Source organism: Fundulus heteroclitus, chromosome 12, assembly GCF_011125445.2.
Source record: "Fundulus heteroclitus isolate FHET01 chromosome 12, MU-UCD_Fhet_4.1, whole genome shotgun sequence".
Classification (NCBI taxonomy): Eukaryota; Metazoa; Chordata; class Actinopteri; order Cyprinodontiformes; family Fundulidae; genus Fundulus; species Fundulus heteroclitus.
Genome location: NC_046372.1, coordinates 35,376,425 through 35,433,783, shown reverse-complemented (window position 1 = coordinate 35,433,783; position 57,359 = coordinate 35,376,425). Strand labels below are relative to the sequence as shown.

Genomic DNA, 57,359 nt, shown 5'->3' with positions numbered 1-57,359 from the left:
GAATCTATCCACTGGATTCTGTATGAACAACTGCCTAATAAATAATAAAGCAGCTTTTTGAGATTTGATTGAAGACGGCAGAAGTCCGCTTTGGTCTTGGCCCAACCGGCCACTAGCTTTAGTTACTAAGACTCACTAATCTGTGTTTATACTGAATCTGTAGGTAAGACATGAACAGGTTATAAGCTTTTATAAGAACCTTGTTTCAAAAACTCCAAACCATCCCTTTAAAACTCTTGCTTTATAAGAACTTGTGCATCGCTCCCTCCTCATGCTGCTCCTTTTCATACATTCCTTAAAAGAGTATGCCCTCTGGGAGCGGCTGGAATGAGAACTGTAATGACATTTACAACACTAAATGCACCCATGGGAATTTCTGGGTGTTATTCTACGATAAATTTACAAGCTAAACAAGTAATATGCGAAGCCATTTGTGGGCCCAAAATGGAGGCTAAATTATATAATGGAAACTACATGGATGCCAAGTGGCATTTTCTAAAAGCAGGCAGGCCCTTTTAAGTGAAAAGGTCTCTGCCTCCGCTGCTCCAAATATAAAACATCACCAAACCCCCATTTACCAGTAGTCTCTGTTTACGTTGCTCTAATATGGCTCACAGGGTCCGCAGGATGGAAAAACATTTACAGAGCTGTCATGTTTCCATCCAGAATACTACTGCAAGGCCAGAGTCCAGACCAAAGTCAATCAATTTCCAGAAAACTCTCGACTTTTGGAAATAAAAGGCAGGTGTTGAGGAATCCCTGTAAAGGTCTGTGAGTATAAAAGAACTCATTTATAATCTTAAAAGAGGAAGATAAAAGACGATCCACGCAGGGAAAAAAACACACACACATGGGTGATTCAATTATTCACCCATGACTTAGCACAGGGACCCCCCTCTTAATGTGGTTTGCACAAAGACTGATGTTTTCCCCCGGTGCAATAAATAACGTTTTTATTCTCTGTGCTTGCAGAGAGTTCACCTGCACAGACGATCCCAGTGTCTGGCCCCTATATTTGTTACCGCGGCCTTCTAATCTGACCTGAGCCAACCTGTCATGCTCCGTCAAACGTGGGAATCGGATACTTCAGGAACACATGCGTGTTGCTCACTTCGGCGTTCCCCAGACACACCACCGCCTCCCCTGTGCCCTAGCACACCGGGCCAGGGAGCAGAGAGAGAAAGTCAACCCGCAGCGCATGAATCAAGCACTGTGACAAGGGGTCCGTTGGGTCCGGGATCACACGACGGATTACAAGTCCCTCTTTTTCCTGCTCCGTCTACCATCTCCATTAGCTGGGGATGAGAGCGGCTGAGCGGCCTTCCGAAGGCGTATATTTCCGTTGATGAAGAGATAAATCAGATCATTTCTGGAGTGAGCAAGGGAGCACAGAGAAAGCCTTCTTGGTCACCCCCCTTTGAGATGTAAATGGCACGGTGGCACTAAAAGAGGGCCAGGTGTCCGATGCAAAGAGGGAAAGCGTGACAGTGCATGCATTCCTCTGAGACCTCGAGCATTAACTGTTGCTGTGCCTCATGTGTGGTAAGAGCAGCAGACGACACAAGATCCCCTAATGGCTCAGGTGAAATCAGACATCGGGTATCATATCATGGTACCTGCTATTGCTCTCTGTGATACAGTCCACCCCTAAAGACTGGATGTTCTGTTTTATGCTTCTTTGCAAAATAGCTCAGTCAGGTTTGGATAGAGAGAATTGTTAAGCTGCATTTTTTTTTATTATTGCAGGTTCTCAGGTGGCTTTAGAGCTGGACTTTGACTAGGCCATGATAACGTTTTGAGCCTTTGGGTGTACGCACATCTTTGTCCCCCAGAAAGGTGAGCCTCCACCCCAGTTAGGGCTGGGCAATAATAGCGAGATTTTAAAAATACCAAGATTTTTTTTAATAGAGATATAAGATGAGATCATATCGTTTATTTTGAGATGGTCTATGTTGCTTTATAATTATACTTTTATGTATTCCAGTAGGTTATTTTTGTTTCTCATACTTATCCGCAGTTGTTTGTTTTACTTGCTTTACTTAATTGAATTACTTTATGAAAAGAAAAACATATTGTATGTTGGTATTCAGCCTAAAAATATCGAGACATTATTTTTGGTCCATATCGCCCAGCCCTAGCCACAGTCTTAGGCTTTATTTCAGTTTTTGCCTAAATTTAGCTTAATTTATCTTCCCCTCAACTATGACTAGTTTCCTATCCCTCCTGCACAAATCATTGTCCCACAGTGGGAAAATGTGGGCAGGACAGTTGCAAAGACACAGACAGAGTCATATTTTTTATTGCCTTTAGTAATAAAAATAACAAGCTAATCTAATCTAAAGCTAGAGAATGTGCTTACCAGAAAGCTCAAAATCTTAGTAAAAATAAATACCAGAGTAAGTGTTACACAATTATTGATAATACAGCACATTACGGTATAAAGATAAAATGTCTAAGTTAATCAGAGGAAGAACAGAAGAAAACCAGCCTATTTACACGAAGATGTAAGAAAATACTCATTATGCAAGATAGTACAGCAGCATCTCGGAGTAGCTAAGGCATGTTCCAGAGTACCTTAGCATCAGAGAAACGTAACGGCTAGCTGCTCAAACCTCAGAAAGTGCTGATTCAGCTTATTCACCCTGCTCACCTACAGCCTGAGCATTCTGTTTGTGAAGCTGTGTAGCTGTTTTATCCTTCTCAGATTTTTTTCCTCAGTTCATCTTTCTTTCCTGAATTGAAAGCCCTCTTCTTTTGTTTAAACAAAGATTTCATCTGAGGGTTTATGCAGGGCCTGTTGTTGGACGGTAGAGTCCTCACAGAAATTGATGTAAATGGTAAACGTGCTGAACTTATATAACGCCTTTCCAGTCATACTGATCACTCAAAGCGCTGTGGTCCGTGATGCATGTTGTTATTTCATCGATGTCCTCCCCATGAGGATTGCATAGCTCATCCCACACAGTGGAGCTGAATCAGTCTCTTAGGGCGTCTTCGGCCTCTGACCCTTTCCTCACTGTGCATGTCACAACTGATTCTCTGTGTACAAGGGGTTTATATACAGGCTGGAGATGAACCAGGGTATGATCTGAGCCACCCAGGGGAGGGATGTATGTCTTTTTGCAATTTACACCCAGTATTTTATTGTTTCTAGTTTTGCATGTAATATTCTGGCCTCTCCAGGTTTCATGATTGGGATGGTGCGTTCAGGGTGATATGCAGTGTTAGTTTTACTCTTGCACTGTTTTTGTAATGAAGAACACAGAGTTCATCTTTTGTGTCATGTGACCAGAGCACAGTATTTTACATGTTTGCTGTGTCCCTTATATGACTTGTGGCAGCTGCAGACAGCACATTTTATTTTTATTCATGTTTACATTGAAACGTGAGAAAATTTTAAATTTGTCCTCTGCTTATAACCCTTCCCTCAGGGAGCAGTGGGCTGCCACTATTCAACACCCGGGGAGCGTTCTGGGGTCTCGCTCAGGGACTCATGGTGGCAGTCTATGGGATTTAAACCAGGGAACTTGAACTCTTTCCAGGATGCAAGCCCCTGCTCTAACCAGTTGGTCGCCACTCTCCAGATGCCATTTGTCTGACACACTCTTCCATAAAGATGAGATTTTGGGAGGTCTTCACCTAATACTTTTTCTGCCAACAAATTCCCCAACCTGGACTGTGGCTCTCTGAAAGTCATCCAGTGACTGTAGCCCTCTTGGTCGCTGACCTGATTAACGACTACCTTGTTCGGCCTTGTGGTTGAGGTGGAGAGCAATGTCTTGCTAGTTATACTCCCAAGAGAAGCTCAAAATTTGGTTTGCCATTTCATTAACTAACCCAGGTTTAAATTATACCTTTCCACAGTTTTCTCCTTAGACTTTGTGATGTTGATTGTTCACTGATGTTCTCTACCAAATCTTCACAGAGCAGCTGGCTGTATGAGATTACACTGAGCACACCTGGAGACTACTTGCTGATTAGGTGACCTCCGAAAATTAGGGTTAAACCAGAGTTTATTCACGGGTATCAGATTAAAGGGGGATGAATAAAAATGCATAACCACAGATGTTTAGATTTCTATTTTTAAAAATGTTCCCATCCCTCCTATTTCCAGTTCTGCACTACTTTGTGTTAGTCTACCACACAAACACATTCAGTCAATACATTATATGTAGATATAATGGGACCAGATGTGAAGAAGTTCAAGGGGTATGGATGTTTTTGCATACCTGTGGTGATACTGTGAAGATCAAATGTTTCAGAAACTTGGTTGGACAGTGGCGACTTCCAAATTTCCTGCAAGTTGCTGCCTGTGTTGTTCCCCATACTCACCTCATGCCGACTACAGGTCAACAGCTGCAGCTCACACCTTGCTGGACGATTAGGAACAAGTTAACAGGCTTACTGAGGTCATCAAGGCTGCAATTTGCACTGAACTCTTTGAAGCCTAAGGCAGAAAGTCTTAAATATCTCACACCCGAAGAGGAAAAAAGGAGCATTTGGGAGCCCAAAGCGTGAATTAGGGAAAATAATAGCAACCTGTCATTCGTCTAAACCAGGAGTCGGCAATCTTTTCCAAGCAAAGACATTTACGCCGTTACTCCAAGTGATTGAAAATTGTAGTAAACCTTTTAAAGAATAGAACCAGATTTATACTTCTCCACTTTAAAATAAATTAAACTTTTTACAAGAAGCAGATCTACCGGATTTCTACACAGCTTTCACGACCAAGCTATTGAAATGCCTGCTAAGAAGATAGGTTTAATATTATTAAACTTTCTTCTATAATCAATTCAGTTTTTATTTGCTTTATTCCTAGAAAAAATATATTTTTTTGTTGCATTAGATTAAAAATAAAATCACAATTGACATGAAGTAAAAACAAAAAGCAATAGAACCAGTTTATAGAAAACTAAGAACAGATAAGAAAATTGACAAAACAAAAATCTGTATGTTTAATTTAGTATTCTGTTGAAGAGTTTCTATGTAGATTTAAACCCAACCACACAAAGGACATGCATAAAGTCTGTTTTTGTTGCCGCTGTTTATGTTTTGACAAAAACTATTTAGAGCTGCTGTAAAGGACCCAGAGCATGTTGCAGAACGATGGTCTAAACCAGGACAAGGACCAGCGACCGCTGTGGACGGGGGAAAGGAGCCGTTTTAAATGTGCTGAAAATACACTCCAACTCTGCTTGTTTGCAGGGCTCCCAGATAAGCAGACACCAGAACATGGACCCCTAAAAGAGATTCTGGTCCACATATTCCTGTGCTGGGTGATAGCTTTGGCGTGATACAGACTGGTATAAGATTATTACAAGAAAACCCAACTATGGAGACTAACTTCTGCTGACACTGGTAGCAAAATGTTATTTATCTTTAATTGTAGTTTTGGACACAATTGACTCCTGACGAAATATCCTCAGCTTCATGGCAAACAATTGAAAAATATATATGTGGAGACAGAAAATGATGATCAAGATTTTCTTTTTAATTCAGAAACAAAGAGGTTAAGAGCTTTGAGTTCTGTCCCGGGTACATATCAGCCCTGAACTAAACGGTAAACAAAACCGCATTCATGTTTTACACAGGCTTATAGACTTTATTCAAAATGAGAGCTGTAACGTCAACCTCGGCTGTATCATGCTAACAAACGTAATGGAAATATGCAGTTAACTTGATCCATTAGTCTAGACATAAATGGTGCAACGGTATCTATAATGTCCACTTAACTAACCCACAGTGGAGTAAAGCAGTGACTCCTGCCTGCCATCTGCTGGTGAACAGGGCACACTGCACCACAAGCAGATGTGCAAAACAAATGTTTCCAAGCGAAAACAACCAAATACACCCCCCCCCCCCAAAAAAAAACTGAAGCCCTGTGCCTCATCCAGCATCTCCCGTATAAACCTAGTGTAAGTTAAAAAAAAAAATCCAACCTGTTTTTAAAGTAAAAAAGTGGCAATTTTTTTGCAAACTCCACATTTAAACCATTTGCTCTTTTTTTCTAGTGTTACAAATTGGCCTGCTCTGATTTAGAGACTTGTGCACCGCAGTTTCTTGAACCGCTCAGTAAAAACTTAGCATTAATTTGGAATTTTTTTTTTTTTTTTTTTTTACAATTCATATGTACACAAAAAGCATTTAAACAAAAAGAGCATGTGATAAATGTGAGAAAAAGATATTGCATACAAACCCTCCTAACCCTCACTGCTTTCTTGGTTGTGTTTTGTTTTAAGCATATTTATATGTACATATATTATTCGATGTTTTTATACTCTCTCATACACAAGTGTGCGCCTACATTTAGTGAAAGTAACTACAGCTGGACTGACATGGACTGTTGGGTTTTGAAAGTCTCCATATAAGCAACCAGAAAAGAAAATGCTACACATCTTCCACGTGGAAATTCCCATAGCCCAGATTGACCGCGCAGACGGCAAAAGGCTGTAACGATAGCGCGGACGGTCTTAGAACAGTCTCGTTTGTCTTTGGAAGATCTAGCAGTAAAAAAAAAAAAAAAGAAAGAAAGAAAGAAAAAGTTGACCCAACATCTTACGGTTTCTCAAGTAACTCAGAGAGGAAAGGTCGGCACCAACAGGTGATCTGCAGCCATTCGCTGCTCGTGTTCTGGCGGGAAGCGCCTGCACACGTTGCACACATCTGCATATCTGCAAGAGACAGCTTCTAAAAGTGAGCAGCATTTAAGAAGGCAGGAATGTGTCCAACGGAGAGGAATGTCCAGTGGTCTCCTGTCCAACAACGGGGAAAACCTGCTGGTGCGAAGCAGCTGCAGGAAGAAGATTAGATGAAGGAATACCTGCAGAAGAGTTCGACCCAGATAGAAAAAAGTGTCTGTGGTAGGCAAATATAAGAAGAGAGTACATTTAGTGACTCGTTATTGTGGTTGATGTTAGACATTTTAGCAATGTGGACCAGTCCAAGGCTGTGTGAGGCTGCCCTCTGGTGGACCAAACCAGAAATGTTTGGCAAAAATAAAACCAGTGGGGGTTTTTGCTCCACCATAGGGATGACCTGTTGAATTACTAGTGTTAGGCTTCAGTGAAAACTGTTGGCACCATCTTGTTTTTTGTTTTTTTAACCTCCACATTAATCCACGTATAATCTAAAAGACAACACTTTGTAACTTGACAACTTTGAACAGAAACGTAAGACTTGCAGTGAGGAACAGAGCGCTAAGCCTGTGACGTGGCAGCTGCGGCTCGGAGTGGCCGACTAATAGGAAGGGGTTGCATAGCTGTAGACGCTGCATTAAGGTTTTTCCAGAGTATGTGGATAAGATTATGGGCAAACCTGTGTTTAAAATGTATACGAACAAAAAGGTCCAGCGCAAGGATAACAAAGGCGCTGGACGATTGGAGACATCAGCGAGGCTGGCTTTTGACTGTAGGGTGCTGGTGCTTTTCACACACACATACATACATACACACACACACATACAAAAAACACACACACTGGTATACAGCTACAGGTATGTATCCTGCTCTGAGCTGCTAAGGCTTTGTGTGGACTGCTGGAGAGCAGATTCTTTGGCAGCGGGAAGGTCTGTAGGAGGCGCACTCTGCTGGTGGTTTGAGTCCGTTTCTGTATCCGGTAAGGTCTCCGGCGTCACGCTGCAGTCCGGGGGTGGAGAAGGTGGAGCAGGTGCTGCTGGCGCGGCTGGCGGATCTGAGGCGGGAGGAGACGGTTCTGGCGGGAGAGGGTACGGGTTGGGGACCTCCTTGATGGTGGAGGGTTTCTTTATGCTCTTTTTCTTCTTGCTCTTCCTCTCCTCTTTGCCCTTGTTGAGCTGCTCGGGAGGCTCGGGCACCTCGAGCACGATGGTGGGGTTCTGCTTCAGGTCCTGGCGCCGGGGCGGCTCGGCCAACATGATGATGCGAGCGCCGTGCAGCCTCGGGGCCGGCTTGAAGTTCAGCTCGCCGCGGTTTTTCTTCCAGCGTTTGATCTGGCTGTGGTGCTCTCGCTCGATGTCCCGCGCCGTCACCGGCACCTCCAGAATCTGAGAGAAAGAAAGAAAGAAAGAAAAGGGACGTCATTAGGAAACTGTGAGGCAACGGGACCCAGAAGAGCCCACGCTGGAAAATGAGTCCCTTCCATGTTAGACCGTTGGTGCTGGCACAGTGAACTTCTCCTTTGTCAGTAAATGCCAAAGGAGACGGAGCTGCTGTGGATACTCGGTCACCCACAGTCGAGACAGGCCTACATGAGAGGCTTTATTGTTAGAGGAGACAGAGGCCCCTACACAGCTTAGATCATGAGCAGACACGGCCCATGTGGCACTCTGCTCAACGCGGCTGCTTCTTGTCAACTTAATTGACTCGCAGACAGTTCTTCTCTACCCTAAATCTGTAACATCCCCTCACTGTGTCCAACGTTTTACCCACAATGAGACGGCACTCTTTTTGCTGATGGAAGAAACTGATTGATCCGGCTCTTACAGATTAAAAGAATAAAAAGCACTTAACCAATAACAGAAAATGCCAAAACTAAAGAAAAATATAAAGCATTTAAACTGAATCAATAGCTACGAGCTGAGCCTGTCAAAAGACAAAGAGGGAGTATTCAGTCATGAGTGAGTTATGCTCACATTTTGTCTTGTTATAATTACTGTACTTTTTGGACTATAAGTCACTCTGGAATATAAGTCGCATAAGTCAAAAAATGTGTCATACAGAGGGGAAAAAACATCTACAAGTCACACCGGACTATTCGTATTTATTTAGCCATATATTTCACACAATCCAAGACTAAAAACTAACATTTAATCTGATAGGGCAACTTATTTAATTACACAGCTGCATCCACAACTGGCTGAATAACATGGAACATACTGAGAGGCAGAAAGAGGTAAATTAGCATAAGAAGCCAGCAACTCCAACCAGGAAAGTTTCAGCGAAACGAGTCGTTACGCTGAAAGTTGTCAAAATTACGCTGAAATTAGATAATGATAGTAACGGTGCTACATGCTAAGCTAACAGTACGACACAGATGTTTCAGAGCAACATAAAGCTCACGTGCATCAGTGAAGTTGTAACCCGCCCAGACAACAGACCCGTAAGCTAGCGCTAGCTGTCATTAGCTTCATGGACAGCCTAATACTCGGGTTCTGTCGTGGTCTGGGTTCTTTCTTTGAGCTGCACCACGTAACGCTCTGCTGCGTGAATACGGACTGAAACAGCGAAACAACATGCAAATGTGTTCAGCCTTTGTTGTCTACAAGTTAAAAGTTTTAATTCAACTCAGGTCAGTATGAATTACCATTTAAAATCAATATACAAGTCGTACCTGAATATAAGTCGCAGAATCAGCCAAACTATGAAAAGAAGTGCGACTTATAGTCCAAAGAAATGGTACATTTAATGCATTTTATCAAGACTCTAGATTCAACAAAAAACTTGTTAGGTTTGCATTTCGCCACAAGCCATTTATTGGACACAGCAACCAGAACTTTTCGTGGATTTCTTTCAGTTAATGATTTCTTCTACCCAAAATATAACAAAGACCAGATATTTAAGTGCAAAACTAAAAGTTGTCCTGTTGAAAGATTCTTCCACCTGAGCTGCAGCTCCCTGCAACCCCTCCAGAGTTACCACAGCCCTCTTATGCGCTTCCATTTTTTACGCCTTCCTGCCAACCTGGACAGGTTGTGATGCTCAACTTTGACTTTTTTTTGTTGAAATCGGATTCTATTGGGTTGGCCGCTCATTTTATTATTAAATGCCACCACCAACAAACTTCTGTCTGGATGGTTCAAGACCACAAAGCATCCCGCAAGAGCGGAAAACAGGAGACGTCACACAGCAGCGCACCGTTTACAGAAGTAAGGGTGAATGTAATGGTTTCTAGAAGTGTTCAATAAAGTTTAGCTACAAAAATAAAATAAAAAACACAGATAGCGGCCGGCGTCTCTCCTTATTAGAAAGCCGACAATATTGAGACCACATCATAGCAAGTTGAAGTAAGGTAAGATAAAAAGCAGCACAGCTATTAACAACAGTCTGCTATGGAGCTGCTATTGTGTGGATGTAAAGTTGGAGTCATGAGAGTGAAGTAAAAGCCAGATGAGTGACATGACCGTTCAAAATAAGCCACATGTATCAGAACTAGTACCACATCTGGAAGCGGCACAAAGCAGATTTTCATTTTTTCATTTTTTGGGGGGTGAAAAGATCGGAACTGGGCCGTTCACACTGCCGTGAAAAAGACGCGGATTTGGGTGTGAACGCAGCCTTGGCTGAGGTGGAGAGGAATGTCTTGCTAAATTTGCAGTTGTGCTCGAAGGGATTTTCTAAATTTGGTTTATTGTTGCATTAACTCCGTGGCTCCCCGCAGCTTTTCTACGTGACCCGCCTGCTCTGGTCCTTGGACTGACGCCGTTTGTTCACTGATGCTGTCAAACGCTCACGGAGCAGCTGGTTTTATACTGACATTAAATGATTAGCAGCCATCAGCAGGTAGACGAGAAGAGGAAGTCCAACGTTACGCCGTGCTCTTACCTCTCTGACAAGGAATCCCTCCTGCATGTAGCGAGGTTCGATGGCCCGGAGGAGCTCCATGGTTTCATACAGACCCTGGCAGGTCTTCAGCTTCTCACGAGTTCCCAGCGTGCACTTAAGCAGCACCAAACCCACACGGAAAATTATTTTCACTCCTAGGAGCAGAGTGGGCGGTAGTGTAAACGTTGCTGCGTTTACAAGTGAAGTTACGGTGCGAGTGGCGGCGGCCCTCCGAGGCGCTTCTTACCGTCGCAGAGAAACATGTCCCAGACGCGCAGCACTGACGCCCAGGGCAGGGTTCTGGAGAAGGCACACATAAACCACTCGGTCATGTAGAGGATGGGGTCGATCTTGTGTTTCTCCAGGTGCCTGTAGGCTATCGGGGAGACGCGCCGCAGCAGAGCAAACAGGATCTCGCCGTCTAACTGGATTGCTTCCTGAACGAGACAAAAAGGTGAGGAAAACATGAGGAGAACTCTGCATTTTCAGCACTGAAATCTGATTCCCGTAGTTTAATCAGAGCTTCACAACAATCCTGCAGCATGATGTACGTATTGTCAGAACTTGTCCGTATATACGGAGATTATTTCCATTGTTTTGTTTCCCCCCCCCACAACCCCGTGGTGATGTCATCACTGTGCATGCCGTCTTACCAAGCCGGGGCTGTAGTAACCAGGAAGATACTTCTCACAGATTTGGACCAGGCCCCAGAAAGCATCCTGCAGAAACAAACACAGAAGATCCTCCAGGAAGCAAATCTTAAAAAAATAATCTAAAAGACAGCAGCTTTGAACGTCATAATGCCCATTACCACACACAGAACACCAATAAGACATGAAAGAGTAATATTCGAATCATTTCAAACTCTTAACAGCTGGATCAGTTCACAGGAGCAGTGTATGTATATAGGAAGGAATATATATATATGATATTCTTGAGTGAAAACATTACAGCTTCACACAATCTTTGTTATATTAAAATGGATCATGAAAATGTGTAAAAGGGATCTAACATATTGATCATTACAGGTATATAATAATGTTACCTACAACTTTATTAAAGTATAGTGTTTGGACTATGAATCACAAACCTAAGCAAAAGAATTCGCTTCCGCTCATTTTTAGTTGTGGTCTTCAAACGGTTACTGCGGAAAACATTGTAGCTTTTTATAACGTATATATGAGCGAAGTCATTAGTTGGGCTGCCTGCATATGCATGCAGCTGACCAGCAGTGTGCAGCAGCAGGTGGAGGACCCAGAGAAAAGCCAGGAGGCTCCAGCCCTCCTCTGATGTCTCTTTAAGGTGCGCTCACACTGAACGGGAACAGGGCGAATGGAGCAAGGGATTTACACGTTACCACTAAGGCGCGTTCAGGAGCCAATCAACGGGCCGCGATGCTAACACGTCGTGTTAGGGACGCTCCCCCGTCCATTTATCCTAACAACAATGTTTTTGTGCGTTACATATTTAGACCATTGGGTTATATTTCTATTGAGCAATGATGGATTTTGGGCCGTAAGAACAGTAGCATGGGCAATTCTGAGTGGTTTTAAAACCTTACAATTTTTAAACCTTGACATTTCCCCAGTTACAGATTTCTTCTGTTTTGGCTTTTTTGTTTGTTTCAGATCATTCAACAAACTTTAATATAAAAGATGACCTGAGTTGACATAAAATCCATTTTTAGAATAATTTCCTTTATCATTGAGAAAGAAACAAGTAGCTGACCCTTTTTAAAAAAGCATTGGCTCTAAAGCGAACTGTTTGAGCCACCCCTTGGTAACAAAAACTGTTATCAGTCTCTTTAATCGCTGCTGAGGAAATGTGACTCGCTGCTCTGTGCAGATTTGATCAATTCACACTGGGGAAATGTTTTTTTTTTTTTTTGCATGAATTTCCTACTTAAGCTCATCGCAGAGTATCTCAATCAGACATAACTCTGAAAGCCTCATTTCATTAATTATCCATTCTCAGGTGGACTTGCTGGAGTGCTGGTTAAATTTTCTGGTGCATAAGTCAAGTTGGTCTGAAGCTAAAGTCACACATTGATGGTCGTACATTTCACAACAGAATCTCTGGTAAATAGCAGACAACAAGTCATTTAAGGCCCAGAACAAGCAAACCAGCCCAGACCACATCCCCTACCAAAAAGGTGTGTGTCGTTAGCCTACAGAATGTCTTGTGTAAAGTCTTGGGGATTATCAAGGAGGGTTTTTGGCAAATGTAAGACGAGCCTTTGCGTTCTTTCTGGTCAGCAGTGGTTTTGGCCTCAGAAGGCTCTCACGGACGCCATTTTTGCCCAGGTATCTGCCTGTAGTCGGGTCATGAACCGTGATCTGATCTCAGGCATTCACAGGCTGCAGCACTACCTCATGAATGAGTGGCAGATGATAGTAGGCCGGCTATAAATGGGAACTTTCCCCGCTTTTCCAGGTTGTCTTCATTTGGGAATAACTCCATTCCTATTGGAGGCATTTATTGATTATACGGTGCACAAACAAACACTAAACAATCATCATGGAGAATAGATACTCATACTTAAGGCACTCTGAGAAGACTGGTGATTAACAATCAGCCTATCCTTTCTGCATTTATAAAGCTATAGCTCTGAAGGAGGAACTGAGAAAAGAAAAGCGTGTGTGCATATGTCAGATAAGGCTGTGCAGGAAGGTCTGGAAACCAACCACGAATCGTCAGAAAAAGGAATCAACGAGCCATCACGCCACTGATGGAGCTGATCGGAGGCTCTGTGGCACTAAAATAACACAGAAGGTCACTGGAGGAGCTCCCAGTTCAATCCGCGCAGCGTTATATCACAGGGTTCCTACAGCATAAGGCAAGTTAAATTCAAGACTTTTTAAGACTTTTTAATGCCACTTGAAATAAAAAGTTAAGCCCAACTTCACGATAAACAAGATAAACCTGGTTGCGACAACTTCACCCAAATGTTTATTTTAACATGAACCATTACTTTCTGGCCCAGTAGACATGTTTAAAATTTTGAAAAACATTCCATATAGGAAGAAAGCTAAAAACACACAAATTACAGATATATTTTTAACAACTACTGAACTGAATTCACAAACGTTGTTTTGTTCCCTACTAAAATAAACTATAAATCAGTTTTTAAAAACCCACAACATAACCAGTGCCAACTCTTTTTCGCAGCTATGGTCCGGCTGCAACAGTTTTTATTGGTTCTGCTATCGGGACGGAACCAACAATGGTTACATGGAGCCGTTTGGTAAATTAAAAAATTTATAATTGTGTCAATTATTTTACTGTTTGGTAAGGATTACAAAACTAAAATCCTATTTATGACCTGGTAACAATTTTAAGACCTAAGAAAGATTGATTTAAGACATTTTAATGCTAATTAAGGCTTTAGTTTTATATTACAGCATTCAATGCCCTTTAAGACTTTTTAAGGATCCGCGGGAACCCTGTATCACTTGCACAGTGCAAAATACATCATCGGGGACGGCGCAAACGGCAGACGGTTTGTGTGGGAGCTCACGCAAAAAGCAGTACCTCAGCAGGCATGTGCATTAGCAAAACAGCAGCGATAGGGGCCTGAGCCTGGCAGTATCCCTCCTCCGGCCTGTACAGAGTGTATGCTTTGAGAACACGAAACAGATCCTGCTGCCTGCAGAGGGCCAAAACATAAAAACAGACACAGGACTTAATCACATTCACCGTCAAACAAGACGGCCTTTCTATTTAAAAAAAAAAAGGTGTACGGTCACGCCTCGGCACGTCAGAGCACTCACCCGTGTCCTCCCCGTGACACAAACATCTCGTGAAAAGGAAACTGTCGATGGAGATCTTTCTCAATCACGTCGAGCCATTTGGGGTCTCCTGGCTGACTGTCCAGCTCCTGACCAAAGCACACACACACACACGGGATACCATTACTGTCCAGTCGCTGCACAGTAACAGCGATCATATAAAGACACAAGAAATAGATTTCAGAGATAAAAATATTTTACGACTTAATGAAGCCATAACTCTTCAGATTTAATTAAAACCTTTTTCACATGTTCCGTTCAAATCGTAAACCAACTGAGGGAAAATGTAGTTGTTTTTTTTTTCCTCCCAGCTGGTCATGGTTTCAGAACCAATTTCTTGCGAAATTAAACAATATGATATGAGCAGAAAATCCAGCAAGAACAGAGACGAGGAGGAGGAAGTGAAAGAAGAAGTCGTCTGACCTGAAACTTCCCTTGGTTCTGTTCCCTCTTCACCTTCCCTCCCGATAGGTAGAGCCAGGCACGGCCTCTCAGGGCTGGCGGGATCCCTTTCTGGCAACGCAGTCTCACCTGAACACAAGCAAAGCTTTTTACTAACCAGTAAACATCAGACAGCAAGGCTGTTAAAAGGTAAAGAGGAGACGATGAAACATTTGTCTAGTGTGCGACTAAAAGTTAAAAGTGAGGAGTATAATTCTTAATTATTGCTTCTTCTTTTGCTTAAAAGCTTGTCTGGCTTTGAACACAACCTCTAACTTTGAAAAAAAGAGGAAGTTATTATTCAATCATGGTCAAAGCAAGCCATAAAGACCCTAACACCAATATCTGAGGCAGATTATAAATCTTTCTAAACAGAATTTACAGGGTTTCTACATGTTTTCCCAGGTCTATACTCTACGTACCACCCTGTGCTTAAATTTCTAGATTTTAAAACATTTTAGGGGTTTAGGAGCAGCTGTCTATAGACACACATTTCACAATACCTTTTGGGTTTCTTTAATCTGATATTAGCCTGTATGGCAATGTGACAGTCACTGAATTAGTAATCAATTTAACAAGAACCATTTTTTATCTTCTAGATCAGTGTTTTTAAACCCTGGTACTAAAGGCGCGCCGCCCTCTGTGTTTTAGATGTTTCCCATAATGCAGCTCAACAGGCTCTCGCTGATCTGCCATCATCTAAATCAGGCGCCACATGCCTGATTCAAACACACCACTCCAGATAGTAGAACAAGGAGTAAAATCTGCACTCTGAACCACTTTTCCCCTTCTACAACTTCTTCTTTCCATACAGACATATCTACAAAATATAGTATGATGACAAAGCTACTTTATTTCAGCAATTGAATTCAGAAGGTGAAACCTCTGAATTTAGTTTCAGACTACGCAGTAACACAGGAACGATGGGTGACGGCCTACAGAATCACAGGGAGGACTATTGACCAAAACAAAAACATTATTGCTTAAGAAGTGTTGCAGCCAAGCGTAGCGATTAGGGCTGGGTATCGCTAAGAACCTCACAATTCAAGTTGATTTTGATTCTTCGGGTCACAATTCGATTCAATGGCCCTTCAATTCAATATTGATTTATCTTGTAAAAAGGAGAAGCACACAATTTTTATTAAGAGTACTTTCCGTTACAGTTTAGGCCTTTAGTTCTATTTTGTCCAGATAAACAGCCATAGTATACCAGTGCATGCATTATGGCCAATATAACATACAGCAACAACATACAGTATACAGCTTATAAGAAACATTTTCTTTCCTTGCAACAAAATAACTTACAATATAAACGTAAAAAAATAAAAAATAACTGGAAAGCTAATAAACCTACATTGTTCACTCTATTAATAACCTCAGCAGAAATGGACTGGTTTCTATAATCTCTTCTCTCTCCAGCATTTTTAGCACATCTGGCATTAGTTTATCTTTAGTACAAATATTTAAAAAGGTACTGCTGCACTTTCCTGGTGGTCTTTTTTTTTTTTTTTTATATCTCAACTGTTCGGTGTCACTTCACAAATGCGGACCCATTCAACGCCGTTCGTGGCATCAGTGATCAGGTAATATGCCGCGGTGTCGTAGGAACGACATGAGGAGCTGGAGCCACAGCACCGGGCATCTCTGATAAATGCCAGAGCCAAACTGGGAGGTCTAACAGGGACAAAGGCTTTTCGGTTTGTGACTGCTGAGTCATGAGCACCTCAGGATGTTTTTATTGTCGCTGGCCGGCCTTTATGGGACAAGTTTTTATGATCTGCGCAGCTCAGTGTGCTGGCCGGGCTTGTGGCGGTCGTCCCCTCCACGGCGGCGTCCCCTCAGCAGAGCCTGACCGGAGCGGAGAAGTGGAGAAGCTAAGGCGCTGGAGGCATCGTGTCGCCGCTAGACAGGAGCGTGACGAGGCAGAACCAGACAGGACCTCAAAAGTTTGGACCACCGGCCCAACAGGGAAATCCCTGGCAGTCCCAGTCCACCGCCGTACCAACACTGCAGTAAACTCATTTACTGTGTTTACATTCACGCTGTGCGCTGGCTGGCCTTTGCCCGTACAACCTGAATCACTCATGGACCCAGTGGCCAGGGGAACTAATAGATCCAGAGGATTTTCTGAATCAATATTGAACTGGAGAAATAATTATTGAGACACGTTGATCACTCAATGTTTTTACCCACATGGAAAATTATGTGGAAGGAAAAAGTGTGGCGGAAAAAGGAGCAGGAGTCACAGGGACGACCGCCCGGAGAGGACTGAGGACTGTTCAAGAGTTTTGAGGCGACATCAAAGAGTCTTACGAGAGAAAAAGGACAGGACTGTCGCTCCATGGTCCATTTTTCAGACGAAACTAAATGTTACATCTTATCTGGAAAGCAAAGCTGAAAGGCACAGAATCCTTGTTGCTCGAGGTCCAGTGTGACGTTTCCACAGTCAGGGATGACTTGGAGAGCCACATCGTCTGCTGCTGATGGTCTACTGTGCTGCAGAAGTGCAGAGTCAGCGGAGCTGTCAACCAGGAGGCTTTAGAGGACTTCATGCTTATGGAGACCGCTGAGTTCCTTTTTGCGGACCGTGCTTCCAAAAAGTACCAACACCAGCTTTAATGCCCACGCTGTCACTGAGCTGGACTGACCAGCAAACTGGCAGAGACGTCAAAAAGATGGCAGCACCAGAACCAACAAGGCAATCCGCCTCAGAGCCCATATTAGAGCAACCCGGGCTTCCTTAAGCAGCCATACAGGCAAAAACGAATTTAAGCAAGTAGGAGTGATAAACACGCATAGAGCGCAAACACTGTACAGTTCAGGGACATGTGTTTCTGTAGGCCAACATTTCTGTTATAAAAATCATTTTAATGTTATATTAAAATTTCATGTGATTCTGAGATTTTATGTTTTCCTTATTTTTAAGCCATAATCACCAAAACGAGCAGACGTCAATGATTGAAAAGCATTACTGTGCAGTCGGTCCTTACTGCATTACTAACAGATAACCTGAGAAGCACCTGCAGTTATCCAGACCTGGAAAATGGAAATAAAATCCAGACTGCATGTGCATGCTGAATTTAGAGCTTGTATACGATGAGACTTAACTAAAAAAAAAAACTTGGGTAAAAAACTTTGATAAACAGTAGTATATAAAAAAAAAAAAAAAAAGGGTCACAGTTGACCAAAAATTGTTAATTCACATACAAATAACACACAGTTCTTTGATCGTTTTACAATCTAGAGGATTATGCTGACCTTTGTGGACTCTAACTACGCAGTCAGCAGCTTAAGTACTCTGCATCTTATGCAATGTCTCTAAGTCAAGGCGCCATGATCTTTCATGAACAACAACAAACCACATTTCACATTGTGGCCTCATTTGCATTACTGTCACTCCCTAAAATGATGCCTGCCTGCTTCTAAAGAAAGCCTTCTTTTTTTTGAAAACTATTACAAGTACTTTTGCTACAGGAAGGATAATTAGAAAAGCCTACGCAGCACAGTGATTGAAGACGGGCTTTCTTCTTCAGCTGCTCTTGGGTGTCTGAACTGTTTACATCTGCAGCACCATTATTACACGGCCCTCTCATAGAAAGTAAGTGCCGCCCCGCCCCGAATCTGAGACAGTCACTCTGTCACACAGCGGCAACAGACGGAAAACAAGAGCGTCAGGGTTGTGCCCCGGCTTGCTGCGGACCGGTGGAAACGAGGCGAACTTACAGCCGGCTGCCAAGTCGCTCAGAGCGGCTCGCGCAGAACCCGCTAAACGAGTGGCTCCCGCAAAAAAAAAAACACAATACGTCTGCAAAGTCTCAGCTTGCGCAATTAAAGCCTTTGAAAGCAACGAGAGATTTTGTGTCGAAGCGTCAGCAGCAGCACAGGATGTACAAACGATCTGCTTGGCCCGTTCGGATAGCCGCCGCTGACCTTATTGAAGCGCTTGATCATCCACTTGTCCCAGTGGCTGAGCATGTCCAGCCACTTCACCTCCCGCTGCCTGAGCACCTCCGGGGGCACGTCCTGAGCTCTGGTCACACAACAGAGAGAGGGTGCAAAACGTTAGCTCACATCATGCACACCAATACAGGTTATATTTATATAAAACTGAGAAACCGTGAATAGCACACTGTCTATTTCCCCTGCATTGTTTACATTGTTACATTGTTTACATTTCAATTGTTTACACAAATCGCTGCTGCATCTTTATCCTGAAAATTGGTGCAATCTACTGTGATTTTTCAAGCTGTATGCAAACGAAATTTTGTTCTGTACGCCCTTTGTGCATACAAAATGACAAATAAAGCTGTCTATGTCTATGCCTAAACACTAGATGTTGGGGGGGGGTTCAACTGAACAATGCATTGGCTGGATGACACTGGAAACAATGGAAGTTATGAGCTGGGATGCATCTAAATAATAGAAAAAAAATATAATTTGGGGGGGGGGGATTCAACCAAAGGCTCACCAATCCAGTGGTGCGTCTCTATGTTGTTGTTTTTTCATCAGATCAGTATTGCTTTGAGGTGTTAACCACTAACAGAGACGTACTCAGATGAAGCCCGTAACCCCGGAGTTTGTGTATGAAGTTCAAACTTCACTGTGAAGTAATTTTATGCATTAAAAGAAAGAAATAAAAAAAACGTGTTCTCCAACAGACAGAGAAGTCGTAAGACGGCAAAAACTAACATTACACGTGATCTCTGATGCTTTCTTGAGGTATATAATTTTCTCATCAGCACAAGCCTGTAATAGCAGGGTTAAAACTCAGTCATACAGTTGTTGTTGGGTCTTTTTTAAACACAGGAGAGCTCTCGGTCCGCTAGGACTGTAGAGTGGATGCTGTGGACAAGTACGAGATGTTAGAACTCCATTTTAGGCTTTCAAAGCCTTTAAGCAATCAAGCTGCTTTTATTGCCAGGCGCTGTGAGCAAAGCCCATAAAGCATGAGAGCGGCGGGCTGAGCCAGAGAGGCCCTATGGTGTGAGGGCACCAGAAGATGAGGCTCTGGGTCTGCCAGAACCACAGCAGAAAGGAAAGGACTGGCACAGCTCTCTCTCTCTCTCTCTCATTCCTTCCACTATCTCAGCGTTGCCATGAAAAGGAGGAGAAATGCCTTCCTGGGGAACACAGTGAAATCAAATATTGTGAGATTAGACAGAACTAATGCCGATTGCTAGTAGTGAATCCCAATCCAAGAGTTATTCACTTTGCATTTCACTAAAAAAAAAAAAGGTAAAAGAAGCACAAAGTTAAGTTTTTCTTTTTAAGAAAAAAAATAAAAACACAGGCTGTGCCACGCAGCTGGTTCGGAGCTCCGCGCCCCCCCACGCAGGTCAAATCACCACCCTGACTTGTGACATTTCATCACAGCGACATTAAACGCACCACAATGCCCGTTCTGTGCCGTGCTCCTCACACGGGCTGCACCGCTCCCTATGGTTTAGTTTCAGACTAGCAAAACAACATTGTGCGCCAATGAATCACTGCCCGGACCGAAAACAAACTTACGACTCCTCCGAGTACTGCTGCGCGCCGCCGATGAAGCCGTATCGGTCGGTCTGCCGCTCGCTGGTGAAGCCGTTGACCTCCGAGTCGGAGCCCAGCGAGCTCTCGTCCTCCATGTGGCTGCTGTTGAGCGTCCTGATGCTCCCCATGTCCGACGGCGGGCGGCCGTTCTCCGTTTTGGCCATGGCGGCAGGCAGGCAGGCACAGCTAGCTAACTCGCTAGCCAGCCAAGGCTCAAGCTAACGTCAGCGACGAGCTTGTTGACAGCCCACAAAAAAAAACAAAAAAAAAAAAACTCCAGTCACAACTACATGGACGCCATGATGTCTAAACGTGAATAAAACTTCTCCGACAACCGCGCAGGCTGCAAAACGTCCCCCGAGCGCCTTTTATCGGACCGCATCCAACCCCCGTTAGCTGTCCTCGTCAACTTCTATTAAAACTCCTCATTAGCAGGCTAATTGTTGGTTAGCATCAACTGCTCGTCCCAACTCGATCCTGAACTATTTCTCGCCGCCCCTTCCTTCGACTCGACGGCGTTACATCACATAGAGCTATTTTCCCAGATGCGAGCCAGGCCTGCCGTCTACGTCTCTGCGCTTTATGATGAGCTCAGCTGACACCGCGATGAAGCGCCGAGCCGTCATCCCGAGCGCGCTACCGGACAAACCGCTTCGACCAGGACGTCAGGGAGCGGAGCGGCCAGAGAGCCAGAGTCCTGCTCACGGGATTCTTTCTTTCTTTTTTTGTCCCGATGTTATGGTTACACCTAGTGGCCGAACAAGAGAACGACACAAATCACATTTCGCACTCCTTTTTTAAAGCGAGTGAGTTCTCAGTTAGAAATAGTTGTTTGCCAACCGCCAATAAACTCAAGAAGAAGAAGAAGAACGTTATAAATAGAAGCACTTTACTAGTACCAGGCACTGAGCTATATTATATAGCTCAGTGGTGCCAGGGCAGTTAAAAGCAGCGCCAGTCGGACTTGTCTGTATGTTGTGGTTTTGTGACATAAAATGGAGGGAAAGGAGGGAAGAAAAAGATACCTTCTTGTTCATTTGCATTGCAGGGAAGAGGATTAGGGCCATTGAAAAAAAGTCTATTCAATTCTGACTTTTTTTCTCAGAATTCTGACAGAAAAAAATTCTGACAGAAAAAAATGTCTTAATTCTGAGAAATTTTTTCACAGAATTTCTCAAAATTCTGACAAAAAGTCAGAATTCTGAGAAAAAAGTCGGAATATTTATTTATTTTTACATTTAGGTAGGGAAAAACAAACAGGAATTCCCCTAAAGTCCGAGTTCTCTGAGGGAAAGACAAAGCTCAGTCCAACATGGCTACAAGACAGCGATATAAACTGTCATTAAAACTTCTTCACGCATGAACTAATACGCACCCTGTTTTTTTTTTTCTTTTTTTTCTTTTTTTTTTTTGTATCGTGATTTCTATGTGATAAACCGACACAAAAACACTGGCTCATTTGGGAAGTGGGAGAAAAGGAGAAAGTGGTTGTCAAACGTTTTCATTGTGTACCAAACTTACACCCTGGCCTGAACGCAGCATTCCCGCTGGGGGGCTAGAAAAGTTGTTCAGAGGGATGGGTATCGATTCAAATTTCAAGAATCGGTTTGATTCCGATTCTCAATATTTAGAATCAATTCTTTTCGACCCAATCTGCTCTCAGGTTTACTGAGCCCCCAAAGGGGCATCAGTCCTTGTTTCTTGTAATTTGGAGGATTATGGCTTACAGAAAATGACAATGCAAAATCCAGTGTCTCAGAATACTGTGGAAAAAGTTAATTGTTTGAAACTCATGGTGTCTCGCCCTAATCAGCAAAGTAACACCTGCAAAGGTTTGCTGAGCCTATAAACGGTTTCTCTCACTGGGTCAGTAATCATGGAGAAGACTGCTGACTTGACAGTTGTGCAGAAGACAATCATCAACACCCTTCACATGGAGGGTAAGCGACGAAAGGTCACTGCTGACGAAGCTGGTTGTTCACAGAGTTCTGTATCCAAGCATATTAACAGAAAATTGAGTGGAAGGAAGAAATGTGGCAGGAGAGGTGCACAACCAACACCGGGGGAATCTGTTTGGGTACAAATTCCAGTCATATTTTGTGCATGTAAATCAGAAAGTGGAGTTGTAAATACAATTTTACACGTTGTAAACCAAAATGTCTGAGAAGTTTATCTTTGTGCAGCCATAGGTGGGAATGTGTGTGTGTGTGTGTGTGTGTGTGTGTGTGTGAGAGAAACACTTTTGTATTTGTAGAAACATACATGTTAATATTTCTTGTTTTTTTTTTTCACAAGCTACATTACTGTATTTATTTATTGTTAAGGTCTGTTTACAGATACAATGCAAAAATCTACATGTACAACTCTTTTGTGAGTTTCAGCTGGTAAAAAATTCTGACCAGATTTTTCTTCCTCTGAGCTGATTGGTCAGTCACAAATGTAACAGTCCAATCAGAAAACAGTCCTACTGGCCTGCGTCCGAAAAGGTCTAATTGGTCAGGACTCTCTAACCTGGGCTAAGAAGAAAAATAACTGGACTGTTACCCAATGGACCAAAGGTCTGTTTTCAGATGAAAGTTATTTCATCATTTGGAAATCAAGGTCCCAGAGTCTGGAGGAAGAGAGGAGAGGCACAGATTCTACATTGCTCAAAGTCCAGTGTGAAGTTTCCACAGTCAGTGATGGTCTGGGGTGCCATGTCACCTGCTGGTGTTGGTCCGCTGGGTTTTCTGAGGTCCACAGTCAAAGTAACCATCTATTAGGAAATTCTAGAGCACTTTATGCTTCCCTCTGCAGACAAGCTGTAGGGAGATACAGATTTTATTTTCCCTGACACCTGCCCTTATTGCCGAATGTACAAAACGCTGGTTCAGTGACAATGGTGTTGTGATTGGCCTGCTAAATTCCTTAACCTGGGCCCCACAAATAATCTAGGAAGATGAAGGTGAGACACCACACTTAACGAGGCAGATGAAGTGAAGGCAGCCATCAAAGCAATCTGAGCTTCCATCACACCTACACAGTGCCACAGGCTGATGGTAAGTCATGCAAAACGAGGAATGACAGAATCCAGGCGTAAGAGAAGGGACGTTAAGTAGCTTTCCAATTAGGCATCCCACTATGTATTAATCCTACTATAAATTAGTTATGAATGTATGCCAAGCAGAATGGGTTTAAAAAATGACATTCTAGATCAATATGGAGCTGCAGCTGCAGGAAAAGGTGGTCCAACCAAGTATTGACTCACAGTGGTGAACACAAATACACAACTTGCATTTCAGATTTGAAAAAAATAAGCATTCTTATATTGCATTTTGAGCTTCTCTGTTTTACTTAAACCCCACTGTAATACTACCAGCCCTGTAATTGTGGTAAAATATGGTCAAACTGATCAAGTGGTGTCATTTTATTTTTACTCATACAATCAAATGTTAGAAAACAGCACAAAAAACTTAACAGGATTCAAAAGGCAGAATGTGGCAGCGAGTGCCTCCCTCCAGATCAATTCAGGAGTGTGAACCCTCCCATCAACCCTGCTAAGGGATTGACTTTGAGCTTGTATTGATGATAGTCAATAATAATGCAGGTCATTGCAACTAGAACTTTGTATTTCTGGTGGATGAAATATTATCTGCTGCATGTCCCATTTGAGTAAAATCTGGTTGAATAAAAACATCCATGTGCTTCAACTGCTATTTGGGCTCCTTAATAGTACATTACAGCCAATATGCTCTTACCTGACTCCGCCAGATAGATTTGCTCCGCATATCCATCTGGAAACCTTCCGTTGAAGTAATTTTGGGAAGGGGCGAAAATACTGGTTAGCTGATTGGCCTATGTTGGTGATAGACGGGCCAAATAAACCAATCAGATTCGTCGTCGCTCGTAACAGAGCGACGACGAAAACACAACCACAAGCCAAGCTACTCTTGCTGCTGCAGGTAAAGGCTCGTTAGCTCAGCAAATAAATACTCTGTAATTCCGATACACTTGCTCGATAGCCACGCTAACGCTAGTTTTATCGGCTAAAACCGCCATGTTATTTAGACTGAACTGACGCGCTTCCCGTTGCGTCACACCTCAACCCGCCTCAAAGCCAACGCTGATTGGACGTTCGTTTGGTGAACGGCTCCAAATTTTCTTTAACGGAGAGTATCCAGACTGATCTGCGAGTGAAACCTTGAAACCTCGCGAGATCAGGATGGTCTCACGAGGCTAAATATGCTCTGCATGTACCTTGCAAATATTTGATGTAACAAATTAAAACAAATGGAGTTTCACAAAAAGTGACCCAAGTAGCAGCCGTGGCGCTGTTGGTCCAAAGACATTATGCGTCAGAAGTGGTAAATTGTAATTTACAAGTCAAACACAGCAACAAATGATTACTTGACTCCTTTATTTATCGTGATAAGAACAAACAAGCCAGGACTCCACGTTTCGAGCAACTTACATGTGAATGCTACATCAGTGTATATATAATCATGGACAAATCAGAGTGGGACCAACCTCACTGCTCATTAACAACATACTATTCAAAATCAGCATAACTTTTCGAATTATATTTGGGGGAGAAAAAAAAAAGGGTTAATCGTTCCAAAATTCTCAGCTGAACTAAAATTACTTTAGATGAACGAGTAGCACAGCATTAACGTTTTCTCCTGGACGAAAGTCTCACTTCTTTCTTCCACCTCTCTCCTTCAGAGCCAAATGAATGACTGAACCGTTGGTCATGTTGTAGTAAGCCAGAGAGTTGGAATCCTTGATGAATATGCCCTGGAAATATACAAGCATGTTAGAAATTAGTAAAACTGGTCAACTTGGATGAAATACAGTGTTCCAGAGAAGTTCAGAGACAGCTTTACCTCATACTGTAACTTCTGTTTTCCAGCTGGCATGCCTGTCGCCTCATGGATTTTGACTTTAATAACAGACACCTGTAAAAACATTTCATGTATTCAGCGACAATAATGACACAGGCACATCTGCAAGCACACGTGTGAAGCACAATAGATATCAACAAACCTGATCTGTAAGCGGGACAGTGAAGTTAAGCACTTGGCCGTTTAGCTTCCATTCGGTCTTGTCCTGCATGTTGGGGACCTGTACCTTGACTGCCACAGGACCCTGAACGCACCACGGAAAGAGAAACAAAAAAGATGTTATAATGCAAATCTGCCATGTTATCCATTATGATCTAATCTCCAATTATGGCCAAAATTCTGTAAAAGGTAACCATAAACAGGGTTTCTAAATTTTTTTATGTTTAATTTTTCCCCCCATTAACCTAAATTAATGGCAGATTTAGATTTAAAGTTATTGTTCCACCAAGTTTTCGTCTCCCTAGAAGAACAGGCATCTACCAAAACATAACTAGAAAATGTAGGACTGGTACCCTTGTATGAACATATTTTTTTGTTTTAATTTGCATTTAAATAAAGATGTAATTTCCCAAATTACCCCTTTTAGAAAACAAAAAAGCAGACTTTTTGTTCATTACAAAAAACAAAAACAAAAAAACAACGTTTCTTATAATTGTCGACCAGCTTTCTACATCTTTCCACTGGTAACGTTGATCATTCATCTTTGTGATGAGACTTTTTTTTCCCCTTCACAGATTCTCTAGAAGATTCAGTCTGAATTCTGGCTGGGCCGCTCCAGAACAATATTTTGAGTGTTCTGGGTCATTGCCATGCTGAAACAGCCAATGCTGCCCAGAACAAAGCGTCTCTACAGACGTCAAGAATCTTGATATGATTAGGCTGCCTGTCACACCACCAGGCTTAACCATGGCGATGCTATGTTTTGGTGTTCAAGGCTTCTTATTGTTTGCAAAAACTTGAAAAAAAGAAGAAAAACTCTGGAGAATGTTTGCTTTGTTTTGCATCTAAGAACACGACAGGTCCAATTTAAAGACCTGAGCTTAAAGAGGGTCTAAAGACCTAAAACAAAATTCCACAGTTTTCATCATTTTCTTAATTACATGTAATTCAGTGTAGTTTTGTTCACGGTTACTCTAACGGACCTTGTTTCGACGAAGGAACTCTTCCTCTGGCATGAGGTTGTCCTCCGTCTTCATCTTCTTGCTTAATGGCTCATCGTCGTGGGGAGGGGGTGGGTGGATGGGGGGAGCTGGAGCAGCGCTAGGTGGCTGCGGCATGGGAGGAGCCGGGACAAATGCTGGGAGAAGAGATGGCTTGTGTTAACTGAGAGAAGAAGCGAGGGACAAAATCTTTTGAAGAAACCTGGGAAAGCTTGAGCTTACCCGTTGGAACCACCATAGGAGGTGGCCTGGGGGCCATGAGGTGGGGCGCTGGTGGCATGGGAACCACATTGACACGGGGACCAGGAATCATGGGGGGCATCGGTGCTATGACTTGTCCTGGTGCAAGACGTACCACGGGAGGCACGGGGGGCCTCGGAAGAACAGGTACAGCAGACAGCAGAGTGGTGCGGACTGGAGGAGCCACCTGGTAAAAGGCAAATACGAGAGTTACAGGGTGTTCAAGAAAAAACAAAATCAAAGTTTTCCTTCAATGTTCCTTGCAAAAGCATTAGTCCCAATAAAGGTTTTTCACATTTTGTTACAACTACAAATATCAATTTGTTATGCCACTACAGCACATGAATCTTCTCTGATCTGAACCAGATGCTTAACCCCGGTCCTCAAGGATCAGTATCCTACAACTTTTAGACGTGTCCAGCATGGAGTCAAGCACCGCAGAGTCCTGCTAATGATCTGATTGTTTAACTCGGGCGTGTCGTTGCAGAGATGCATCTAACTGTGTGTTCACATTGAGCGCCAACGTGTCAGGCCGAGCGACAGATTTACACGACATCCCTATGCACCGGTGCAACACAGGAGCGATGTGACGCAAATAGATGCTAAGGGAGGACGACGGAGGCGATTCCAGCAACGCAAAACACGCAATTGTGAGGATTAAAGGGAAGCCAGGGCGACACGACACCTGCAAGGGATGCGAAGCGACAGTGGCTGGGCTTGAAAAGGCTGAACAACCAATCAGGAACTAGACGTGGCAGGGACGTGGGGTGAAGGACTGGAGCAGAGATGAAGCAGTTTTCATTCAACATGGAATAAAAGCTGATAATAGCGGTCTGGGTTCTAATGTCAGGCTCTGATAAACACTTCATATGTTCATATCTAAATCACTTTGTCAGTATACTGGCCACACAGCACTATGTAAAGACTTCAAAATTTGCCTGCTCTCAAGTTCTCCATAACTTTATCCGTGATCTGTCCGCTTCCTTCTCTGGCCTTCGTTGAGCCGTCTGTTCCCTGAGGTTCTGAAAAACATTTAAGGCCTTCGCAGAACGGCTGGATTCATACAAAGTTTTACTTTCTCACCAGTGGACTCCATCTACTAATTAGGTAACATCTGAAGGCAAAAGGTATCAGAGCATAGCGGGCTGCATGCATATACATATCACACTTTTCAGAGTTGAATAAAATAAATACAGGTGTACACCAATTTGTGTCGGCACCGTATATAGCTGCTATTTTTGAATTGCAACTTACAGAGACGGGTGGGCGTGGCACAGATGTGACAGGAGGACTAGGCTTAGGCAGACTTGGTGCAGATGAGGGGATGGGAGGAGGCTGATTAATTTCACTCGGCTTGCTGGGACCAATCTTCTCCTTGGTTTCATCCTCGCCCACCAGTCCTTTGGCCTTGTGGATGGCTTCGATCTGCTCTTGTAGAGTGATGTTGGCCTGAGCGGCCTGCTGTGTGCGAGCCATGCTCCCTGAGTGGCCATCCCAGGTAACCTGACGCACGCAGAAGAACATAAACGTAAAAAACAAACTACTCATTTAGCTTTCAGAATCAAAATGTGATTACTTAACTTCATGACTGAGGTTTTGTTGTTGTTTTTGAACCAGCAACTATTGTTACCTTTTCTTCAGGTTTCTGAATTTCCTCTTCACCGATCTTCTTTCCGATGGCCGTCTCTTCCACACCAAAGATATCAGTACGCCTCTCGGCGAGCTGCTTCAAGCTGCTCTCAATGTCCAAACCGGGAGCGTAGACCTCGTCCTCGGTCTGCCTGTCTCTGATGCTTCGGTCCCTCTGTTCAAGCCAGCGCGGGTCCAGCAGGCCGATACGCATGTGCTCCTGCATCTTACTGGCTGGAATCTTCTCGCCGGTAATTGGCGAAATGAGGTACTCGTCCGGAGCTGCGACTGAGGGCTGAGGCTTGGAAGCTGAAAGGACAAGATGGCACGAGTGTGATCAGTCTCCAAGCTGAAGCCGTTTCGTCTAGCTGCCTTCGTGTCTCCAAAGGTGTTCCTCAGGGATCTGTTCTGGGGCCGTTTCTATTTATTGCATGAGATAAAAGAGTATAATTCCCTAAATATTCATTGCTATGCTGACAATCATGTGACAAACCTAGTTGCTTCCACACCTCAGCAAGCACCATATCAGCTTTAACAATCTTTCAATGCCACTCGGTCCACTTCGAGATGAAAGTATGTTAAGGTTTCATTGGTCACCACTCCACATGGCTTAAAGAGCGGGTCCAAATCGATCATTCCCAAACTTTTAAGGCCCAAATCAAGCCGTTGGTAAATATGTTTTATTTTTATTTTTTTTAAGCTAACTCAGTTTTTTCCGCCTCCAGAATTAAATCTCGTCTTTTATTTAAGCAGGGTGGGGCAGTAATCAAACACTTCATTATTACTGTGAAATTTGTATTACTATCGCAAGAGTATTATTTATCTATCATGTTAAACTATACATGTCAATACACTATACCCAAATTACATCGGGGTTGTAACTAGGGCTGGACAACATAGAAAAAAAAAAAACATATCGATAAAATAGAAATCATTTTGATCGACAGCGATAATTATCAACAAATTCAAAACATAAGCTTATATTTTACGTGCAGCCAAGACCATTTCATGCTGTTGCTTAATGACCTATTTTTAGATACAGAACACACAAACACTGAATTATTCAAACGCAACACTTAATTTAACCAACTTTTTACCAAAACTGCAAGTTTGTAAAAAAAAAAATAAATAAACTTGGTTCCTGGGTCTGCTTTGTGATTGGTTGGGAGGATGTAACAACTGTATTATTAACCTAAATGGCTAAAATGCATATGGAAGAAAACCCATTATTCTATTGAACATTTTATTGACCCTTTTTTCTATCTATCAATATATATTGTTATTGAATTATTGTCTAGCCCTAGGTGTAACTTTTACATTTTTATTTTCCCCACTGTGGGTTCCACGAGAGCAGGAAAAGTATATCAATATTAGGGCTTCATAAAATATGTATCAAAGAGTTATATTTCTTAGTGGGGCTTTGACTGTAGCCATGTGCATTTATAGCTATACAATCTATCGCCAAAATAACTTCAATGTGTTTTTTTATTAGTGACGTGTCCAGTGTGTTGATGCCTTGAAGCGTGAGTCGAGTAAGTCTGACATTTGAAGCGTCGAGAGCCAGCTGTACCACATCAATGATTAAAGAGCTAACAGGAGCTCCATGTCAAATATTTACTTTGCTGGTTTATCCTGATGCCTCGACACAAAACTCAAGCAATTGTATGGAAAGCCTCAGCGCTTCAAGAGGCTTCATCTCACAATCACTGGTTGCTTTCCTCACTTTTAACCTCATGAAAATAAATACCACAAAATAATGTGATAAACGTTATCATTCCTGTCGCCAAACCTTACTTTTCCAGCCAAGAAAATAAAAGACCTGCATCTGGTACTGTTATACAGTGATGGATTACAAAGATGTAATTTACATTAATGCCTTTCATAAGGCTTAAATGCTCTTCCCACAACCGTGGAGCTTTGAGAGTCATCACAAACTTTTAGATTGTATGTTCAGATCTTGTGTTAATCTGCTGTTTTTGTGTGAGGATCAGACTTATGGCTTACGCTCGTTTTTAAAGCTGTTTGGAGCTTTTCTCTTTAAATGTTTGAAATGATGCCTCATCCTCTTTTGAGTTTCCTCAGTTAAATATTTTCCCGTCACTCTTGATCTCAGTTTCAAAATCATCTGCATTTAAATCAGCTTAGCTCACTTAGAGAATTGCTGAGTAGTGATTATGCTTGACTGAACTAGATTACAGGTCACTGGACTTATTTTAGTTTGTTTTAGATCTTTGTTCTTTAAACTTTGTGTTGTATTTTATTTTAGTTTTCAGCTGCTGTCATCTTAGGCAGGACACCCTTGTAGATGAGACTAAATCTCAATAGTTCTTTCCTGGTAAACTAAAGTATAAATAAGTGAATCAAATGTTACCTTTGGGATCGTAGTCCTTGCGAATAATAACCTGTTCTGGAGCCGGAGGCAGGGGAGGCGGCATTGGGTTGTCTGGTGGCAATGGAGCCTTCATGCCCTCATCTTCATCATCAGAGCCCTGAGGAAGCACAGGTGAAAGGCTGTTAAAGTAGATCATTTTAATGTACTGCCTTTTCAAGTCATGCAACAGCAAAATTAACTTTTTCTGAAAATGGACATAATAAAAAAAAAATCTATGAAGATATCGCAAACGGGCTTAAATCGCTCAGTTTTTCTGAAAACATTTTGACACATATCCAAGAGTTTTTCCTCAGTTCTGGTGGCTCGCACCACAGAATTTGCACAGGCATGTGAAGATATTATTCTGTTATATCTAAAGTTGGTCAAATTGGCTTGTTTATAATTTGCCTAATTCCTCTGCTAAGTTCTAACCTCATCCATGTCTTGGACTTGAGTGTCTTGATCGGGTTGTGAGGGCTGGCCATCGGGCCGCTTCTCTCGTTCATCCTCTTCGTCCTCGCTCTCTACCTCCATCTCCACCTCCTCGCTTTCTCCAAATTTCTCATAGCGCTCCTGGATCAGGATGCGAGCGCCGAGCTCCTCTGGTGTCGTAGGTGGGGGGAAGTGGCCTTGAGAGAGCAAACGACCCAATAAGGTAAAACCACTCACTTTCCAGCTCGTGTGCAGAAACCCACTGTGAATGTGCTACCTTGCTCGTTGGGCTGGAAATCCACGGTCTCCACCACCACAAAATCATGCCAGTCTATCTGGGCGTACGCAACCCGCTCTTTCTCCCTCTCCTCTTCCTCCTTCTTTCTCTCGCGCTCCTGGTATTTTGCCCACTCCACTCGGTATCGCACCTGATTTTAGGACCCAAACTCAGATAATTAACTGGGGAAATCTGCAGTGATCCAACTTTTCTCTTGAAAGACACAACTCTAAAGAAATTACCTGGTCCATAACTTCCTTTGGGTTTATGGCCTCTTTTTTAAGTTTGATTATCAGGCCCTTGGGAGGGATCAGAATCTAAAAGATAAACAGTTTAAAACAATTAAAAACCTCTGCCATAAAATCCCCCCCCCCCCGATAAAAATCAGACACAAGCTGAACTTTTTAGGTCACCTTCGTGTACTGCTCCACCAGTTTGGTGAAATAGTTGAAGAGACTGTGCTGCGGGCGCAGAAAGTCGAACTGGTAGTTCCTCTGCTCCTTCTGCATAAGCTGGGTGAGAAACTGCCGGCCGTTGCGAGCAACAAACTGGGCCGTGAGCTTCACGACGTCCAGATCAAACGCGGAGATTGATGGGGGATCTGCAATGAACTCAAACTCGGGGGGTGGTTCTTTGGGGACTACGGTCTCCTGAATCACCTGGGACTGCACCTAAAAATAAACACTACCATTCTTTAAAAAAAACAACAACAAACAAAAAAAAAAAAAAAACACTGCGCAATTTTAAGCAAAACGAAAAGTGAATATAGATTAGGGTGAGTGTGGTACCTTTTGAGGAAGCTGCTGGGACTGCTGCAAGGCTTGCTGCTGCATGACCTTAGGCACCGCTGCAGATGGTTCTTGGGCTTTGCCCTCCTTAAATTCGTTGACCTTGTGGCGGTAGTACGCATGGTAGGGGTCGTTGGGATTAAGGAAATTAAATTTAGGGTTGTTGATCTCATTCTGACGGATTCTTGCTTCGAACTCGGGACCATTCCTGTGAAATCACGACAAAAATAATGCATTACATAAGAAAACCCATTTAAGGCTGGAGCTGTACTGCATAGTAATTTCACATGTAATAATAATAATAATAATAACAATAATAATAATAATAACTGACCTGGCAACAAAACTAGCCGTCTTGTCGACAATGTTTCGGACCTCTGGAGGAGGGTATATGATGCCAACAATGGGTTTAGTGGCCGGGGTCTCTTCTGGAGCTCCATCATTCTGCTGATAGGGTCCAGAAAAATACACTTTATAATAGTTATTTCTTTCAAGGTACATGATTTTATAAAGTGTCCCGTCCCCCCCATCCGATACAACACAACTAATGAAAAGAAAAGTAAACTTTAGCCAAAGTTAAATTTCAACAATGTAATTATTAACAATAATTCTGTGCTGGAGTGATGACAAAATGTAAACAGGGTTCCTACACATTTTCTTTTTCCAACTTTACAGACAATTTGAGGCTCGAGTTTTCAGATCTCTCATATGATTTCTAAAACCATATTTACAATAAGATTACATCTTATGTTATTCAGTTACAGTGCTTTCTACAGTACAACTCAAATACTGCTCCAGCATCTCCAAAACTTGTCTATTAAACCCCTTTTATCACCTGAGCCACAGCAACCAATGTGAAAAAAAAATATGATTCCAAGAGGGAAAAGACTGGAATGTCGCTGGGAATACAGTATGAACGTTGGTGTTCACTGAAGCGGACACAAAAACCCGCAGAGGCTTTTGTGTGACTGCAGAGTTGTTTGACATGAGCAAACGTTCTGATATGAGGCTCTTAAAAGTTTTTGTAGAGCGGTGGATTTAATTAGTAACGGTTGGTCTTGGATCACGCTGAGCTGCTGCTTTATTGCGAGGCATTGCAGAAGGTAAGGCTTGGTCCGGCAATATTTACAATTGATTTATAAATTAGGCAAACCGGCATTATGATAGTTCTGCGATACTGTTGCTAGATGTCGCAACATCTGTTTATATTTGTTCATCGTGCCTGAGAGCGAATTATTCTTCAGCTCAAAAAGGACCATCAAAACACTATCAAGATGGAGGCTTGTTGTATGTAACTTTATTTTATCAAGCTCAAACGGGTTTTGGTCTTTTTTATAAGCATATTACGTGGCTGTATACCTTTAAGGTAAAAAGATCTCAGTATTGTTTAGTTGAGATAATGACAATTTTCTTTCAAGATGAGAATTGCAGCGATTTTGCCACATTAATGACTTAAGATTCTGATTATTTGAAGATAATATGAACTCAAACCTGTTTGCTGCAAATACACTATTCATCGTTGCTTTTCCTCAAAACAAAATCCTAAACTTTTTTTTTTGGCACAACCACAGTGTCATTGGCTTGTTAGGCGAACAATGATACAAAACAACTGTTGATGGGAAAAGTTTCACTATCATCCAATGTTAAGACAAACAATTTCTGATTAAAATTTTTATTTTGTTATTTTACTAACAACACACTTAAGTGGAAATGGGCTACAAGCTATTTGATCAAGACAGCTATTTTGAATCCAGCACAAACCAAAGGAATTAAGAGATCATCCCCCAGGATGCGTCAAAACATATGCCTCTAACCTTTATCCGACTATTATTGAAGTAAAAAAGGTGCCTCAAAGTAAAGTACATGCTGCTGGTTGATCTTTATTGACTAAAAGTCAGCCTTTAGCTTTGGTGCATCCAACTAAAAGCATTTTACTTCACATTTGTCCTGCTGACAATAGGAAAACGTGGCTAATTACAATCACTGGAAGAGCCAGTTGTGCATTCATAATATTTATTTCAACTTCACTTTCTTGATATTGATGTTGCTAGCTGGTTTAATTTAAAAATAATCACAATAGTCCAACAATACTGTTCGAGATAACCCAGATCTGACTAAATAAACATGTACTGCTTATTTTGGCACCTTAAAGGAATTATATGTCTTGTTTCTTGAAAACAGCAAGATGCTCAACTCCTGATCTGTAAAAGAAACATTCACAGATTTTACGTATCACTTAAGTTAAATTATTCTAAAAATTCCTTAGCCTTTTTTTGAGCAAACTTTTTAGGAAATTAAAATTAGTTTCTTTGGAAAACTGAGCATATTTTTTTTAACACTAATACAGAAATAAAAAGTGTTATATTCAAGGTCCACAAGATTGTGGAGGACGCCAGCGTCCAAAACTTTACGTTTTAGAGGGAAATTATGCGCATTAAACGAGAGCCTCGGTGCTAACAAGCTAAACACTCATTCAGTTAGCTTGTTCGACAAAGACCACTTCTTGTTTATTAAAACCCAAACACACACCCAGACACATATAAACACGCTTGGCGGTATGAACGTCGGCCAAACTCCACACTGGCCTTCGGTCGTGTCGGTAGTCCCGCCGACCTGAGCTAAGCTGCGGCCTTACCTTGCCGTTGGGCTCCGGCTGGACTATCTGAACGGGCCCGGGCGGCATGGCGGCGGCGTCTTCTTCTTCACTGCTGAAATCAGAAAGGCTACCTGAAAACCGACACCAACAAGGACACGTAAACACATGCTGAACGCAACTTAATACTAAAGTTTTTTTTTTTTTTTTTTGGTTATTTAATTAGTCAAATAGCCAAACTCACAATGCTCACTGCGTCTCGACTTCGTCGGCTCTAATGGAGGGCTATCACATCCGGAAACACGCCGCAATGCACTATGGACCTTGGAGTCCTTGTCGTTGCCGGGGAAACGCGGCGTCAACAAGTCAGAGGGTCTCCTATTGCTGCGTTTAAACAGAGAGAATACAGAAAGAAGCGGTGAGACATGAGTGAGCTGCTGGGCCGTGAAGACTGCATCAAGAGCCTGCGGAAAGACCTGGCCGACATTCAAAGCGCCATCGTGGACGTGGTTTCCAGAACCGGACCGCTCCGCTACACCTCCTGGAAGTTCCCCGACAAACTGGCCTGCAACCTGGACATGGTGGCCCTGCTGGAGGAGTATGACTTTGTGAACGGAGAGGACGCGTACAACCAGCACTCGCACATTGTTTTACTGGAGCTGGTGGTTGACAGGTATTGCCCTGAGAGCTGCACAAACTATTCCTTTTACACTTTCTCAAATTTGCCTGGTTCTGCTGGAGGTTTTCCTTCTTGTTAAAGGGGAGTGTTCCTCTCCACTGTCACTTCGTGCTTGCTCAGTACGAGGGATTGCTGCAAAGCCATGGACAATGCCGACGACTGTCCACTGTGGCTCTTCTTTATTTCAGGAGGAGTGAATGCTGCTTGTCAAGACTCGATGCAATCTGCTGGGTTTCCTTAGGAAACTTTTTGACCAATGTGTCTGTATGATTTGATTGAATTTGACTTTGTAAAGTGCGTTGAGATGACGTGTTGTGAATTGGCGCTATATCAATAAAATTGAATTGATATTGAATTGAACTGCAAACTTCAAAGTATACAGATCTTTCATTTATGCGATAGACCAACACCACCAATATCTGTGAAGTAGAACGACTACAAGCCAGGGTTTTACTTTTTTTTTTCAAAAACAAAAAAGAGTAAATGTGCTGTGCATTCAGCCTTTCCTGATTCTTCCCTTAGAAGCTGCAAAAACAGCTGCAGATCTTTGGGGGAATGTCTCTGCCCTGTTTACACATCTAGAGGCGGCATTTTTGCCTGTTCTGCTGTGCAAAACAGCCCAACCTCAGTCTGTCTGAATGTCAGTTGCCAGAGATTGTCCATTAGATTCAAATCCGATTAGTTTAGATTAGATTCAACTTTATTGTCATTACACAGGTACAAAGCAACAAAATGCAGTTTAGTTCTAACCAGAAGTGCAATAGCAGCAAGTGCTGGAAAAACAATGTTTCCATAAGTACAGGACATGGGTTTTTACTGTATAAATATAGAGATGGATACCATTATAAACAGAATTTTACTGATAGATTTGTCCTATAAATATAATATATAGAATACTAGTATTGTGAACTACATTTACAGCTGGATATGTATCGAATATAACATACAGGTGGATATTACTATAAATAGAGTTTTTACAGATATGTACAATAGCATAATATACAGATGGTTGTTATTATAACAGAGTTTACAAGTGAAAATGTACTATGAATATATGTACAGATGGCTATTACTCCAACTCAAGCATTGTCTGGGCCACTCTAGCACAGGAATATGCTTTGCTCCAAACTATCCCATCATAACCCTGGTTGTGTCCCTGTGTCTGTTGTGTCATATTGTCTCCACTCGTGAATGACTGACTGAACAGTGCTCGGTGAGATGTTAAAAGGTTTAAACGTTTGTGGGTCCTGTGTGGTGTGTTGCTTGGTGAGGTGGACTGTTTAGTAATAAGGTGACTTCTGAAGCCAGGGAATTGTGCTTCGGGGTTTTGGAACTGAATACAAATAGATTACCCTGCTTTTTAAATTTGTTTGTGCAAAAAGTTTGAAAACTATGCATGTTGTTTCTTCTTTTGCACAACTATGTACTGCTTTGTGATGGTCTGTCACACACAATCTTGATATAATAAGTAACAACTTGTGGCTGTGAAGTAACAGAATGTGGAAAAAATTTAAGCGGAATTAATACCTGTACTAGGTGTTTACATAAGATTTGTTACAAAATGTTTGTCCAAAGACTTCTCTTAACATACTGGTTTCCCCTTTTCCTTATTTTTTTTTTTTGCTTAACTAGACTCCTGCTCCTGCTACAAAGCATCAGCGCCTATACTGAGTTACAAAGGGGCAGGCACAGAAGAGACCAAAGACCGCACAGAGGATGCCTCTCAGTGGGTCTTGTGGTCAGGAACTATTGGGGTAATTTACTTCAGTGCGTGAACAAGAAGGTATGCATGGCACTGTTATAGAGTGAAATCAATGCAAACATTTTAAGGTTCAAATCTGATCTTTCAGTGCCTTTTAATTTGCTCTTTCTTTTACAGGAGAACTCCGGAGACATTCAACAGACAAAAACAAGGACATTAGACTGCAGTCACGCGAAGAAAGAGTCACCTCTGGCTTCCCCATCTACCTCAGGCACTGACCTTTGCAGAAACTGTTCATCTACGTTGCTTTCCCCAAACTCGTTTAAATGTACCCCCCAGGATAAGAAAAATGCCTCATCCAGTCCCAAAGCTGAACAGCACAATGCCGGCTGTCAGACAACAGAGTCGTCCCTCATTCCCTGCTACACATGCCATCAAGTCCAGTCCCTGTTGAGAAACACAGGAGACGCGTTGATGGATCTTCTCCACAGCGAGGGTCTGCCCTCGTCTCTTCAGCCTCTCTCCAACGCCATGCAGGGCACCGTGGCTCCGGGACACATGACGGCGGGGGATGTCGCCCAGTGGGCCGCAGAGCAACCGAGGGACATGCGGCGCCTTGCCAAGCATCTTCAGGATGTGCGGAGTACAGTGCAGCCTCTTAGAGAAGCCCTCGCGAAAGCTGAGACCGAGCGGGACCGATTCGGTTCTCAGCTGGTGAGCGTGAAGAAGGAGTTCAAGCAAGAGGCGGAACAACAGCAGGCCAGCATGGTCCAGCTGGAGTTTTCCCTGCGCAAAGCACAACGATCCTCAAAAGAAACAGAGCAAAGGCTGCAGGAAGAGCAAAAGCAACTTAAAAGAGGTTGGGGAAGTATTATCCATGCAGTACCTTCAAAAGTCCTTTATGTTTGTATTTTATTATCATATTTGTCGTTTGTCAAACTCAAACCTAAATGTATTTCATTGAGTGTGTCCTATTTGTGAAGTGAAGGAAAATGACACATGGTTTTCTAAATGTTTTACAAAAGAAATCTGGAAATTTGTGTTTGTGCATTCAGCCCTCTTCACCCTATACCCCGTTAACCGGTGACGTGCAGTCAGGGGAGGCAACTGAGGCCAGGCCTCATTTGTCATCATGGAAAGAAAGAAAATATATATTAACATAATATAAATTTTGATTCACTCACACTTATTTATTTGTAATAAGTATTTTTTTTATCTAATTTCCTCATTTTTTATCATATTCTCTTTAAAATCGCAGACTTTTCGCTATTTTTCATGTAAATCCTTAGTGGTGCTTGATAGCGAAGCCGGTGAGGCTGCAGCGATCTTGGCCTCCCCTGGGATTGCGCAATCCCATGTTAACTGCGCTGGCTTCCATTCCGTGAATGCATCTTCCTGTCTCTAGATCATAAATTCAATTGTTCAAACAGTTATGAACTGATTTTCCACAATTTTTTTTTTTTTTTTTTTCCCAGTGTCCTGTCTAGCAATGTGGCAATAAAAATTGATATCTTAATGCCAAATAGAGCTCGACAGATTTTACTTTCACAAGTGGAGCAAACAGCTTTCGCCATAATGCTCCGCTTGATTTGTGCATGTAAATAGCTTTATTGTGATTCCTGCAGGGAGAATTTCAAATTATATGGACACTACAATGGGAAAGTAGGAGAGTAAAAGAAAAACAAGAAGAGAAAAAAAAAGAGAAAGAAGAGGTGAAAGAAAGAAGAGATAAAAGGAAGAGAATGATAAAACGTCCTCTGTCTGCTCCATCACCTGGAAAGAGACACAAAAAGAACAGCACAACCAACAGACATAAAGCAACAGATACAATCGTGTAACACCTTGATACCATTGCTAAATCATATGTATTATTATTTAAGCTGACATGTGTAATGTGATACCTAAAAAAAAAAGTAAAAGAAAGTAAATAAATTATAGCCTTTCTGTATATAAGTGAACATTTAATACCTGGGACCCAGCACCTGTGGGAGATTGTGAGAGTGCACTAGTTTAGGTGAAAATTATCCAGAAGGAAATGGCTTGATAGTGATTGTGGAGAACCGAAGACCCACCTTCCCCGAGCACAGAGGCAGGGGTCAGGGGACCCATAACCTCGGACTCCCAAAGGGGCCCCCAAAGCAGTGCGCCCGAGAGGGGCCTTCACAGGAAATCTACAACCCCCCCCTGAGGAAAGAGGAGAGACGACCCCGAGGAAATCCCCCAGCCACCGCAATGCTGACGCCCCCAAGAGCCGCGGGGACGAGCCCGTGGGCTCCGCCGGCAGCCGGCCGCGCTGAAGTGGTCCTGGCCATGGGCCCTGAGGGCCAGAGGCCCCAGGGGCGCCCCGCCCCCGCGGCAGGGGCCCCGGCCGCCCCCCGGGGGGCCAGGCCCCGCGAAGCCACCGCCAGGAATGGGTCGGCGCCCACCCGGGAACCCGCCCCAAACCCGAGGACCGTCAACGCGCCAGAGGGTCAAGGCGCCCGCCAACGCAGCGGAGGAGGGCAGGACGTGGGGGGATGGGCTCCGCACCTAGCGGAGACTTGAGATGATCTTGGGAGAGGGAGCGGACCGAACCCAAACCTGGGAAAAAAAAAAAAAAAACTCATTCACACCATCCCTCCCTTGTGCCCCACTCGCCACACACAGACACCAAAATAAATAAATAAATAAATAAAATAAATAAATAATATAAAAAATAAATTAAAAAAAAGGACGCTGTACACACATTCCCACATAGCATTCACATCCAAAAATCCCAAGTGGGGGGGGTCACCACAATTCAGCAATACGACTGCCTGTGCCCGACCCCCGGCCCCGCCCCCGGACCAGGCGCCCCCCGGACCAGGCCCCCCAAAGAGGGGGGGCCGACACGACCCGTACGGGCCATCCGACCAGAGCCCCCCATCACCCACTATATACCTAATAAACTCCCTCCCACCCCGACCTTACCCTAGCCACCCCTGCCCCCCATCCCTTCCTGGGGAGAGCAGAGGCGTCAGCCCCAGATCCGGTAAGCCGCTGGCCAGCCGCAACAGCCCCCCGCCAAGACCCCGTACCCAGTGGCCCGCACCTCCTCCAGGCCCCAGACTCCGTGCCGCGATCGGAGATCGGGGGTGTGCAAAAGACCCCCGATCCTCCCTACGCTCGCTCAGATGTTGTGTTGTTGCATGTTGTTCTCAGGTGTGTTTAAAACTGGGAGCACCGAAGGGGGTGCACGGCACAGCCCACCCCCCCTCCGGAAGGGAGCTGGTGCCAGCGCCCCCCCTCCAAGCAACTACCCAGAACCCTCAATGTCTAAATGCGAGAGGGGGTGAAGGGAGCCGCCCGGGGCGAGGCTCACACAACATAAGCCCCCCCCCAGACGTCTCCCCCCCCCCCCATATCGTGGTTTTCCACAATTTAATGTATGTGGATTACGAATTGTGTTTTGGTCATCAATCTGTGTGCAGATAACATGTTTTTGTGCTGCTGGGCAATCATACAAGGCAAAGAACTGGTTGTAGGTGAGGCTGGCAGTTCCTTGGCCTCTAGGCAGGGGGCGCTCAAGGGGCACCACTCGTGATCCCAAAACTGTAGAGTCACAGTAAGTTATGGATGTATTATTAGCGAGTTATGCTAAACAAGTAAAACACTAAAAAGACTCTAAGCATACAGCCGGAACAGGAAAGATGGGTTGAGTTTATTAAAGGGCGATGAGTATCGAAAACCTTTTAGAGGCTGCAGCAGTTCAACAACCGTAAACATACAGCCAGAGCAACCAATGGAATGGTTTCAATCTAACCATGTATCATCCCCCTCCCCCCCCCCCACCCCACACACTCTACATTTATGCCCACTTAGTTTTGGTTCTTCACCTGAAATCCCAATAAAATTCATTGATGATCACAGCGCCAAAATGTAAAAAAACATACCAAAAAAAATCAAGGGACGTGTATACTTTTGCAGGCCCTACAATGTCAATTGCGTTTCATGTTTATCAAAACTTCTCTTTTACACATTTCTAATAGAGATGTCGTCCTTGGAGGAGAGCAACACAAGACTCAAGGAGAAGGTAGAACTCCAGCAGGACGCCTTGCAAGCGCTCGGTAAGGGACACACTCAACTTCGTCTCATCCAGTCCCTTCGCTTTTGCCACACAATGATGCACCGTTTCTTGACCGTTTCCTAATAGCGAGTGAAAAGGACGAGCTGCACCAGAAGGTGACAACACTACAAAGGGAGGAGGAGACATGCTGTAAACTGCAGCAAAGGGTCCAGGAGCTCGAGACTCAGCTCGTCGACACTCAGCTCCTTCTTGACAAGGAGAAGGCCAAGTATCAGAGCGCCTGTCGTCGACAGGAGGTCAGCTATGAAGTTAAAATGCAACTGTTTGTCCGTAGAGTCAACAGATTTATACACTTGTTTGTTGATTGCTACATGGCTGTGAATCTAGTCGATGCAGGCAAAGCAGAAGTCCTTATTAGAGAGAGTCGATGCTCTCGACGAAGAGCGTGAAGAGCTACAGACGCAGCTGGGAGAGAAAGAAGAGGCAGAGACCAACTTAAAGAATCAGCTGCAAAATATATCAAAGTTGAAGGAGCAACAACAGGCTCAGCTCTCTCAGCAGCAGGTAGACACAAGCCCTCACATTCCCCTCTCTCTCACAAATCCACAATTAATGCTTACATGTTTGTTTTCTTCCATTAGGACATCTGTAGAGCGCTCCAAAAAGAGAAGGACCGTCTACAGACCCGTGCAGATGGGCTGGAAAAGCATGTAGCAGAGTTGATGGAGCACGTGCAAGCATTAAAGGAGAGGGAGAGACTTTTGGTGGCTTTCCCAGAGCTCAACAACTGGGCTCAAACCCAACCGCAAAGTAAGAAGTAGGAAAAAGTAGGAAATTCCCACCTGCATTTAAAGCCTTCTGCATTTTGGCCGTTCTGATAAAGATGTTAAAGAACGCTTTAGACCATCCATCCATCCATTTTCTGACCCGCTTAATCCCTCATGGGGTCGCGGGGATTGCTGGTGCCTATCTCCAGCCTTCAGCTTTAGACCTTGGTAATCAATTATTAAAACAGCTAATTCCAAACCTGAAAAAAACAACAACTCAAAAAGCCAATGTTTTGCCAATTTTGAGTACAACTTTTTAAAAACACACTCAGAATTTATTGTTTAGATGAAAATCAGTGGCATCTCAATTGATCAAAGCCCAAATATCTCCTATAAAATCAATCCAACATAACTTATTTTTTAATGTATACTTGACCGTTTTAAGTGGATCAGGGTCCTGGAACTTTTCACTGGGTCAACAGCAAGAACTCCATCATGGATAGGAGCTTTGAACTGCTGTGCCGATTTCAGACAGCCTTTAACTACGACGTCATTACGATAAGGGATGTTACAGGGTTCCTTGCCAAAACTAGCCAGGAGAGGAAGCTTACAGGCTCCTTTTCCGATCTCCTTCCTTACTGACTGCATTATTCGGAGAGCACTTATCATGGCGACTGCTGACCCACTTGTTTTGGCTAAAGGGACCTTACTCAATAAGGGTAAGGGTCTATTTCTAGCTCCACGCTCCTGTTCATTGACCTTTCATGGGGTCAGCAGTAAGAACACTATCATGGGGAGGAATGGAGCTTCACACTGCTGTGCCGATTTTGAACAGCCTTTAATCCTGACGTCATCATGTGATGGAAACGCACATGGATCATACGAGTCAAATCTGGACTTACAGCCACCCAGATATGAACTACAAAGTGTGCACTGTCTTCTCTCGGGACAGTTTTGTTAATTTCCGTGAAGTGGGCTGTGCTTATACTTTATATCATGCAAAGGATTATGGGATTGCTTAAAGCTCTGTAGTGCCAGTAAGGGACATTGCGAGGTTACTATGCTAAATTAGCTGCAGGAGGGAGCATACAGGCTCCTTTTCCTACCTCCTTCCTTACTGACTGCACTATTCGAACAGTTCTTATGGCGACTGCTGACGCATCTGCCGCTTTGGCAAAAAAGTCCTTTTCAGATGGAGCCTTAGCTGCTCTTCAAAATGGAAAAGATGTTGAAAACAAAAGCATATGTTTTGTACAAGTTTATGCCACAGCAAAGAAAAGTTTAAATCATGGTAAAGCTATTCTTTCGCGGGTGGACACATAACTTGTTCACCATCCCATGTCCCTGAGAGCAATAGCACTGAAAGTCCATATTTGTGAGCATAAATTTAAATTGGATACTTCCAAAGAGTAACTCTTGTGCTTTACAGCAGTGGTGATTTACAATGATGAATTATATAATGATTTTTATTTCATTTGCAAGGTACAGGAAACTTGATTATGGATATGGAGCAACAACAGCAAGCAAATAGCCTTCGTATAAAAGTTCTGGAACAGGAAAATGCTACTCTGCACAAAAGTCTTGAGAAACTGCGACAGAAAGCAACGTTTAACGCTACCAGGGTGAGATATGGCTAAGAAATTTTAGATATTATTTGGGGGGGAAAAAGTTGAATTTGGTGTGTTTTACTGTTGCGCATTTAGAGTACCTCCTGCCTGACTGGATCATGGAAAACTGTTTATGTGCCTGAACAGGAGGCTCCACCGCAGCACACGTGAAGCCAGGAACAAAGTGGACCTGCTGTTTGCCTGGGAGTTTCAAGTCTAAAACCAGCCTGATTCTATATTATGAGGAAGAAAGGAAATAAACACAAATACTACCATACACATAAAATGCTTGAAATTTATATATTTCCAGGGCACTGTTTTTGCTGCTTTGTTTATTACTGTCTCTTTTGAAACCCATTCTGTTTGTCACACACTTCCACTTTTGTAGCGTTTTAAATGTGGTCCAGGAAGACCAGTCTATTAATGTTGGTGTTGATCTATTAAGAAATAATGTGTATAAAGACTTACATAAAAAAACGAAACAACTGTCTTACTTCTCTGTGGGTTCATGGTTGTGGCTTTGATCAAGGTTGACCGTTGCTTGTGCAATCTATTCATTATGACTTAAAGTCATAAAATAAAAAGAAATCTGAAAATGTGAGAAAGAATGCCCCCTGAAGTATGTATTTGAAAACAGGTAAAATATGCTCAACTCTTCTGTGGCGCGTTCCCAGATACAAATTCAGATTTCCGAGGTAACTCAAAAGCAGCAGTCCCTCAGATAACGGCATTCTTTCTACCACATCTCTAGAAAATATTGTTTACGAGGGCCTTTAAAGGCAGCGATAGGCCGTCTCCATAGAAACGGTTAACAAAGCAACCGCGAGCTGTTGGTCTCCAGCGCTTACATTTTTCAGTTGCTTTCACTTGACGTGTAGCGAATATCGAAGAAGTCGGTAAAAACCCAGAGAGCTGCAGTCCTTGGAGGTAAAACAGCGAACCGGTGAGCTCTGACCAGGTAAAACTCGAGTTGTTACAGCTTACTTTGCTCCCAAATCGGACAACCGTTTCTTTGTTAACGGTCATTTTTCAAAAACATATTTTTCTTAAAGGCCAAGCTTCAAGATGGAGGAGAAAGAGGAACGCAAAACAAGAGAACGAGAGAGAGAAAGTCAACAGGTCTATTTTTTTTAAAACGTTACTGCTCGGAGTTTATACTTACTAATCAGTGAGAATGCTTATACAGCATTCTCATTTTTTGTTTTCCTGTTTTTCTTTAATATCATTATTCCGTCGACGTCTAACTACTTCTGCATACTTCAACAATTTTGCTATCACAACGTTCAGCTCGTTCACAAAATTTTTATACTTTTGAAAATATTTAACTTTTTGTGCGTGTCTTGCTCTCATTGAAATTAATGCAAATTCCTTCAAATTCTTCAAATACCTCAAATACTTTTTGCTCTTTCACAGCTTACTGCTTCTGCCTACTTTCAGCTATACGTCATTAAAATTTTAAAATGTTAAAATATTCTTCAACTATCTTCAACTAGTTCACCTTTTCATTTTGCATTTTTGTGATTATTTTAGAAAATACATGACATTATGGTCGCTAAGGGGCAGTATACCCTCTAGCTTTTTTAATAACTTCTACTTCTCCGAACAACTTCTTCTCACATGCTCAATTTTTACTCTATCCACACAAATTATGCATCTAAACGTAGGTATTTTTGTCAAGATTGAGGAAATGTAACCCTCATTGCTGTGGGATTTATATTTTTTTTCGCAAATCACCCCAGAGCACCAAAACGTCTGCACACCCTCAATGCATTTTCAATGCGACATTGTTCAAAAGTCACACCTGAAAATCCAAAACGACGTTTTCAAACATCCTTCAACTATCTTCCAACTACTTCAGCTTTTTCATAACATTCTTCTAATCCTTCAGCTGTTGTCCTTCCATGTTCAAATTGGTTCTTCTTTGATTTCAATGTGTTTTTCAGCTAGTTTTTCTCTTCTGCAGGGATGTTCTGCATCTTCTGCTCAAATCATTCTGCAGAGTAGCATTCTCACTCGCTGTTACGCAGGAACAGCTTTTTCTAGTTTATTATATTGTCTGTTTGTGAATGTACTTGAGCTCCTATTTCATTGCAAGTAAAGATCACACAGATGAGTGGTGCAAAAATAAAATAAAAGATTATGAAAGTAAAAAATGTGATCAATCTGAACTGAATGAAATGAAACTGATCAGCATGTCCAGTCGGCTGTGTCTTGTTCTGCTTGGTTTCAGAGTATCTGTTTAAAATGAAATTAAAGCATTCTGTACATCTTCCAGCAAACACAGCTGAATGACATCAGGCTCATAATGGCAGCAAGGCCTGGAGCTCACTGATCAACTTTCAAATTTATTGTGCACACTTAATGGAGACTAACATTTCAACATCTGTGTCTTAATCTGAGACACAAGTGGGCGAGGAGCTGAATATCCACCTGGTTGCTGTGTTCAAGCTCAGTGAGCTCCAGCCCTTTCTTCCTTTGCGAGTACCTGTGTTATGAAAAATCTGCATCAAAACTATGAATGATTACTGCAGAAGAAAAGGCAAACGGAAGCCTTCAACTCTTGCATTTTGTTTATTGTGGTCTGATTTTCATGTCTTACTGAAAAATGAATCCGTTCATCCTTAGAGGAGAAAACAGCTGCAGAGAGATCAGACTACATTTGTGACAAACACCCTCATTGCAACCGATGCCAAGGCGGTGCAGCAGAGGAGACAGCAGGCCAAAGTTCAAAGCAATAGGTAATTCCTTTACTTCAGCAAGTAACTCAAGTTAGTCTTTGTGTAATAAATCACAACACCGGCCTTTGGTCTTTATTTGGTCGTCGTTAATGCTTATGTCACTCAGAGCAGAGCTGCTGGAAAAGGACATAACGTCAAGCCTGGAAAGATCTGATGAGATATTGAGAAGATGGTCGGATATCAGCCAGGGGGGGATCCCCGAGGACCTGCAGAAAGCTTTAAACGAGCAGGAGCAGCTCTATGCCGCTATCATACAAGACAAGAAAAAAATCATTAGTGACCTTCAGCAGGTAACTCTATTTGGTAATGATCACCATTCAGTTAACATCCTTTAATACTTTTCTGAACTCAACAGAGGCAGTGTTTGTAACGTAATGATGATGCTCCGCTTTTCTTTTATGACTTTGATCACATTGTGGCGATTAGAAGCTAAAGTTCCAAGGTGATAACTATATGAAGACCTTGAGGAGCAATGCAGAGGAGATTAATGTGATGACTGCGCGGATGGAGGACCAAAAGGAACTTGTGACAAAAGCCTACCGGGAGGAGCTAGACCAAACCAAGGTAGGACCGAGTGGCGACAAAACAGCCACTTCAAAGGGTTTGTTGAAAGCTCCTGAATCTTATCTATCTATCTATCTATCTATCTATCTATCTATCTATCTATCTATCTATCTATCTATCTATCTATCTATCTATCTATCTATCTATCTATCTATCTATCTATCTATCTATCTATCTATCTATCTATCTATCTATCTATCTATCTATCTATCTATCTATCTATCTATCTATCTATCTATCGTTCGTACCCGTTAACAACCTTCTGGTATAATTCTGGCAGAGGTGGGTTTATTTAAATGGGTTGGTTTCATGGGACAAACCTGGCTTTCAAGTAAAGCCAATAAAAAAATAAGGGGCAGGGCTTTGTGAAGACCATTTCTGGTGCTTAGTACCTTTCTTTTTCCATTCTCAAACCAGCTCTGATGTGTGTTTGGGATCATTTTATTGTTCAAGTTTCAACCATCTAGCTCTAACTGTTTTTTTTAAGGAACATTGTCATGAATCTCTAAGGCCCAAGTCTGACTGAACTGGACACTGCTGAAACATCAGCTTCACCAATCCAAAGTAAGGAAAAGTTTACATCGAGAAGGTGCTGGCCAAGAAAGAAGCCTCGGTTATGACTTCTGTGTAAATTTCACTGGCCACCACATTGCGTCGCAAACCACCCTCCTAACATAAAAACATCTGGTTCAAAAACAACTCTGAGGGGAAGGCCGATGGGAACAAACTTTAATACATTTTGCTAATATTTTTGATTAAAAGAAAAAAAAAAGGTAAAATGAGAATTCACATACTAAGACTTTGTAAATATGTCAGGGAGTGAACAGATTTCTATCCGAAACAGGTTTCCTCCCCCACGTTTCAAACCGTGCGAGCCACTGCCCCAGCTGCTCCATTGTTCAGGTGTCAAGCATGGTGATGGTGAAGTCACGGTGGAAAACTGTTGGCGCTAAAAAAGGAGAAGAAGAAGAGCCCCCGATTACATCTCAGAAGTTTAAAACTTTAGCTGGACTCAACCGGGTGTTCAAACAAGACCATGATCACAGAAACATTAAAACTGGTTTTGGAATGGATAAAGCAGACGAGCGTACTGGAATGGCCGCCCTTCACAATACCTTTAATAAACACATCTAAAAGTCTAAAAGCTTTGCTTGGAATCACAATGCATGCCAGAAAAGCACATTTTTGTTCAGGTTTTCCAACGAGATGGATCCAATTCCACCAGAATTACTCTAGATCCTTGATGGTGGCTGTGTAGTTGAGGTGCAGTATGTCAAAGATTAGTGGTGCTGTATGTTTATATATGGTATATTATATTGTATTTAGATTTTTTTTCAACAATATGTGTGCATTAGAGGAAATCTAATGCACACATAAATTTAAGTTCAAAATTAAGTTAATTTAATGCAAAAAATGTAAGTCTATGTTTCTAAAAAAACAAAACAAATTGAAATTGTTTGCTTTCTGTCTGTCTGTCTAACACTCCCAACAGAGCTGCATATTTAAGAATGCTTTATGTGTAATTAGTTTGTAAAGTCTTTGGATGTGACTGAACCTTAGTGTAACGTTGCTAATGTTGCTGTTTGTTTGGGCAGAGACTTTATCAGAAGGAAATAAGTATCTTACTCACAAAAGACATGGAAGAAAGGGACCGGGACCTGGAGAAACTTTGGAAGGAAGAGGTCAGAATATTTACATTCAAGATAAAGCACACAAAAACATGAAAAGTCAACATTCACTTTTCCTTCTTCCATTAACTATCAAACAACTCTGACCGTAGCTCAAGAGGCTGAAGAAGAGGAAAGAGAAGTTGGAGGAATACAAGAAGGACATTCATCAGATCTGTCAGGAACAGAGTCATACCTTGAATCTCACAGATTTAGAACATTGTTCAAAACGTCTGGTATGTAGAAATGTGGAAGAGTGTGAGAGAGTCTTACCTGTTGCAGCGATGGTTAAATAACCGTCAATAAAATGTCATCAGTCCCAAATCTATCAAAGATCAACCTGAAGGTGCAAATCACCGCCCTGTTTTATTACACCATTTGAAGTATCAGTGATGAGATTTGTAAATTTTCAAAATATATATATTCAATGATGATCAATACCGAGATTTCCCAGATTAGCTGGAATCTAATAGAGCCATGTACTAATTTATTAGTAGTTACACTAGTCAATCCTCTTAATCATGACTAAAAATCAAATCAAATAACGCTTCAACACGTGTCTGAAATTCAAATCGAAAGGTTTTACAGATTATTGTGTATTTTTTTAAATTTATTTTTTTATTTCAGCCTGAGGGTAAAGTTTGAAGAGGTCCAGCAAGTTCTGAAGCCAGAAAACAGAAACTCTTTCCTTTATCCCAGGTCCTTTGTGGACCCTCAGAATGAGAACCTGGGTCTCACGGCTCCATTTTGGAGTTCAGTGGATCAGAGAATCTCTACATAACAGCTGTTCGGCTCAGGTGTAGGACGATTGGTGGTCCCTTACGTTGAATTCAGACTGAAATTGTGATTAGTACAAGAAGTAATCTTGCTCATTGTCTGGCTCATTTGGTGCATGAATAAAAAACAAACTCTGGCAGAACTGTAATGGGGAGAAATTTTATGACAAATAAAATAAAAACAGTTTTTTTTTCCAACCAAATGATGTACACGGTGATAAAGTTGGACATTCTGATCGGACTGAACATCTTGCTTCTCGTGTTTGTGCTGAGGCTCATCTCCCTCTGCGACTCCCGCTGTCGCACGGCTCCAGAGCTGCACCTAAGGTCATCAGGACATCAGGCAGTTATCAATAGGACAGAGAAACGACAATTTTGGAAACGTGTGTGCACGGCATGTTACACTGTTTTAGTTATCAGACAGACATGTAAACCAAATCAATGAGCTGTGAAGAGTATCCTGGATGAAAGAGCCTCCTCTTTAAGGGTTAACACTAGGGCTGAACGATTTTGGAAAATAATCGAATTGGGATTTTTTGTATCTTAATATTGCGATTGTGATTTAGTGTGATTACTTTTTTTTCAGTTTAATTTATCATGGCCTTTATAAACATATACAAACAACAAATCAATCTGTTTCATCGTTGTGCAGATGAGGTGCTAAAAGAGCCGCTGCGTCTCAACTCGGAGCAGAAATGATTGCGTTATGCCTACAATATATTTCAACCACAATTGCGATTTGATTTTGACTTTTCTCTGCATTAACCACAACCAACAAAAATGGCCTCTAGATAAAGATGTTTGTAAACAAAGACTATTTAAAAAAAGAACTTATTCAAGAAAACAGCTTTTAATTGATTTGGATATCAATCCTTGTTGAACATAAAGTGCAAAGTGCAACAAACAAACAAGTCTATGTATTAAACTGATTGACCGGTACTTAAAGCTATGGTGAGATTCCTGAAAGTTTCTGGTAAAACAGTATGATTATATAAACTCTTAAGCAAGTAATAAAATTAGATTATCTCACTGCTGCAACTGTCTTCCCTTCCATGTGGAGGCAAACCCACTTTGAACATATTACTGACACCTAAAGGACGCGTCTGATTCACTAATTGTTACATAGGCAAAACTTGCAGACCTCTGCAATTTTCAAATTGAGTTTTTTTTAAACTGCCATTATATTGCAAATGCGATTAATTGTGCAGCCCTAGTAAACACCCACTCATTGCAGGAAAGACAAGACAGATTTGCTAGTGAGTTTGAGTAACATCAGTAACAATGAAGTGGTTATGGCTTTTTTCAGAAGCTAATGAAGTTCTGGACTATTAGAAGAGGATCATTCACTTTGACGGGCTCTGGCATGTACTGGCATGCATCTAAATTAACATCTTCTTGATTATCGAACTTAAAGCTCATGAACTTATAGCATGACTTTTTTTTTTTTTTTCCCCCAGTGTCCTGTCTAGCAATGTGGCAATAAAAATTTATATCTTAATGCCAGATAGAGCTTGACAGATTTTACTTTCACAAGTGGAGCAAACAGCTTTCGCCATAATGCTCCGCTTGATTTGTGCGTGTAAATAGCTTTATTGTGATTCCTGCAGGGAGAATTTCAAATTATATGGACACTACAATGGGAAAGTAGGAGAGTAAAAGAAAAACAAGAAGAGAAAAAAAAAAAGAGAAAGAAGAGGTGAAAGAAAGAAGAGATAAAAGGAAGAGAATGACAAAACGTCCTCTGTCTGCTCCATCACCTGGAAAGAGACACAAAAAGAACAGCACAACTAACAGACATAAAGCATCAGATACAATCGTGTAACACCTTGATACCATTGCTAGTCATATAGCATGACTTTAAAAGCCCAGAACATCATCTTCTGTGTGAAAGACTGCTTCAACTCAATCTCACTTCACACTGTCTTTTCCAAAAGCCTTTATGAGAGCAGTAAAATATGCTTACCTGACAGTGGTGAAGGTGTTGGATTTTATTTAGATAAAATGCTTTCATGACTCGAGCTGTTCTTGGCTTTGCAGACCAGGGAGAGAAATCAGGAGAAGGAAAAGATCCGCAATCTGCAGCTGAAACCTAAAATCGAATGGTACAAGAAACGGGAAGAAGTTCTTTTGGCTTCATTGAGGAACATCGAGAGCAGGCTCCTCAGGTAGTGCAGCTTCTCTCCCACGCAGAGAAGCCTACGTCATATACGCTGGTGCGCTGACTGCTGTGTGTCTCAGGGAGGAGAAAGAAATGAAAAAGCTAAAGAGGATCTGCGCCGATCGACAGAAAGATGTTCCAAAGTGGAGTAAAGTTTTGTCTGCAGATTACAAGCGCTGCATCCAGAAGTACGAACGCAAAAAAGAGCTGGTCAGGTGGGTACCATTTGGCTTTTTAAATGAATGCCAGTCTGCCTCTTTAGACCTGGCTCTTTTAGGCCGTGTTTGTGTTCTTCACGCAGGCACTTTGCTGTTGCCGACGCCAGACGTTTCCAGGAGGTGTGGCTGATGATTGAAGCCGAGGTTAAGCAGTTAGCAGAGCGAGCCTTGGCCACAGACTCAGCGATCTCCCACCAAATCTTTGGTTTATCCTGGAAGCAGCCGGATTTGAGCCTGTTGGAGCTCCCCAGTCCCATCAGGCCCTGGAAGCCAGCCCCAGAGGAAACCCAGCCAGTGCTTCAAAGGAGGAAGAGCAGCCAGGGCACGACTGATGGTTCTGCTGAGTCAGACATCAAGAGCTCGGACATGACGGGGAAGACGGAAGGGGCGGCAGTCTCTGTCGGCTGTGGTCCTGAATGGGAGGAAGAAAAGCGGTCCAAGGAGATGCAGAAAGAAATGATGGAGCTCCTGTGTAGTGAAACGGTTTGTTATGAATTCAGTTTTTACCTTGGCAAGATGGAAAAAGATCAGATGAAAGTAGCATAAGACAGAACACAAAACACATGGGTTTTCCGGCTTCTGTTCCAGGACTTCCTGATGGAAGCCAAACTCCTGAAGCTGCTGGCTCCTCTGGTGGACGAGGAACAGGCCGGAGTAAAGCTGGGCTCCCTCCTTTACGTAAGCACACGTTCCGTCGCTTTAAATCACTTCCTTAGACACAAATCTTTCTGCTTGATCCAAAACGTGAACAAGACGACATGCCGCGTTCTGCTCTAGACTCTGGGGATCGACGAAGAGGATCTGCCCCAGCTGACTGATTTCTTGTTGAAGTACAAGCAGCAGCAGAGTGAGCAGACTGAGGTGAGCAGTAGGTGAAGAGTTCTGTGGGTTCTGTGGGTTTTCCTGCTGACATGTATCTGTTATTTCTCCAGGAGACACCTAAGCCCAGTGTTACAAGCTCCGCCTCTGAGCTCATCCACCCTAACCTCGTACTTCCTGCTCTCAAAAGTTTCCTCCAGCAACGAAATTCCAAGTAAGACCCATATTTCGCTGTGGCGCAGTTGTAGACAATTTGAAGGTATTTGGTTAGACTCAAAACAATAACCTGTCTCCATCTATCAAAGTCCCACCTGAAGGAGGAATCATTTCCTCAGTGCAGAGCTATCTGGAATGAAATGATCTGGATAATGAACAGTGGATCATTAACTGCAGCAAATGACTGAATGTTTAATCATTTTCCGATTTTAAGAAGGTGATTGGTCTCACTAACAAAATTCAAAATGTATTTATATATTATTTTACACCGTAAAATTAAATTGGAGCTGGTCGTTTAACTAAATAAACAAAATCCAATTCCTTAATCAAACATTTTGAGGTAAATCGAGGATGAACAATCTGTTTATCATTAGCTGATTAAATGTTTAACACCATCAGAACTATCTTTTTCTGAAAGACAGGTACGTATAAAATTGATGTATACGAGAATTTCATATTAGTTTCTATCACTGAATAGCGATTACATTTAGAGACTATTGATTTGACATGTATTATCACGCATCTAAACAAACAGTATCGTCACAACTTTACAGTCATGGGCATTGCTTTTTGTTTAATCTCAGAAGCACAGTCAGTGGATAGAAGATTATTAGTTGTGTGTGTGTTTGTGTGTTTCATTGTCAAATTCTGTGCGTTTCTTCATAGACTCACATTTTATCACCAATCAAATGAATTACAAGCAACAACTGATTATTAAGTAATGACACTGAGGTCTATTTAAGTAAAAAATAAAAAAAATAAAAAAAATTCTAAATAAGAAATGAAAGTTTGAAATATCTAAGTTGAAAAAAGTCAAAATTTTATATCTGTCTTTGGAGTTCACAGAGTTGTTGCATAATTTTGGGTTGGAATGCACCACATTATTTTTAGTTGTGAAAGTCTGTGAAGAATAAAGGAGAATAAGTGGGTACCTGGACGTTTCCATCTCCTGCACCAGAACACCAGAGATAGGATTGGGGGTCAGAAGAGGAAGTTTATGTTCTCTGAACCAACTTGTTTTTGTGTTCTGTGGTTCTTCCCAGAAGAAAAGGTACATTGTTAGTTTCCGTGTGGACGAGGCTTTAATGTCTTTGTAGCTCCTCACTTTAAATTTGGAGCTGAACCATAACTGTAACAGAGCGAAGAGAGAAACCTGCAGGTTCAGCTGAATCCTGTCAACCCAGCAGAACAGAAGAAAAAACAAAAATCTTGACTGAGTTTACATAGTTAGTCAAACATAAACAAAACAACATATAATCCAACTGCAATTTCATGACTGAATCTTGACTGGGTGAGCGGACCTGGTTCTGACCAGCTGGGCAGAGCTTCCTGGGCTTCTCGTTGTTTTTGTGTCTGAGTCTCAGAACTCAGCTGCTTCAGGGAAATCTAACTCGTGGAAGAGGAGACGTTACCAGGACTCACCAGCCAATCAGAAAATGGGAAATGTGTAAATGTCACAGTCAAGAGCTTCACAATGTTAGACTCTGCAAGGGGGGAAAAAGGAAATGTAAAAAAGCATCCATATTTTTTTCTGGGATGCAGTCGTCCTAATAAGGGCTCATTGTGACCAGATCTGCGACTCCAGCCATGGCATTTTCAGGTTTTAAATGTGTATAAAAGTTCCGGTCTGATGGGGTTTTATGTACCACACATTTTCATAAACCTCCATCTTTTTATGATGGTTACATCCCTACAATCTGTGTTTACCTCATTAACTAAATGTCATATAGCTCTGCTCCTGGTACTCTTTCAGGAGGGTCTCAGCTCAGCATCTTTCCACACTGTGGCTGGCACACGCTCGCAACGATTCCAAGGATGCAGCGTATTGGGAGAGCCTAGGGAACATCATCCCAGAGGAGAAGGTTCAGATGTGGGATGCTGCAGAGAAAACTCTAAAGCAGTACCAGTAAGTGGCACGCACAGGTAGAAAACCCGTATCAGTAATTAAAGATTTCTTGGGGACATGTTGATGTGTTTTCCAGCGCTGTGCTGACAGAGATCTCTGATCTTACTCTGGAGAATGAGCGTCTGATGCAGAAGAACATGGAGCTGCGCGTTAAACTCAACAGTAAGTCTACTTCTGTTCATCATAGTTCACCTCCAGAACGTTATGTTAAAATGTTATAGCATAGCCCTGCTTAGCAGCGCTTACAGGATGAGCTCACTCTGGGAATTTAGCAGAGATGGAAGAATTGTTGATTTCTGTGTAACACATCCTCTCCAGACAACCGAGCTTCTCATCCTATCTTTAAGGGAGAGTCCATACACCCTAGAGAGAAAACTAATTTCGGCCGCTTGTATCCGCAAACTCGTTCTTTTGGTCATGACCCAAATCTCATGACTATAAAGTTTTTTTTTTTTTTTTTAAATAAATCAATAAATCAAGCTCTGGAGCAGGCAGGCACAACCAGGTAGAGGCGGGTCTGTGAGGCTGGTGTGGGTCATAAACAAAAGGCGTTACGACAGATCCATAGGGCAAGGCAAAGGTTTGTGGTCAGAAAGTGTCCAGATGTGTCTGGAAAAGCAGAAGCCCAGGAGGGATCCAACCGGGGCAATGCAAGAGGAGGTGATCCCAAAAAACAAACAAGACAAAGTCAGAATCAGGCGAGCAGCGCTGGATCTCTGCTCACTCTCGGCTTTCACATCATCTATAGTGTACTGAAAGGCTTCAGTATATAAAAGCAGTCGACCGGGTGAACTCAATGAAGGCAGAGCAAGGGCAGCTGACATACTAATTAAGAGAGGCAGAGTAAGAACAGTCAGCCGGCCACAATAACAACAGAAGCAGAGGGAAACCAAACTAACTGAGCAGAATCATGACAGAGTAAATGTTTTCTAAACGTTTTGTTAAACATTTACTCATGTTTCTCTCAAAATAAAAAAACAACTGCAAAAGACTTTCTGAATAAGATGATTAAAAACAAAACTGAAGTAATAATCTTTGGACCAACAGAGGAGAGATCAAAAGTTAGCACACAGCTTCAGCTGCTTCAGCTAGGAACCACTGATCAAACCTGAAATCTGGGTGTAGTGATGGACTCAGACCTGAACCTTCAAAAGCATCTAAAGACAATTACAACGTTGGCTTTCTATCACCTGAAGAACATTTTCACGGTTAAAGGACTAATGTCTCAAAAGGATCTGGAAAAACTAATCCATGCGTTTATATTTAGTAGAATAGATTACTGCAACGGTGTTTTCACAGGTCTGCCTAAAAAGTGGATCAGACAGCTGCAGCTGATCCAGAGTGCTGCTGCCCGTGTCCTCACTAAGATTAAGAAAGTAGAGCACATCACCCCAGTTCTAAAGTCCTTACACTGGCTCCCTGTATCTCAGAGAACAGACTTTAAAATCCTTCTGTTAGTCTATAAATCCCTGAATGGCTTAGCAACTAAATACATCACAGACTTGTTATCAGTGTATCAACCATCCAGACCACTAAGGTCATCTGGCTCCAGCCTTCTCTGCATACCTAGAACCAGAACTAAACACGGAGAAGCAGCATTTAGTTCCTATGCTCCACTTATCTGGAACAAACTTCCAGAAAACTGTAAAAGTGCGGAAAGCCCGAGTTCCTTTAAATCAAGGTAAAAAAAAAACTATTGGTTTAGAGTTGCCATTGAATGTTAATGTTCCATTTAAACTGTTTTAGTTCACTGAGACGTCATTAGATTAAAGGTAGAATGGACGATTTTTCCAGAAATGTAGGTAAGAAATGGCCAAGTCACTTTTTCACTAACTGCACATGCACAAGACCATCCTACCTGCTCCTCCGCTCTTCAGGGGGATGGCGTGAAAGAATCTCCCAAATCCACTCTGGTCTTATTTCTTTCTTCTGAGGCCTTCGTCTTCTTCTCATAAACTTGTAAGACAGTTACCTTCTTGCGGCTCTCAGCCATTTTTAAATTATACGGTGAGAGCAGCGGAGCTACAATGAGGCGAAGCTCGCGGGACACATAGAAGTGTGCATGCACAGCAAGAGGAAACAAGCACGTAACGAACACGCACATTAACATTAAGTGAACACATCACCATGACTGGCATGTGGGACAACCAATAGATAAGATGATCGCCCAGAACTCGAAGCCCAAAAATGATTGTCCACTATAACTTTAAGTTTGTAGTCCAACTTATCTTGACCTACTGCTACTATTCCACTGCAATGTGCTTTCCTTTGCATGTTTTCTTTTCTTACGTTCGGTTCATGTGCAACACTTTGAATTGTCTCGTTACTGAAATGTACTTTACAAGTAAACTTGCCTTGCTTTTAAGGTACTGGAAATTTGGCGTTCAAATGCTCTCCATTTACATTTTCTTTCACAGATCGGATGAAGAATGACACAGATTCAACATGAGCGGTGCATTCCTGTAAAGCCTTTGATTGAAATAAAGAATGTACCCAATTATGTTTTGTATTTCTTTGACATCTCAACTACATGACAACGGGAAAAAATATTTTACGGTGTAAAGAAACCTTCTGTGTAATATGCGGTTCTTGAAAATAGCAAAGATAAGGGAGACGTGGACGGTGGCTCTACCCTGCAGCGGTAATAGCTTGAGGCTATGCTCAGAGGGTAGAGAGAGTATGAAGAACAGAGCAGATGCAACTAGAAAGAATATTTTCTACGGTTGGAGTCTGTACGCTCTTCTCAAGCACGAATGGCATATTAGTAGGTGGGTTTCACATAACATGTTTGAATTGCACTTTTGTCAGGGAGGAAGGATTTAACAAAAAACAACTTTAACATCAATAATGAA

At 42.4% G+C, this 57,359-nt stretch overlaps 4 protein-coding genes across 6 annotated transcripts; 2 read left to right on the top strand and 2 right to left on the bottom strand.

The window, feature by feature from the left end:
• Positions 1–5,470: 5,470 nt before the first annotated feature.
• Positions 5,471–20,439, bottom strand: LOC105928795 (TBC1 domain family member 10A). The gene is made up of 9 exons (XM_012866281.3): positions 20,258–20,439; positions 18,677–18,776; positions 14,729–14,836; positions 14,288–14,394; positions 14,049–14,163; positions 11,171–11,236; positions 10,765–10,954; positions 10,518–10,672; positions 5,471–8,020 (listed from the first exon to the last, which is right to left on the bottom strand). The coding sequence occupies exons 1-9, from the start codon at positions 20,437–20,439 to the stop codon at positions 7,487–7,489; spliced, it is 1,557 nt and encodes a 518-aa protein (XP_012721735.2). The 3' UTR covers positions 5,471–7,486.
• A 4,213-nt stretch (positions 20,440–24,652) lies between these two features.
• sf3a1 (splicing factor 3a, subunit 1) lies at positions 24,653–35,007 on the bottom strand. 2 transcript variants are annotated; one of them, XM_012854744.3, is made up of 16 exons: positions 34,890–35,007; positions 34,688–34,779; positions 32,387–32,499; positions 32,053–32,260; positions 31,678–31,935; positions 31,507–31,581; positions 31,265–31,415; positions 30,988–31,184; positions 30,556–30,673; positions 28,186–28,493; positions 27,810–28,058; positions 26,538–26,742; positions 26,298–26,452; positions 25,298–25,399; positions 25,138–25,209; positions 24,653–25,048 (listed from the first exon to the last, which is right to left on the bottom strand). In XM_012854744.3, the coding sequence occupies exons 2-16, from the start codon at positions 34,733–34,735 to the stop codon at positions 24,947–24,949; spliced, it is 2,361 nt and encodes a 786-aa protein (XP_012710198.2). In that variant the 5' UTR covers positions 34,736–34,779; positions 34,890–35,007; the 3' UTR covers positions 24,653–24,946. The 2 variants fall into 2 exon arrangements, with proteins under 2 accessions (XP_012710198.2, XP_036000430.1); XM_036144537.1 differs by having other exon boundaries at positions 34,688–34,760; positions 34,890–34,931.
• Positions 34,973–44,191, top strand: ccdc157 (coiled-coil domain containing 157). The gene is made up of 9 exons (XM_012854747.3): positions 34,973–35,318; positions 36,957–37,107; positions 37,204–37,885; positions 41,034–41,111; positions 41,198–41,367; positions 41,459–41,635; positions 41,713–41,881; positions 43,321–43,460; positions 43,593–44,191. The coding sequence occupies exons 1-9, from the start codon at positions 35,071–35,073 to the stop codon at positions 43,614–43,616; spliced, it is 1,839 nt and encodes a 612-aa protein (XP_012710201.2). The 5' UTR covers positions 34,973–35,070; the 3' UTR covers positions 43,617–44,191.
• An 84-nt stretch (positions 44,192–44,275) lies between these two features.
• drc1 (dynein regulatory complex subunit 1 homolog (Chlamydomonas)) lies at positions 44,276–57,005 on the top strand. Of its 2 annotated transcripts, XM_021311849.2 has the most exons (16): positions 44,276–44,403; positions 44,498–44,564; positions 46,071–46,183; positions 46,290–46,473; positions 46,610–46,747; positions 48,343–48,429; positions 48,528–48,650; positions 51,228–51,355; positions 51,429–51,563; positions 51,650–52,049; positions 52,155–52,244; positions 52,344–52,427; positions 52,499–52,599; positions 54,355–54,507; positions 54,584–54,669; positions 56,925–57,005. In XM_021311849.2, exons 2-16 carry the CDS (start codon positions 44,511–44,513, stop codon positions 56,954–56,956), a joined length of 1,908 nt encoding a protein of 635 aa, XP_021167524.2. In that variant the 5' UTR covers positions 44,276–44,403; positions 44,498–44,510; the 3' UTR covers positions 56,957–57,005. The 2 variants fall into 2 exon arrangements, with proteins under 2 accessions (XP_021167524.2, XP_021167525.2); XM_021311850.2 differs by lacking the exon at positions 44,276–44,403 and having other exon boundaries at positions 46,295–46,473.
• The last annotated feature ends 354 nt before the right edge of the window (positions 57,006–57,359 follow it).

What these genes read in the sequence shown, in the direction of transcription:
- LOC105928795 (XM_012866281.3), bottom strand. Translation starts at nt 20,439, where the DNA reads ATGGCCAAAACGGAGAACGGCCGCCCGCCGTCGGACATGGGGAGCATC. An exon ending in GTGTCACGGGGAGGACACGG is followed by an intron (nt 14,164 to 14,287) that starts GTGAGTGCTCTG and finishes GGCCCTCTGCAG; the next exon opens with GCAGCAGGATCTGTTTCGTG. An exon ending in GTTACTACAGCCCCGGCTTG is followed by an intron (nt 10,955 to 11,170) that starts GTAAGACGGCAT and finishes TGTCTCGTTCAG; the next exon opens with GAAGCAATCCAGTTAGACGG.
- sf3a1 (XM_012854744.3), bottom strand. Translation starts at nt 34,735, where the DNA reads ATGCCGCCCGGGCCCGTTCAGATAGTCCAGCCGGAGCCCAACGGCAAG. An exon ending in TGGTGGAGCAGTACACGAAG is followed by an intron (nt 31,582 to 31,677) that starts GTGACCTAAAAA and finishes TTTATCTTTTAG; the next exon opens with ATTCTGATCCCTCCCAAGGG. An exon ending in AGTTCCTTCGTCGAAACAAG is followed by an intron (nt 25,400 to 26,297) that starts GTCCGTTAGAGT and finishes TGGTGCGTTCAG; the next exon opens with GGTCCTGTGGCAGTCAAGGT.
- ccdc157 (XM_012854747.3), top strand. Translation starts at nt 35,071, where the DNA reads ATGAGTGAGCTGCTGGGCCGTGAAGACTGCATCAAGAGCCTGCGGAAA. An exon ending in GGACGCCTTGCAAGCGCTCG is followed by an intron (nt 41,112 to 41,197) that starts GTAAGGGACACA and finishes GTTTCCTAATAG; the next exon opens with CGAGTGAAAAGGACGAGCTG. An exon ending in GCGCCTGTCGTCGACAGGAG is followed by an intron (nt 41,368 to 41,458) that starts GTCAGCTATGAA and finishes CTGTGAATCTAG; the next exon opens with TCGATGCAGGCAAAGCAGAA.
- drc1 (XM_021311849.2), top strand. Translation starts at nt 44,511, where the DNA reads ATGGAGGAGAAAGAGGAACGCAAAACAAGAGAACGAGAGAGAGAAAGT. An exon ending in AGAAACTTTGGAAGGAAGAG is followed by an intron (nt 48,430 to 48,527) that starts GTCAGAATATTT and finishes CTCTGACCGTAG; the next exon opens with CTCAAGAGGCTGAAGAAGAG. An exon ending in GCTGCGCGTTAAACTCAACA is followed by an intron (nt 54,670 to 56,924) that starts GTAAGTCTACTT and finishes TTTCTTTCACAG; the next exon opens with ATCGGATGAAGAATGACACA.